Raw genomic sequence first — 72,089 nt, forward strand, 5'->3', positions numbered from 1 at the left:
ACCTTAGCTATTCTTAGTGAACATTTCTTTTGGCCTAAATGATAAGATATGTGGAAAGAATTTGTGCTAGGTGTTTGGATTGTAAGCATGCTAAATCTTATACCCAACCCCATGGCTTGTACACCCCTTTGCCTATTTCTATTGGACCTTGTCTAGATATTTCCATGAATTTTGTTGTTGGGCTCCCTAGGACTAGGAATGGTAAGGATAGAATCTTTGTTGTTGTGGATAGATTTTCAAAAACGGCTCACTTTATTGCTTGTCATAAAAGTGATGATGCATCACATGTTGCTACTTTATTTGTTCATAATATGATAAAATTGCATGGTATTCCCCAAACAATTGTTAGTGATTGAGATTCAAAATTTCTTATCCATTTTTGGAGGTATTTGTGGGGAAATTTGGGAACCAAATTGCTATTTTCTACTTCTTGTTATGCTCAAACGGATGGTCAAACGAGGTGGTTAATAGAACTTTAGGTAACATGCTTAGAGCTATGGTTAAAGGAAAGTTAACTTGTTGGGAGGATCAATTGCCATTAATTAAGTTTGCCTATAGTATAACTATTCATAGATCTATTTGGTATAACCCCTTTTGAGTATGTGTATGACTTTAATTCTTTGACTCCATTAGATTTAAAACCTTTACCCAAAGATGTTATTGTGAGTGTAGATGCAAAATCTAAGGAAAAATCTATGAAGAACATCCATGAGAAAGTAAGATTACAAATTGAGAAGGCTAGCAATGATGCAACCAAAAGAGCCATCAAAGGACGAAAAAAAGTCACCTTTGTACCCGGTGATTGGGTATGGGTTCACTTTAGAAAGGAGAGATTTTCAAGTAAAAGGAAGAACAAGCTTATGCCAAGAGGAGATGGAACTTTTCAAGTGATTGATAAGATTGGAGATAATGCTTACAAAGTGGACTTACCAAGTGAGTATTTGATTCATAATGTTTTCAATGTTAGTGATTTATGATCTCTTTTTGATGTAGGATTGGCGAATTCGAGGACGAATTCTTTCGAAGAAGAGGAGAGTGATGTACATTAAAGTGACGCTACTTTAAGAAGGTTTTGATACAAGAAAGACAAGGAACATACGAAAACATAATCCAAAAGTAGTCCACTAGTTCAAGAGCCGAGGACCCTTTTGAAGACCACTCTCGGATTCGACAAATACAACAAGAATACAAGAAACAAGGGCGTATTTGACAACAAATCATCAACCACAAACTAAAAAAGATATTAACAAGATAACAAGATGAAGAACATAATGAGAAATAACACAATGGAAACAACAAACATGTTTTTGACTAGAACAACAACAAAGAGTATAAGAAATGTAAAGATAGGTTGTGAGACATATATTATTACAAGACCTAAGAACTAGGGTGTGTATTAAACACCTAAACCCTTAGAAACAAATAATAAGAACACCTACACTCTTCGTGGATACAAGAGGGACCTCAATCCTTCAAGCACCCAATGTTCCAAGCCATGAATCCAACACGAGTAATTCTACACTCAAGTTGAAACCTAGTTTCGATTTTGCCTCAAAGGAGAGAGGACTTGGTGTTTCAAAAGTCATACAATACTTACTAATATCATGAATAATATAAGACTAAATGACCTAAAATTTTCTATTTATAGTAGGTTACAAAAATAGTGTGAAATGTCCAAAAGGCCCCTTAGTTAAATCCTTCACTTTGGGCACCCTTGGAGTGTAGTTTGTGGACTGTTTTGGAGCCTATTTAGGCCTTCCTTTTCACTTCACTTTTACGCTCTAAGTCTCAGGTTCAATACATCTCACATACGTCCATCCTCGTGGTCGTACTTGTATTATTCTCCCCTTCTTGAAAAGGATTCAACCTCGAATTTGTACCTTGCAAAATCAAGAGAAGACAAACTGTCATGACCCAAACTAGGGTCTGACCGTGACAGACATCCCAAACCATGAAGGCCTGGGATGCCCTTCTCTATCTGGTATTCATGCACAACATTCATGTAATAAAAGAAGATGCGAAAACATAATCTGCTATGGAAACATAGTCAATTATAAATTCAACATAAGTATGAAAGCTATAGATCAACTACATCTAAATAACATCTGACTCAGTCTGCAAAATCTCTACTACATGAAAATCTGACAACTATTTGAAATCTGGGACAAGGCCCCCAGTAGACCAAAACTAAAATAAGTGACATAATCTGAAAAGACAGGCCTTCTCACCAAATGAACATTGCAACTCTGTTTGATAATAATCTACTGCTTTTCTAGACCCCTAGAAGGAGCCTCGAACCTGGAGGGAGGAGGGGGGGGTTTATACAGATGTAATGGTATGCAAAGTAATCCAAAATAAAATTTGTATATATACATAAAATAGTTGGAGAGCAATTCGTCAAAATGTCATACGTGAAATAATTCTAAAACACATGGGCACCTTTCTGAAAAGTCATAAATTATTCTTGACAATGCAGTTTCTGATCTTCGTGTTAATTTTGAGTTAGGTAGCACTCCCCTACAATTCTGATATTCAATGGGCGATATGGAATCCGCCATTAACTTGGCGGGGAAGCCCCCTATAACACCCCGTATTTTTGGGATAGATTCAAGACTGTCGTCCTTATGCGTATAGACCCGAACTAGATGATTCCTTGTTAATATATATGTGGTGATCAATCCTATAGTGTAAGAATACCTTTGAATATGAATTTATTTCACAAAAATCCCCAAACTCTAAGACAAGATGAAAACATTTCTACCGAATAAGTTTTAGTGGATGTTTAAACTTGGGTCAACTTCCATCGACTATAACTCCTAGTATATGATGAATTAGAGGGCTTATTATATATCAAATGAAAGTTCTTTGAATAAGATTTCTAATGATACTAATTTCACCTAAATCCGATATTTGAGTGAAAAGTTATGGCTATTTTAGTGACTGAGACAGTAGCAGCATGCAATAAGCATGCGACGCACGCCCTATCGCACGCTCCAAATTTTCAGCTACTATTTCTGCATTTTTAAGGGTAAAATAGGTATTTTCAGCCCCCTCTTCTTCAGCTTAAACATGGGTTTTTAATCCCAAATGACCTCATTATTGATATTTTCATCAAATTACTCCAAGAACACTCTTTAGGGTTTCAAACTAAAAATCCAAGTAGTTCAAGATTCAACTGTGGGTTTTCAAAACAAATTGAAGAATTGGAATCCCCACAACATAGGCTTCAAGAAGCACCCATCGCTTTCTGAAATAGAGGTACGTGGGGTTGTCCTAAATTTCATGGGCCTGTTTTCAAAAAGGAATTTACGCAAGACTTTAAATTTATACAAATATATATATGTTTTACAGATGGGGGTTTTCAATTGATACAAATAGCATGTTTTGATATATGATTTTGAAAGAATTATTGAGATATCATGGAGTTGTTTGTTTGAATGTATTTTAATGGTTAAATTATGAACATGTGACCTGAAATTTCAAAAGGATGTGATGTACATGAGTTGTGAATTTCCTAAATTCCCCATGATATTGTTTATACCCCATATTATACTTGTGTTAAACCATTGAGAGCATGAATTTTGCAATTGATCTGACATTACTCATAAGTGATTATACTTCTTAAATGATTGCATGTTGAGAACCATGGTGTGTGTGTTTTTAATGGTGTGAAAGTCATACATATGTGCATGTTGTAAATGGTATGAGAAGTTGATGTGATATTGATTACTTGCAAGTCGGGTATGACGATACCCTACATAATATGAGATGTGATTGAATTAAAAAAAGTTTGAATGTATTGATTTTACATGAGATAGGTAGATGTCCGAAGAAGGCATTTGAGTGAAAGGGCTCATCGCTGGAAACCGTGTTTGCCGACTTGGGAACATGGTACCCTACTGTGTGATCTTATGTACCTGACATTATATGTCATCCCAAAGTAGGACTATGGTTAGAAGCCCTGCTTTGTGATCTTGTGCACTACCATACATGATTGGGTCGAGACACTCTGTTGTGTGATCTTGTGTGTCTTTCCCTCACGTATACTTGTTTTCAGCGGCAACCGAGATTTGACAGTTGGTGAAAATGTGAAATTATAGGGTGTACCACCTAGCTCAGTAATGTTGCATTGTTGTTGAAAAACCATTATACTATGCCCATGTGTTTTCGAACCATTTTTCAAAAAAGTGTTTTATAGCAGCTCTCATCTATGTTACATAAAAATTCTATTTTTATTTTTGGATTACTCTGCTACCAGTACATATGTATTGACCCCCCTCCTCCCTCCAAGTTTTGACGCTCAGTCAAGGGCTTCAGAAAACCAGTAGATTTTCAGACAGATTTGCAGAGACAAGTGGTGAGCCTTCTATATTTCGGAAGGCCTGATGTCTGGCAGTTTATTTATCATTTAATAGTTTTGGGTCTACTGGGGGACTTGTCCCAGTTTTCAGATAGTTGTTTGTTTCAGTCATGTAGTAGGGATTTCGCAGACAATTTTCAGATGTCGATGGATATTGCGGGACATTATTTCCCATTATTGATTTCATTAGACTCATGACCATGTTTCCGTAGTATTGTTATCTTCCGTATTTCTTTTATCATATGAATTAGGTGCATGATTACCAGATAGATAGGGGTGTTTCAGGCCTTCATGGTTCGGAATGCTCGTCACGGCCAAGACCCCAGTTTGGGTCGTGACACCCCCAACCCGAGTGTGCCACAAGGGTTGGAGTTTCTGATTCTGATACACCACATGACACTAGGCCAGTGTAATATAATATACCCGGATTGGCAAATCACAATTTTGGGCAATAAGTTTTCTGAACTCATGCCTTCTTCAGGGAACCACCTAAGCTCTTTTAATGCCCAAATTTTATCATGCTCTGAATTATGCATTATTCTAGTTTTCAACATCTGAAAATTCTGACTTTAAATATGCATTCTATTCTGTTCTGAATTACCATGGCATAATCTGAATTGGTGTCGTCACACCAAGACTTGCAAGTCCTATTTCGGAGCCATATTTCATCATGCATAATTCTTTCATTAAAACATAGTTCAGACCACCCAAACATGAAAACAGTATAAGAGATTTCATGTTCCGAAAGCATAAGTCAAAACTATGCAAGAACTCTTCATACATAAAGTGGTCATGTGCTTTTGGCAAAATCCATGCACTCTTTCATTATATGTATTTTCAACATTTTTCAATACAAACAACCCTCTCTTTGGAATTCAAGATTCACGACTGAATCATTCATAAATTAAGATACTTCGTAACATGCTTTTCAAGATGCATTTCAAAAACACCATATCATATGATAAGTAAGGAAAATCATAACAAGAGAGGGATTTTCACATGAATCATGCTCTCAATTCAATCATCAACATTAAAACATGTACATATATACATATATCAATTCAAATCAATTTGGGGAAGGCCTAAAGACCAAAACAATACCATGAAAGCTTCTAAAACATGATTATATATATACATATATCAATTCAAATCAATTTGGGGAAGGCCTAAAGACCAAAACAATACCATGGAAACTTCTAAAACATGATTGTATTCACAAATCCGAAACCCTTTTCTTAAAAATATGATTTCTATGCCCATGAGATTTTAGGAAAACCCCGTGTACCTTAATTTCGGAAGATAATAGGTAATTTTTGAAGCTTACGGATTGGGGATTTCAAATCTTCAATCGCTGCTTTTGAAAACCCACGGTTGAATCTTGAGTTATTTGAGTTTCTAGTTTGAAACCCTAATGGAGTTTCTTGATGAATTTTGGAGAAAGTGTATGTATTTAGGTGTATTTGAGATTAAATCCCATGTTTGGATGGGTTTGGGCCCATGGGAAATGTCTAATTTGACCTTGGAATTTAAAATTCGGGACTGGAATGCCGTAAAAGACTTCAACGCGATGCGCTAGAAATCACGGTGAGCTACTGGAATAGACAATTGTCAATTTAAGGCTCATCGCGACATGGTGGCCAGTCAATCGGGAACGCTGACACTAAAAATGCTCTAACTTCTTCACCGAGTGTCCATTTTAGGCGAATTTGGTATCGATGGAAAGCTATTTTGAAGATATTTCATTTGTTATATAGTAGGACACCTAGTTCTTTATATACAAGGAGATATGGTTGATTGAAGTTGACTCAAGTTTCGACGCTCACTAAAACTCGAACGATAGGGAAGCTTTCAACTTGTCCTTGAGTTAGGGGACCTTTATGATCTCAATTCATGCTCAAATAGGTTGCTACACTACATACTTGATTAACATGGAAAATTTACATAGGATTTATGGTTTTTGGATTATCTACGCATAGAAATGATGATTTTCATTCTAGCCCGAAACATGGGGCATTACAATATCTCCTCCTTAGGATCATTCGTCCCTGAATGATGGGTAGGAACGTTGAAGCTTAAAGGTATGGAATAACATGGACCTGATGTGTCTTCTAATAAAGGATATAACTGATTTGAAACATTTAAACTTCTATCATGAAACTGAATTCTGAGCTGACTTGACTTCACTTACTTCAAGGGGCTGATTCATGCTGAGAGTTTAAGATTCCCTTAAAATGTTCATGATCAAATCATACATACTGAATTGAGAATTGATAACTTATGCAAGTACAAATCATGAGGAAGCATGTCTAAGATCGCACCACGTTACTAAACTATCTGAGCTAAAATACTTGGAAACATTTGAAATTATGCTCTGCATTCTTATGAACCGAGTCATGACTAAGTAGCTTAATCTGAAACATGATGCTTTGACTAATCTGAATTCACAACTTAAATGGATGAAATAGATTATCTCTTGGGATGGTCATACGCTTGAGACTTCGGATAGTAGGACTGGGTGAAAAGGTGGAAAACCACAGTAACTTGTCTATCTGACTGTTAAAATGAATTACTGGCTATACAGACTGAATTATGCTGGACCCTTATACTTAACTGGAGTATCTCATTCAACACTCTTTCTAAAGAAGTCATAGTAGCGTTAGGGAGCAAAGAATCTTGGGCACTGGTTACACAAGACATCCAACTAAGGAATCACAATAATGACACTACCCTATAGCATGGAATATAGATATATAACTTATAAACTAGGATAAAACTACTAGGCCTTAGGCAATGCAACTTCTTATTTTCAAGCTGAGCGCACTTCTCGAATACTCCCTTAACTATATTATTCCCTTTAAATACCATACTCATTGATTTAAATTGTAATCCTCATATGGGCATTGATAAATCTTTCTACTAATGCCTAAAGTAACATAAGTCCTCTCACCATGATCAAGCCTAACTTCAAATCACAAAATACAACATGCCACACCACGATAATAGTCTAAACCATATGATTCAATCTTCTATATCCTCTTTAGAGATCACACCCTAAGCATAACGTGCCTTACTACTTCAATGACTAACTCTGATCTCTTACTATGGATTCACTAGCACATATTACGTTCCTCCACTTAAATCTCAACACGTCATTCCATCCTATCTTTATAACCACATATAAACTTCAAGGAAAACACCCATAAGGACATACTTCACATATTCTCTAATCCACCATCAACATAACTCCCACGCGCTACCCCAAGAACATACACACACAAATTTCCACTAACCATCACATATATCAAAGACTTGGCCCCAGATCTTACTTCACACTTATGGCCTTATCTAAAACAAGCATACTATGATCTTTCATTAACAAGAAATATTTACTCATCACCACTATCATCACATAAGGAGGAGTCACTAAAAGGTTAGAACATAAGACCTTGAAACATGGGAGGATATTATATGAGACTTGATACTTAACCGAGGCTAAAGGAATAGCAAATCAACATCAGGGATTCAACAAAGTGATCTGAATTGGGGCATACATGACTATACATGACTATAAGCTAAATCTCATCTATCATAAAGAGTATAGAATGAATTATGAGAACTGAGCACACTATAAAGCGTGAGTACATGAGTCATGAGCTGCATGACCTAAATTTGAAGTTCATAACATATGAAATGTGATTCTGACTACTGAATGAATTGGAACTCCTCATTTTAGAACTAGAAGAGAACGTGATTCTCTCTCATATACCTGAACATAAACTATGATCATGGAACTAAAACGTAAAGCATGAGTAGGTATTGGGATAAATGAAAAATACTGAGATAAGAATGGGTTGAGCCTTACCCTCACTTCCTATTAACATCACTACTAGAATCTAAAAGCCTGTCTTGGTCACTTGTTTTATCATCTCCCCCTTAGCTTTAAGCTATCATCTTAAGTTTGAGAGATCCCTTAGTAGACTCTAAACTGAACTACACTCACTACACTCTGGGGCCTGGAATACGATGATGCACGTAATTAATAGAACGTAACCCAAATAACTACACCTGGAAGTGGAAAACCCACTGCTAATACCACCTTCTGAGACACACTTTATCATTCTATAGACCTAATATTCATCATATAATACTTGAACACTTACTAACTTCGAATCTTCATGAGTATTCCCATAGTTGGAGTACACACCCTATAGCGCGTTAACTCTTATTTCTATCAGTTCAACCTTCAAAAAATATTCAAACTTAGATTATAACCCTTAACATGGATATCACCAAGCCTTTGATGAACCATACTACTTCCGTCATAGCATATCAATATCGCGACTCCAACTTATATCTCTCTACCATGAAAATTCAAGATCATATCAAAAGGCTCAATACTATCAATTAGAACTCCTTAACTTGGCTATTTAGAACACCAAATACCATCTAGCAACTCAAAGATACTACTAGCCACACACAATATGTAATAGCCTTAGAAAAATCATCGCAACCTCATATCACCTTGGGCATACTTCTACATCATACATACAACATCATATTTCATTACGAATCAAACAAACTTAAGTTGTGGCATACACTGTTCAAGCCTATTAGATCACTTCCATAAGACTAATATCATTAACCAAGAAATCATCACATCCACCTTCATGGACATCAACTGTTCAAACATAATATCTAGTGCTAAATATGATTTACAACCCAACCTTACACACAATTCTCAAAAACATTCATCATTAATCTTAAGCCACTATTCTTACATCCACATTCTATATTAAATTCAAGCCTATAGTCTAACATCAATCGTTTACCACCAATGAAGAATGCAACATAATATACTAGTTCATCAAATTGGGACATTCTATCCAAATACCTCAAAAATCTACTACATACCTTCTCACAAGTAGTACTAATTTACAACTACCAACAAAAAGAAGGTCAAGGGGGGTAAATTCACATAATAGATATGGTCAACCTTAATCATATATCATAACCCCATACAATCTTATCTACTTATACGGTTTTCTCATATCACACCTACTTACCCAAGCGTACATTTAGACTGCTTTCAAATTCTACAAACAACCATGAGTCTATAATTCTAACTTACTGGCTAATCTAGCTATTTTCATACTTCAAGCAAAGAATAATTCACCTTGACTAATAACTCCTTCTTTACCTTCTACTAAACTAACACACAAGGACGTATCACTTCATTACCAACTCAATCTCATGCAAAAAGATTCGGCTATATATATATTCAATAAAATGCCCTTACCACCTTTCTTCCCATTTTGCCTCTAAACCCCGAGTTCCAAACAACACGAGAACAACAAGATGAACAACAAGTTTCTAGTGAATCGAAATAGGTCTCCCACGGCTTCACTAGACTTTGATTTTTGTGTTTTGAACAAGAAAATGAAATGAATAACAAAGCAACTCTGCTAGTGAATCGAAAGAGCCCCACACGGCTTCACTAGACTTTGATTTTTCAAAAACACCATGATAACAAGATTACATATTAAAAGAGATAGAAAATTGAAACACAATATTCAATGATCTAAGAATACACATCTTACTCTGTATAAATAAAAATCTGAGATGATCTAAGAATACACATCTTACTCTACATAAATAAAAATCTGAGTCAAACACTTCTCCCACAGACTACCATACAATCAACACATGGTACTAGCTACCACATTAGTCTATCACTATAAAGTAGTAAATCATCCTTAAATATCAGTTATTCAACTAAAATATTTATTTACGCACGTCACCCCCACTCTAACTTCTAACTCTGTGACTTCACATCACCAACTTCGTGGTCCAACATCACTACCAATAAGTCATGACACCAACACTTAACTTATACTACTACTTAGGTGGAAATACTGTTCCAACATTCTGCTACACATCGTTCCCACTTAAGCATGACATTTGCAATACTAATTCTGAAAAAAAAAATAGAATACTCTTAATACAGTAGGACAAAAAGCATGATTTCATCGGAATCAAAGTTCACACTAAAATCAATACACTCTGAGGCACTAACGGACTCTTCTCAAGTCCTTGCACAAATTTTAAAGTCTTATGTAGCTCAACCAGAAAGGACCATGTCATTTAGACTGTAAACTTCTGCACTTGAATCACCCCAATAATGAGACATATCTAAGCACATCAGAGTAAGTAAATAATTGGGATAGCTTTACTTTCATATGGGCGACACCATAGCACGAATTAGAGTACGGAAGAGGAACATTCTGGATCAATAGCACAAACTAGAACATGAAGATAGGGAAATATTCCTAAACGCCTAGTAGCCTCCTGCTTATAAGTGTGGCACGCTACACACCCATAAATAAGACTCTACTCGATGCAATTTCGCAGACACCCTGGGACCATGAACCGTGCTCTGATACCAAGTTTGTCATGACCTGAATTAGGGCCTGACCGTGACGGACATCCCGAACCATGAAGGCCCTTGACTCCCTTCTCTATCTGGTAATCATGCACAACATTAATATAATAAAAGAAGATGCGGAAACATAATCTGCTACGGAAACATGGTCAATTCTGAATTCAACATAAGTATGGAAGCTGTAGATCAACTAAATCTAAATAACATCTGACTCAATCTGCAAAATCTCTACTACATGAAAATCTGACAACTGTCTGAAATCAGGGACAAGGCCCCCAGTAGACAAAACTAAAATAAGTGACATAATCTGAAAAGACAAGCCTTATGGAATAAAGAAGGCTCACCAACTGAACACTGTAACTCTGTCTGATAACAATCTACTGCTTTTCTGAACCCCTAGACTAAGCCTCAAAACCTGGAGGGAGGAGGGGGGGTCAATACAGATGTACTGGTACGTAAAGTAATTCAAAATAAAATGTGTATATATACATAAAATAGTTGGAGAATAATTTGTCAAAATGTCATACATGAAATAGTTCTAAAATGCATAGGCACCTTTCTGAAAAGTCATAAATCATTCTTGACAATGCAGTTTTTGATCTTTATATTAATTCTGAGTTAGGTGGCACACCCCTATAATTCTGATATTCCACGGGCGATATGGAATCCGTCATTAACTTGGCGGGGAAGCCCCCAACCCGAGTGTGCCGCAAGGGTTGGAGTTTTTGATTCTGATACGCCACACGACACTAGGCCAGAGTAATATAATATACCCGAATCGACAAATCACGGTTTTGGGCAATGAGTTGTCTAAACTCATGCCTTCTTTGGGGAACCACCTAATCTCTCTTTGTGCCCAAATTTTATCCTGTTCTGAATCATGCATTATTCTAGTTTTCAACTTCTGAAAATTCTGACTTTAAACATGCATTCTATTCTGTTCTTAATTACCATGGCATAATCTGAATTGTCGTCACACCAGGACTTGCAAGTCCTATTTCAAATCCATATTTCATCATGCATAATTCTTTCATTAAAACATAGTTCAGACCACCCAAATATGCAAACAGTAGAAGAGATTTCATGTTCTGAAAGCATAAGTCAAAACTATGCAAGAACTCTTCAAACATAAGGTGGTCATGTGTTTTTGGCAAAATCCATGCACTCTTTCATTATATGTATTTTCAACATTTTTCAATACAAACAACCCTCTCTTTGGAATTCAAGATTCATAACTGAATCATTCATAAATTAAGATACTTCGTAACATGCTTTTCAAGATGCATTTCAAAATCAATCCATATCATATGATAAGTAAGGAAAATCATAACAAGAGAGGGATATTCACATGAATCATGCTCTCAATTCAATCATCAACATTAAAACATGTACATATATACATATATCAATTCAAATCAATTTGGGGAAGGCCTAAAGACCAAAACAATACCATGGAAACTTCTAAAACATATTGTATTCACAAATCCAAAACCCTTTTCTTAAAAATATGATTTCTATACCCATGAGATTTTAGGAAAACCCCACGTACCTTAATTTCGGAAGATAATAGGTAATTCTTGAAGCTTACGGATTGGGGATTCCAACTCTTCAATCGATTTTGAAAACCCACAGTTGAATCTTGAGTTATTTGGGTTTCTAGTTTGAAACCCTAATGGAGTTTCTTGATAAATTTTGGTGAAAGTGTATGTATTTAGGTGTATTTGGGATTAAATCCCGTGTTTGGATGGGTTTGAGGCCATGGGAAATGTCTAATTTGATCTTGGAATTTAAAATCCGGGACTGAAACGCCGTAAAAGACTTCAACGTGATGCGCTGGAAATTAAGGTGAGCTACTGGAATAGACAATTGTCAATTTAAGGCTCATCGCGATGCGGTGGCCAGTCAATCGGGAACGCTGACACTAAAAATGCTCTAACTTCTTCATCGAGTGTCCGTTTTAGGCGAATTTGGTATCGATGGAAAGATATTTCGAAGATATTTTAATTGATATATAGTAGAACACCTAGTTAGTTATATCCAAGGAGATATGGTCGATTGAAGTTGACTCAAGTTTTGACGCTCACTAAAACTCGAACGATAGGAAAGCTTTCAACTTGTCCTTGTGTTAGGGGACCTTTATGATCTCAATTAATGCTCAAATAGGTTACCACACTACATACTTGATTAACATGGAAAATTTGCATAGGATTTATGGCTTTTGGATCATCTACGCATAGAAATGATGGTTTTTATTCTAGTGCGAAACACGGGGCATTACACAAACAAGCACACATCCTCATGACAAGAGGTGTTAGGGTTAGAAAAAATAACATATCAACATGTCATGCCGAGGTGGAATAAACTTAAAGTACATCCGCGGGTCCTTGGTTTTAAGCATGAAAAGATTAATACAAATGTGACAAAGGAAGTGGATCAAATAATGTCACACCCCTTTTTCTCTCAAGGGAATCGAGGTCGAAGGGTTTTTCCAATTAAAGTGACGGTATTGAATAGGGATTAATTTTTATTATTTTTAGAGTCGACACTTGGAATTGAGTTATGGTATTACAAGTCACCTTATTGAATCCCTAATCAAAAGGAAATGACTCTTTATTATGGTCTGCAAAAACAGAAGACTGTGTAAGGAATTCTGTTGATCGAGGGGAAGGTGTAAGGCACCCCTCGAATCCCATGGTTCTAGCATGGTCGCTTTAATTGACTTACCTTGATTTAATCTACTTTGATAAATTATGTTAAAGCCTAAAATCGCTCATTTTATTATTTAAAACTTGTCTATTATTTCATATTAAATAAATCAGTGAAAGTTTAAAAATATTTGTCAAGTTACTTTTAGAAAAATATTTGTCAATGTGCATTATTGCATCCTTGAATTTTAAATATCTCAGAAAGATGCGTACGCTGCATTCTTAAATGAGACAAACATTTTAAGTGCGACTAAATTTCCCTAGCGTTAAAACATTGATTTATCTTTTGTAAAATTGTAACAATTTTATTTGTTTGAAATACTACTTAATCTAATAACATTCAAAAATAATATTCAATTAAAACTATTAATTAATTTAATAAATAATTATTAAGCTTCATGAAAGAATAAAAATAATAAACTTCTAAAGTCAAAAACACACTTTATAACTTCAAAAATCAAAATAATGAAGATTTTTCTCTTTTTATTTTTATTTCATTCTTTGTTATTTTCTATCTACTACTTTTACTATCTTAACTAGTAAGGGATATGATATTTAACAAATTCATTTTTTCTTTTCCATATTAAAGTTACACATGAGACAAATATAATAAAAATAATCAACAACACAAATAAAACTAGTGTTTTCAAAGAGCTTTGCCGGAGAATGGAGAAACTCCGGCCAGATCTGGCGCTGGAGAGGGAGGAAGGGAGGCGGCAGCGAGGTTGATTTATAGGAGCAGCGCGCGTGGTGGCCAACGTTGGTTGGGCTTCACCGGTGATGGTAGTTCCGGCCAGATCCGGGAACGGGAAATGGAGGGATGGCGGAGAGACGCTGGAAAAAAGGGTGATTTTCGACGAGATTTGCGATGGGAAGGGAGAAAAAGGGAACAGCGGTGCGGGGGAAGGGGAAGAAAAGGGATGGTCGGCGCCTAGATTCACCGGAGAAATCAAAGCAACAACAGTGGCTGGTTACCGACGATAAATCGCCAAAAAAAAAGTTTTTAATCTCCTTGTTTTTATTATTGGCTTTCTCATTTTTTATTTTTTCGTCTGTCTCGATCTTGGTCTCACTTCCCTTTTGATTTTTTTTTACTCTTTTTGGTATGTACTGGTATGCGTGTGGCACTGTGTATATGTGAAAATCTATGAATATGTGTGTATACTGGTTTAAACAAACTATTTAAACTATTTAAACAAACTTCATTCATATTTTGGTTTCTAATTGAATTTTATACAACAAATAATGTAAGATTAAAGAGGAACCTGTAAGGAATATAATTGAATAATACAACAAGAAATTTTCTCCAGAAACTTCGAACGGAATCCTAATTCACTGATACTCTTTTCTCTCTTTGGATTGATGATTTTCTCTCTATTTTTTTATCTGGTTTTTTAATGATGTAGATGTAGTAGAATCTCTCCAAAAAAAAAGGGGGGGGGGGGGGGGGGGTGAGAGTCTTTAAGTAGTGTATTTTTTGGTGGAACAATTACTTTTCTGGGAGGAAAAACTCATTAGCAGATAAGAAGGAAGGGTTTTAAATTTTAAATTTATATATTATTATTATATATATTTTTATTTATTTTTATGTAGAAACTAATAATAATAATAATAAATATAATAATAATAATAAGTAAATAAAATAAAATAAATTAAATAATAACAATAATAGAAAAATAAATATAATAATAATAAATCAATTAATTTTATATTTAAAAAATATAATAATAATAATAATTTATAAATATACAAATATAAATATAATAAAATAGTATTAAAACTACTAATTTATTTATTAAAAATTTACAAAAGAAAAATATTTTTTAATTTTTGTTTAATTAATTTTTATTTAAATTAGAATAAAAATAAAAATAAAATATCTTAAAGTTAACTTTATTTAATTATTTATTTTTTAACTAAAAATTATTAAAAATAAAATAATAATCAAAATAAATTTTATTAAATATAAATGTTTAATATCGATAAACAAGTTAAAAATTTAGGGAGGATAAAAAATCACGTGTCTACATTTTTGCCCCTCTTTGTGTGGAATCTCGAAGAGTTTTCATACAAAGAAGTAGACAAAATATGATTTTTGATCCTCCAATTATTTGAAAAGTAAAAATAAGAATAAAAATAAAAGGAGAAATGTGACCGAGTCCTGGTTTTTGGACATCCTACCTATCCCAGGTTATAAGGGAATCAGGTCACGAGTAGTTCAAAGGTGATATGGAGAGAAAAGGATTTAAAAGTCGAATGAGATTCCATTGAGTTTTCAGTTAACGACTTCCACCTTTTACATTCAAATGACTAACAAAAATAAAAAATGAAATGAAAATTGCAATCTCATGACTTAAACTTGAAAATTCACCCTATTCTTCAGGCGGGCTCCTGACTTTCAATTTCTTCACCCTATTCTTCAGGCAGGCTCCTGAACTTCCTTTTTCTTCACCCTGTTCTTCAGGCAGGCTCTTGGAGTTATAATTTCTTCACCATGTTCTTCATGCGGGCTCCTGGAGTTACTTTTTCTTCACCCTGTTCTTCAGGAGGGCTCATGGACTTACAATTTCTTCACTCTGTTCTTCAGGCGAGCTCTTGGAGTTACTTTTTCTTCACCCTGTTCTTCAGGCGGGCTCCTGGAGTTACTTTTTCTTCACCCTATTCTTCAGGCGGGCTCCTGGATTTATAATTTCTTCACCTTGTTCTTCAGGTGGGCTCCTGGAGTTACTTTTTATCACCCTGTTCTTCAGGCGGGCTCCTGGACTTACAATTTCTTCACCTTGTTCTTTAGGCGGACTCCTGGAGTTACTTTTTCTTCACCCTGTTCTTCAAGCGGGCTCCTGGACTTACAATTTCTTCACCCTGCTCTTCAGGCGGGCTCCTGGACTTACAATTTCTTCACCCTGTTCTTTAGGCGGGCTCCTAGACTTCAATTTCTTTATCCTGTTCTTTAGGCGGGCTCCTGGAGTTACAATGTCTTCACTCTATTCTTCAGGCGGGCTCCTGAACTCAAAGTAAATAGTGAAATAGAAAATAACATCCCATTTTTCAGGAGGGCCCTGAGCATTAAAATAAATTCTCATTCTTCAGGAGGGTCCTGAGCAAAAAAGTAAATTCCCATTCTTCAGGAGGGTCCTGAGCAAAAGTAAATTTTTATTCTTTAGGAGGGTCCTATGCATAAAAATAAATTCCCATTATATAAATCTTCATTCTTCAGGAGGGTCCTGAGCATAAAAATAAATTCCCATACAACACACACATAAAAATTTGCCCCAGTTTGTACTGGGAAAATTTATGTGTCGTCAAATTTTAATGTTTTGAAAAATATAGTGACAGAATAAATCAAAGCATGGAATAGCTTTGATAAATTAATCTCCCAAAGAATAAAATTTACCATAACCGAGATCCACTATCGTATGTTGTAATCTTGATTCTTGCATTGACAGAAGTGTGAAATTGCATCCTTTATTTGAACACATTCTATCTCTGTTTCAAACAAAACAAAGAAAAATTGTGAGTTTTAAACACATGTGGTGATTGGTTTGTGGTTTTCGGCTCTTGAAGTGACCATTCTTGCACTTTTCATGTTCAACTCGTTTTCATTCCTTGATTGATTCTCATTGACTTGTCATACCTCTGACCCAAAATTCTGACTACTGGCACTCTCAACTCAAAACATATTTCTCTTGTATAATATCTCAGGATTTAACTTTCCATACACCTTTTATCCTTCCATGAGTCAAAAATTATCAAATCACAATCATTCTGAATACTTTATTATACTTCAAAATGTTGTTTTTGTGTGTTGACCCTTTGTCTTTCTTTGTACCTTTGAAGAAGTTGGTAGCAAGTTTGGAGTTCTTTCTCACTTGACCTGACGTGAGTTTGACTCAAAAACACATAAAAGACAATAAAAATTTTTGTTTGATGACAAGGACACAAAAATAAAAAATCAAAAATCAAAATAAAACAAAAAGAAAAAAAAAATAGGTATCTCTTTTTCCAAATTAACAATAAAAACTTATCTGAATGTGAAAACCAATTCTGGTGATTATGACATGCATTTCGAATTACACAACCAGATCTAATCACCAATCATTATTAACTTTCGTCCACTCATTGAGATTGAAATTTAGCCAATCTTGAACTTGTTCCTTCTGGATAACAACCCTTCTTCATCTAGTGACACCTCAAAGCCAACGAGCCAATCTCATTTTCACTTCTTTCTTGGCTTACAGTCTCCTTATGGTGCCCAACAGGGTTTTCACCAATAAGACTTTTTTTCTTCATAGAAAGTATCACCTAACATATGAAATATCATGCACCCATAACATGTTTAGCCTTGACATTCTCAAAGATTAATCTGAAGGTCTTTCTTTGGTTGTAACTTAGCTTTTCGAATTGGGTTAGAAAGAAAGGTCAGCATGAGGCTCAAAATTTACACAAAATTGGGTAAAGCATAAAATTTTTGGAATCGACTCTTTTTAGGAAATAAATTTTTGCCCAGTTTTATTTCATCCTAAGAATTTTGAATTTTCTTTTGGTTGGACCGAACCCCGGAGTAGGGCTGCCTACATATCTTGTCATAGCAAGAATCAGGTCACACGTAGCTCATGACAATCATTCTTTGCTTGATTTTGGACTTTTGATTGATTTTTCCTTATTTATTTATTTTTCGACTTTTTTTTTCAACTTTTTTTTTAACTCTTTTTTTTTTAATTTTCCAACTTTCATTTGATTCCAAAAGAGGGGTACGAAAAAATATAAAAGCTCAAAGGGGGTAAGCAAAGGTTGATATATTATTCGGATAGTAGACAAAATTCCTTCATCATTTCAATCTTTTAAAATATAAGTACAAAACATACATGATGTAATTGTACATGAATATCATACATAATATCTTTTAACTGCATCAGCATTAACCGACATTCCTTCCATTTTCCCCTCTGCATCAGTCAGGTATAACGCGCCATTAGGTAACACTTTCTTCACCATGAATGGTCCATGCCAATTAGGAGAAAATTTGCCTTTGGCTTCAATCTGATGGGGTAGGATGCATCTAAGTACTAACTGACCAACTTTAAAATGTCTTTGACACACTTTTTTGTTATATGCCCATGTCATTCTCTTCTGGTACAGTTGTCCATGACATACTGGTGTTAATATTTTTTCATCAATCAAGCTTAATTGCTCCAAATGAGTCTTGACCCATTGGTCATCATCAATTTCAACTTCTACAACTATTCGGAGAGATGGAATTTCAATCTCTACAGGTATAACTGCTTCAATTCCGTACACTAACAAGTAAGGAGTTTCACCAATTAAAGTCCGAACTGTAGTACGATAACCCAACAAAGCAAAAGGTAACTTTTCATACCACTATCGGGAACCCTGCACCATTTTACGGAGTATTTTCTTTAAGTTCTTGTTGGCAGATTCTCAGCTCCATTTGCCTTTGGATGATAAGGAGTTGAATTTCGATGCATAATCTTAAATTGCTGGCACACTTCTTGCATCAAATGGCTATTGAGATTCGCAGCATTATCCATGACAATTATCTTTGGAATGTCGAACCAACAAATGATGTTGGAGTGAGTAAAATCAACCATCACTTTCTTGGTCACTGACTTAAAAGTCGCTGCTTCCGCCCACTTTATAAAATAATCAATGGCTACTAAGATGAACCTATGTCCATTCGAAGCCTTTGGTTCAATTGGTCCAATTACGTCCATTCCCCAAGCCACAAAAGGCCATGGAGAAGTCATTGTATGCAACTCAGATGGAGGGGAATGCATCAAGTCCCCGTGTACTTGACATTCATAACATTTACAAACGAAGCTGATGGAATCTCGCTCCATGGTGAGCCAATAATAACCTGCTCAGAGTATTTTCTTTGCCAAAACATACCCACTCATGTGTGGTCCACAAATCCCAAAAATATACTTCAGTCATGATTTTTGAAGCTTCTTTAGCATCTACACACCTCAAAAGTCCCAAATCAGGAGTCCTCTTATACAAGATTCCTCCACTTAGGAAAAATCCACTAGATAAACGTCGAATGGTTCTCTTTTGATTACCATTGGCATGTACAAGATATTTCCCAGTCTGAATATATTCTTTGATATCATGGAACCACGGCTCCCCATCAAGTTCTTGCTCAACCATATTACAATATGCATGTTAATCATGAATCTGTATATGCAAAGGATCAATATAAGTTTTGTCGGGATATTGAAGCATCGAAGATAAGGTCGCCAAAGCATCAACAATCTTATTATAAGCTCTGGGTATGTGTTTGAATTTTATTGATACAAATCGTTGACAAAGATCTTGCAAACAACCTCTATATGGTAGGAGTTTCGAATCACGAGTCTCCCAATCTCCTTGGATTTGGTGGACTAATAAATCTGAATCTCCTAATATCAACAATTCTTAGACCTCCATGTCAATGGCTAATCTTAATCCCAGAATGCAAGCTTCGTATTCTACCATATTATTGGTATAGTAGAATCGAAGTTGGGTTGTTATAGGATAATATTGTCCTGATTCAGAAATAAGAACTTCTCCTATCCCCACTCCTTTTACATTAGTAGCTTCATCAAAGAACAATTTCCAGCCTGAATGGCTATCGTCAGAAACAAACTCATCAACATACAATACCTCTACATCTGGAAAATAAGTCTTCAATGGTTTATACTCCTCATCAATAGGATTTTTAGTCAAATGATCCTCTAAAGCTTGAGCTTTCATTACAGTTCATGTCGCATAGACAATATCAAACACTGTGACCAACATCTGTCACTTCGCGAGTCTGCCTGTTGGCATAGGCTTCTGAAAAATGTACTTTAAAGGATCCATATGAGATATAAGGTAAGTAGTATAAGATGATAAGTAATGTTTCAGCTGTTGGGCTACCCAAGTTAAGGTGCAACACGTCTTCTCAAGAAGAGTGTACTTAGCCTCGTAAGTGGTAAACTTTTTGCTAAGGTAGTATATGGCCTATTATTTTCTGCCTGTAACATCATGTTGACCCAATACACAACCAAAAGAATTTTCTAACACAGGCATGTACAATATCAAGGGTCTTCCTGGCTCTGGAGGAACCAAAATAGGCGAATTCGACAAGTATCTCTTAATTCTGTCAAATGTCTCTTGACATTCTTTAGTCCATTCAACTTTAGCATTCTTTTTCAACAACTTGAATATTGGCTCGCAGGTTGTCGTAAGCTGAGCAATGAATCTACTAATATAATTCAACCTTCCAATTAAGCTCATCATCTCCGTTTTATTTTTTGGTGGAGGCAAATCTTGAATAGCTTTTATTTTTGAAGAATCTAACTCAATGGCACGTCGACTGACTATGAAGCCCAAGAGTTTTCCTGACGGAACTCCAAATACACATTTCACTAGGTTAAGTTTGAGATCATATCTTCGAAGCCTTTCAAAGAATTTTCTGAGATCTTTGACATGGTCAGACTGCTCTCTTGACTTAATGATCACGTCATCCATATAAACTTCAATCTCTTTGTTCATCATATCATGAAACATTGTGGTCATTGTCCTCATGTAAGTTGCCCCAGCATTCTTTAGTCCGAAAGGTATAACTCAATAATAATATGTCCTCCATGGCGTAATAAATGATGTATTTTCTGCATCTTCTAAATCCATAATGATCTAATGATACCCCGCATAACAATCCACAAAAGAAGCAAGCTCATGTTTGGCACAATTGTCCAAAAAAATATGAATATTTGGAAGTGGAAAATTATCTTTTGGACTCACTTTATTTAGATCACAATAATCAACACACATCCGAACTTTGTCGTCCTTCTTTGGAACTGGGACAATATTTGCTAACCAAGTAGGATATTGGGCCACTCAAATGACTTTAGCCTCAAGTTTCTTCGTGATTTCCCCTTTGATTTTTACACTCATGTCGTTTTTAAGCTTCCTTAATTTTTGCTTGACAGGAGGGAAAGCAGAATCAATTGGCAACTTGTGAACTACCAAATCAGTGCTCAAACCGCGCATATCATCGTAAGACCATGCAAAGATATCTTTATACCCAAGAAAAGCTTCAATTATAACTTTGTTATGGTTGAGCACGTATACTTATCTTAGTCTCCCTAATATTTTTGAGATCTCCTAAATTGATCGCTTCAGTTTCCTCCAAATTGGGGGTTGACTTGTTCTCAAACTGTTTGAAATCTTTGCTTATATCCTCAAATGCTTCTTCTTCATCATATTCAACTTCTTTATTTATTATTTCATAATTATATTGGGTTTTTAAATCTGGTTGATAATTTTTCATGCATGTCATATCATTAGAATCAACATAAAAAGAACAATATGATAGAAAATAAATAAATAAATATCAGACTCAAAATAAAATAAAGGGAGACTTCACTTTATTAAAAAAATAAAAATAGAAAGAGTTTTAACCTACAATACCAGGTTAAAGATCTGAATTACAATCCTAAAATTATTCAAATTATAGAAAGAAAAACAAGCTACCAAGACTGAAAGAAAAAACAAACTACCAAGACTCCTTCATAGTAGGGAGAAGAGTGGTCTCCCAATTGTTAAGCTGGACATCAGGGCCGATAAACTGCACATCTGTATTACTGGTACCTTCCCCAATTTCAACCATATCAGCTTCAATGAACATATTCTGGAAAAGGCCAATCAACTCTGTATTATCATTATTCACTGACTCTACAGCAGGTAACATAGAAGACCCAGCAACGTTGACTTTGATGAAGGATTCATGAAGTGGCGGTATCGGCTTGGTAAGTGTCCATGACTCTTTCTTATGCTTTTTAGCCTTCTTTATATCTTCAGCAGTGGGCACGTATCCCAAACCAAAAGTACCAAGGTTCTCATGGAGGTTTACTGGATGACCCTACTTTGTAAAAACATCCCTAAACCTTTTCCTGGTTCGAAACAATACTTCAACATTTCATTCACTACCATAATAGATGCAGAGGACAATTATGGTCTTATGATGAGATTCCTCTCGAAGATATGCTCAACAGCCACTACCTCAGAAGCATGATGAATTAACACTCTATCTGCAGTATCTTCTTCAATGGAGAAAATGGAGTAGTCTTTATACATGGATAAGTCTCCTTCACCATGAACAACTATTTCTCGCCTGTCGTGTTCAAATTTGATCATTTGATGCAATGTTGATGTGACTGCTTTAGCTCTATAAATCCATGGCCTTCCCAATAACATATTATATGAAGCATCAATATTCACCACTTGGAAATCCAAAGCAAAATCCACAGGCCCGATTGTCAGTATGAACTCTATTTCACCAATGGCATCAATTTTTGATCCATCAAAACATTTGACGCATACATTATTAGGTTGGATCCTTTCCACATTAACATTCAACTTTTGAAAAGTAGACATAGGACAAATATTAGCGTTGATCCTCTATCAATCAACACTCGAGTGACAATGGAATGCTCACATTTCACAGTAATGTAGAGATCTTTATTATATCCAGTACCTTCCACGGGTAATTCATCGTCTGAGAAAGTAATCTTATTTGCTTCAAAGATCTTTCCAACAACCTTTTCGAGCTGATTCACTCTAATCTCATTGGGAACACATGTTTTATTAAAAATCTTCATTATAGCCTTACGGTGTTCCTCTGAATGTATTAATAAAGACAACAAGGAAATCTGTTCTGGTGTCTTCTTCAATTGTTCTACGACAGAATATTCTGGCAATTTCATTTTCTTTAAGAATTCTTCAGGTTCTTCATCAGTAACAGGCTTCTTGACCATCATTCGTTCTTCATTGCCTTGTTTATTCTTCCTTAACTCTACTGGGGCATAACATCTCCCAGATCGAGTTAATCCACCTACTTTATCGATATCTTCAATTACTTTTTCCCTTATGTATCACCTTAATGCGATCATAATTCCAAAGAACTACCTTAGTATTAACCATAGGCAACTTTGATACTGGTTTAATAACAATGGGAGCTATAGGAGCTCCTTTTATGATTAAGAGAGGCTTAGGGGATCTTCCAGGAACAATGAGTTTCGGCTTTACTTGACTTGACCCAACATTTTTTGAGATCTCTTTCTCCATCACCAAGGGAACATTCGATGATTTGGGTTTTGTTATCACCACCTTTTCTTTTGCAGGTTTTTCTTTTGTCAAATCTACAGCATTTGCCAATTTTTCTGAACTAGTTTTGATTTTAATGATCGGCTTGAAGGATATTATAGTATCTTTACCACTGGGTATCACTTCGAGCGTGTTTGCTTCATTATGATCTGGCAGCGGATTTTGATTAACATTTGGAGCATCTGGACTTTGTACTATGATCTATTGGGTGTCAATCAGCCCTTGAATAGCTCTTTTCAGATACCACTATTTCTCTGTGTCGTGCCCTGGGGTATCAGAACAGTATTCACATCTTCTAGAATAGTCTAAGTTCTTCGAAGGAGGATTCGGGATTCTTCTCTCAATTGGGTTTAGAACATTCATTTTCCTCAGCCTATGAAATAAACTGGTGTAAGATATTCCAATAGGAGTGAAATTATCTTTGCCCATGTTATCCCTTTTATAGTCTGCTCTAGGTCGGAAATTAGACCTAGGAGGGCCTCTTTGAATTTTCGGGATCGGTGGATGATTTTGGATGGCTGGTCCACGCTATTGCGGGTAAGAAAGAGCCCGAGCATATGATTGTGCATTGTAAATAGGATATTGGGGGGATGGAACGAAATATAATGGATTTTATACATATGGTTGACGTGAACCTCTCCAATTTTGTCGTGGACATGGTACGACAGTTGCTACATCGTCTTTTCCTTTCTTTCCCCCAAAACTTCCTGCACCACTTTGAATTGCCTGTGTTGTTGCTTTTAAAGCGGCCTGGCTGATAATCTTTCCCAACTTTATTCCATTCTCTACTATCTCTCCAACTTTAATAACTTCAGCAAATGTGCTTCCAATAGTCGAAAGTAAGTGATGGAAATAATCGAGTTCTTGAGCTTGCAAAAAGATATCAATCATTTCAGATTCCTTTATCGATGGCCTGATTCTTGAAGCCTGCTTTCTCCATCTGATAGCATATTCTCGAAAACTTTCAGTCATCTTTTTTCTCATGTTAGCAAGCGTAATGTGATCTGGCACTATCCCAATGTTATATTGAAATTGCTGAATGAAATCTCGAGCCATGTGTCAGAGGCTATTCCTGTCAGGCTTTCTCTAAAGTAAGCCATCCTCTTCTTTTCCTCCTACTCCCCTTAATTGGTTGCAGAACTTTTTCAAGTGAGCAACAGGATCGCCATGACCTTCGTATTTGTCAAACTTTGGCATTTTGAACCCTAGCGGCAAATGGACGTCAGAAAACATACATAAATCTTTGTATGAAATGCTTTTTGGTCCACCTAATCCTTGCATATTTCTCATACTCTGCTCCAAGCTTCTTACTTTCCTAGCCATCTCCTCTTGTTCTTCATTATTAACAATCTTCTCAATTACGATAGGAGAATCGTGTTGATAAGCATGATAATGTGGATTTTGGGATTTGAAAGTTATTTCAGTAGGATACAATAGATCATGACTTGGTTCCCCCATATTCTTCGGTATTGTCGGTTGAGTGCCTGTAGTAGCTGGTGCTATAGAAGTAAAAAGAGGATTATTTGTGACAGCCAGATTTGGTGGTCGCATTGTAGAAGTACCAGCAATACTAGGCATATTAGCAAATGGGCCGAATCCTGGTGGGTAAAATGGATCACTAGTTTGAGTTGGAGCAGGATTTAGATCATTTGAAGTAGAAATTCCAGGGATTGAAGAAGGCGGGCTTGTCCATTCAACCAAGCTTGGTACATCTCTGCCATCTGTTGTTTCAATAACTTAAGTTCTTCCATTGATGCTACTTCCTGCGAAATCAACTGATTTTGATCTTCTTCACCGTCAGACCCTATACCTTCTCTGCTGTTCATTTTTCTTTTTTCCTTGAATATGGTGTTGTACGGATGTGATGCCATTTTATACCACAAACCAACCACCAATTACTTTATCTTTTTGTATGTCAAGTAGCAAACAAGTAAGTGCTATATATTCAACACATTATAATACCACGTTGTGTGTCATGCTTCTATATGCATTTTTCAACCTATCATGGAAGGCTTTGTGTTTCATCCCGGCTTTTGTAGGCATACTTTTCAAAAGTTATGATCGAACCCTTTGGAGGGTTTCCTACGTATCATGCCAAGACATGAATTAGATCTTGCGTAGTTCGGGAAAATTGGAGATACAAAGAAACATATCCCTTTTTCTTAATTATTTGAATAATGAGAAACAATTTATTATTATTATTATTATTGAATTTATAAATATATATATATATATATATATATATATATATATATATATTTGCATTTTTTTTTAATTTAGAAGGAAAGACAATTATTTTCTAAAGATTACCGAATCCATTGAGGACTGCCTACGTATCTCGATAAAATGAGAATCAAGTGTGCGTAGTTCTTGAAAATTATGTCATACAAAATTTATCCTCAAGACCCCAAAAGGTTCAGGGCTATTAAGATTTATATTTTTTGTAAAAACTTAACCTCATGATCCCTAAAGATTCAGGACTATTAAGAGTGAGAATCAGACCCTCGTAGTTCATGAAGACATTAAAACTATGTTACTAAAATTTTTCAATCTTTTAAAAATAAAATTTTTCTTTGAAAAAAATGATTCACTAAATGTGAGGATAAATTAATCTCTTGCATTTTAAAATTGCCTAAAGCCTGTCGACAACCAAATAACCTTCCAAAAAATGTCAAAGAGCACGTAGGATGCACATGTTAGTCTTTATAAAGTAGGTCGCATGTTCTAGGCAGACCCAGCCCCTGTGCCTAGTCCCGCTAAGTCAAATGTATATGATGCAAATAAATCGGCACCTAATAGGGATAACCAGATTCTGAGTTTTCAGTTCTTCTAAGTTTAAGCCTAATAGGGATAGGTATCAAGACTGGCTTTCCCGAGCGGACACTCGAGCTGGGGAGGGACAACTTTCGGTAGCAGGGCAACACCGCCTTCGTTGTCGATCCGAAACCCGTCTAACATGTGTGACTATATCCTTCACCAGGTGCCTTGACACTCTGGCTATCTAAAAAAGAAAGTAGGATGCATGTGCTATATTCCTTCTATCCTATTTCAGAGACTCAGAGAGGGTGCGCAAGAGAAGACAGTATATAATACAGTTCAATCAATATCAAAGCGGTAAATAAGCGACAAGTAGTACATAAGGCCAACAAACACAATATCAACAATAATTAAAGCAAATAAAAGTCAATATAAAAAGCTAAAATTTTTATTACTCCCCAGCAGAGTCGCCAGAGATGTCATACCTCTTTTTCGCTCGAGGGAATCGAGATCGAAGGGTTTTTCCAATTAAAGTGATGGTATTGAATAGGGATTAATTTTTATTATTTTTAGAGTCGCCACTAGGAATTGAGTTATGGTGTTCCAAGTCACCTTATTGAATCCCTAATCAAAAGGAAATGACTCTTTATTATGGTCTGCGAAAACAGAAGACTGGGTAAGAAATTCTGTTGACCGAGGGGAAGGTGTAAGGCACCCCTCGAATCCCGTGGTTCTAGCACGGTCGCTTTAATTGACTTACCTTGATTTAATCTACTTTGATAAATTATTTTAAGGCCTAAAATCACTCATTTTATTATTCTAAAACTTGTCTATTATTTCATATTAAATAAATCGGTGAAAGTTTAAAAATATTTGTCAAGTTAATTTTAGAAAAATATTTGTCAAGGTGCATTATTGCATTCTTGAATTTTAAATATCCCAGAAAGATGAGTACGCCATATTCTTAAATGGGACAAACATTTTAAGCGCGACTAGATTTCCCTAGCGTTAAAACATTGATTTATCTTTTGCCAAATTGTAACAATTTTATTTGTTTGAAATACTACTATATCTAATAACATTCAAAAATAATATTCAATTAAAATTATTAATTAATTTAATAAATAATTATTAAGCTTCATGAAAGAATAAAAATAATAAACTTCTAAAGTCAAAAACACACTTTATAACTTCAAAAATCAAAATAATGAAGATTTTTTCTCTTTTTATTTTTGTTTCATTCTTTGTTATTTTCTATCTACTACTTTTACTATCTTAACTAGTAAGAGATATGATATTTAACAAATTCATTTTTTCTTTTCCATAGTAAAGTTACACATGAGACAAACATAACAAAAATAATCAACAACACAAATAAAACTAGTGTTTTCAAAGAGCTTTGCCGGAGAATGAAGAAACTCCGGCCAGATCTGGCGGTGGAGAGGGAAGAAGGGAGGCGGCAGCGAGGTTGATTTACCGGAGCAGCGCGCGTGGTGGCCGGCGTTAGTTGAGTTTCGCCGGTGATGGTAGTTCCGGCAAGATTTGGGAACGGGAAATGGAGGGATGGCAGAGAGACGCTGGAAAAAGGTGGTTTCCAGCGAGATTTGCGATGAGAAGGGAGAAAAAGGGACCAGCGGCGCGGGGGAAGGGGAAGAAAAGGGATGGTCGGCGCCTGGATTCGCCAGAGAAATCAAAGCGACGACAGTGGCTGGTTACCGGCGATAAATTGCTAAAAAAAAAAGTTTTTAATCTCCTTTGTTTTTATTATTGGCTTTTTCATTTTTTATTTTTTCGTCTGTCTCGATCTTGGTCTCACTTCCCTTAAGATTTTTTTTTGTTACTCTTTCTGGTATGTACTGGTATGCGCGTGGCACTGTGTATATGTGAAAATCTGTGAATACTGTGCATTGTTATGTAAAACAGTGTAGATGTATGAATATGTTATTTCTGTGTACAAACATACAAATATTTAGCAGTTTAAGATACAATACATAGTAACGAACAAATTCACATAATAGATCATATACACATATTAAATAATCCCTGAAAATTATTTAAACAAACTTCATTCATATTTTGGTTTCTAATAGAATTTTATACAACAAATAATGAAAGATTAAAGAGAAACCTGTAAGGAATTAAATTGAATAATGCAACAAGAAATTTTTACCAAAAACTTCTAACGGAATCCTAATTCACTTATACTCTTTTCTCTCTTTGGACTGATGATTTTTTCTCTATTTTTTTATCTGGTTTTTTTATGATGTAGATGTACGTAGAATCTTTCCAAAAAAGGGGGAGGGGGGGAGGGGGGGGGGGGGGTCCTTGAAGTAGTGTATTTTTTGGGGGAACAGTTACTTTTCTGGGAGGGAAAGCTCATTAGCAGATAAGAAGGAAGGGTTTTAAAATTTAAATTTATTTATTATTATTATTATTATTATTATTATTATTATATATATTTTTATATAGAAAATAATAATAATAATAATAAATAAAATTAAATAAATGAAATAATAACAATAATAGCAAAAATAAATATAATAATAATAAATCAATTAATTTTATATTTCAAAAAATATAATAACAATTTATAAATAGACAAATATAAATATAATAAAATAGTATTAAAACTACTAATTTATTTATTAAAAATTATAAAAGAAAAATATTTTTTAATTTTTGTTTAATAATTTTTTTTAAAATTAGAATTTAAAAAAATATCTTGAAGTTAACTTTATTTAATTATTTATTTTTTAACTAAAAATTATTAAAAATAAAAAAATAATAATCAAATTAAATTTTATTAAATATAAATGTTTGATATCGATAAACAAGTTAAAAATTTAGGGAGAATCAAAAATCACGTGTCTACAGATAAGCATCAAGACAAAATGACAATAGGCCGAGAGTCATCGTTTCTCACCCTAAGGTGGTACCGGGATCAAATGGTAGAAGCAACCAAGGACTTAGGTCTCGCCCACTCTCATTCTCCCCTAGGATGTTATCCTCAAAGTTAAGCATATCCTCTTTATCGCCATTGGAAATATCATGAACAAAAAGAGGTTTGAGAAAGGTGTTCCACAAGTCAACTTCAAATAAAGGATTCTCATGCACTTACTACTAGTTTCAAAATCTCCACTAGGCGTATGTCCAACATAAGAAACATATAGAGAAGAAGTCGATGGAATTTGTCAACATGTATCACCTTCTTTTTCACAAGAGTTGTCCTTACATACATACAAATCATCACGGGCAACCCAAGGACCATAATCAAAACCGTCTTCACAAGGACAATCACAATTTGGGTTTTATAAACATTCTAGCAAATCAAGATCAACTTCACACAATTGATCATTTTGCTCACCCTCACTAGTTGTTGGCAACTCACATACCAACGTCGACTCACCTTGGTTTTCACAAGGGTCAACTAGTGTGTGAATACTCTCGTCACTTGGTAATGGAACCGTAGTCAAGTTATAAGTGCTAGCACTAGATGGACACAAATTATTCTCACGAGGAGAATCAATTTCGTCATCTAAAGGATCAACTAGTGCTTGTGTGCCTACAACAAGAGTTTGGTCCTCATGTGATCTAACAATATCAAGAGTATCACAAAGGGAAGACTCAAGCACCTTTACCCTAGGCAAAGTAACAACTACACCCACTTGGCTCCTACTAGCCACAACACAATATTTTAAGTTCATAGGAGTATAGCGAATAGAGTTTTTACCTCGTAGATCACATGAGCTACGGCCTTTCTTTTGACGTGTGTTCGGGCAGCCCACTTGCTCTCTTTGACCTACCATATGATCCAACCTTTCATTTGCCATAGCTAGGTCTCGGGACATAGTGTCAAGGTAGGCCAAAATGGCATTGGTGTCATTGTTGTCCATGGGTTGAGAGGTTGAAGCCACGGGTTCCCTTGTAATTGTACCTAAAAAGGAAAAGAACAAGCCTACAAAATAAAATACAAGTTAGTTCGAAACAACCTCACCACACACTCACACACTTGATCGTCGAACACTTGGATTCACAAGTATTGAAAGTCGGCTTGTACTTCGTGAGTGATTGAGGGACGAGCCTATCTTTACCCAGAATAGATTTTCGTTTGATTTGACTCGAAGAAAATTTATTTACGAACTTGAACCAACAAGATACAACGAATTCACAAAAGATAAAAATGTTAAACATGAATGAACGAACACAAAGACTAACTAACAATCTAGTAGATGAGTACTAGTTTGCCAATTAGTATTCGAACCAACGAAATTGAAACTAAGGAACAACAAAAGGAAACTATGAAATATGAAATTTGAACTTAAATATGTTGCGTGGACAGTAAACGATAATGTGGCAGCCACGTATTGGTTGCGGTTCTTTAACTATTTTTATTTTCCAAAGTTGAAAGTCTTGGTCAATTTTTTAATTTGCGAATTGGTGAAATTGGTTAAGGAGGAAAAAATAAGTTTTGGAATCCTCTTTCAATTTTCAAAAAGGAATACTTGACTTTCTTTGTTCTCTCTCCTCAAAACATGGCCCTTAATTCATGGAAAGTTGTTGGTAAGTGGTCATTAAAGTCTTTGGTGGTTGAGGAGTCTTTCAAGACTAACAAACTTTACACTTTTTTCCTCCAACCTTTTAGATCTAACATCCATTTTTCTTTCAATAAAGGATGAAGATCGGTGAAGAACACCAAGAACACAAACTTTTGAATCTTGGAGCTAAGGTTCAAGTTGGTTTCACACTTCAATCAACACTTTCTCAAGTTCCACCTTTCAACAACAACTTCAACAAAAGGTTCTTAGGCCACCAATTCATAACAACATCCGCGGCCAAGCTTAAGAACAACAAGGAAAAACCACACTGCCAAAAATAGTGCACAACAACAATATTCAACAACAATGGGCCAAGTTTATGTTCACAACAACAACATCAAAATACAAGCTCAAATCAAGATATAGATGCAATGTGTTAGTGAGGAACCAAACTAACACTTAGGGACAATAAATACAAGTAAAAATCTTGGCCAATACACAACAAAAACATAATTTTCGGCCAAGAACACAAAATGGACATATTGCTCTCTTTTCTGGAATTTTCAGTTTTCAACTTTTTTTTAATTTTTTTTAACTCTCAAGCCCAAGATTGGTCTTGTTAGAACAAAATCAAAGATGACTCTGATACCAAATGATACAAGAAAGACAAGGAACACACGAAAACACACTCCAAAAATAGTCCACTATATAGTTCAAGAACCGAGGACCCTTTTGAAGACCACTCTCGAATTCGACAAATACAATAAGAATACAAGAAACAAGGGTGTATTTGACAACAAATCAGCCACCACAAACTAACAAAGAGATTAACAAGATAGCAAGATGAGCAATAACATAATGGAAAAAACAATACAAGTTTTTTACTAGAACAACAACAAAGAGTACAAGAAATATAAAGATAGGTAGTGAGACATATATTATTACAAGACCTAAGAACTAGGGTGTGTATTAAGCACCTAAACCCTTAGAAACATGTAATAAGAACACCTACACTCTTTGTGGGCACAATAGGGACCTCAATCCTTCAAGCACCCAATGTTCCAAGCCATGAATCCAACACGAGTGATTCCACATTCAAGTTGAAACCTAGTTTCGATTTTGCATAAAAAGAGAGAGGACCTGGTATTTCAAAAGTCATACAAGACTTACAAATATCATGAATAATATAAGACTAAAAGACCTAAAATGTACTATTTATAGTAGGTTACAAAAATAGTGTGAAATGTCCAAAAGACCCCTTAGTCAAATCCTTCACTTTGGACACCCTTGGAGTGTAGTTTGTGGACTACTGTTTTGGAGCCTATTTAGGCCTTCCTTTGCACTTCACTTATACGCTCCAAGTCTCAGGTTCAATACATCTCACATACGTCCATCCTCGTGGTCGTACTTGTATCAGGTTTGCTGCAGTAGGCTTGAATCTCCTTAAAGAGAGCAAGATATCCACGCCTCAGCCGAAAAAGAAGAAAAGATATTTCTTTATTTTCTTCACTTTTAATTTTATTGTAATTTCACCAACAATATATATATATATATATTCTCGGTGGATCCCACTAGTTAATAGTTTATATATCTCCTATAAATTAAAATTTTTGAAGAGATCATCTCCAAATTATATATACAATGAAGCAAATAGCAGAAAACCAAATAGACTAATGATATTATTAATGGGGTAAAAAAATTTTCTGAAAAATGAGATTTTTCTTACCAAAGACACTCATCTACTCTGACATGAATTCTGATCCCAAAGAACCTCTCGGGCTAAAAACGCTTCAGAATTGTGCCACCATAATTAGGAAGTACAATTAACAACCAGAGAAAGAGGAACATTATTTGCCTAGCGTATGTTGGAGGCAGCCCACCTTGCAGAATGTAGACTGCAGTAATGTCATGGTAAAATTTCAAGATGAAAAGCAACTTCCTAAGCCATTGCTACATACAACATAAGAAATCAAATACGTGGAGATGCAACAACTAACAAAGGAAACTTTCGCCTAACTGTAATTCCAAGTGCTTCATCCACATCCAAATCTTCAGGTATTGTTCCATTTGGTAACGAAAATTCAAAATGAAACAACATTCTTGCCAATGCCAACTCATTCATAACTTTAGCGAATGTAATTCCGGGACAACCTCTTCTTCCAGCACCAAATGGAATTAACCCGAAATCTAGCCCTTTGTAATCCACAGAACTGTCCAAAAACCTTTCTGGTTGAAACTCCTCAGGATTTTCCCATATGTTCGGGTCCCTGGAGATGGCCCAGGGACAGACAATGACTTGAGTTCCAGCAGCTACATCGTAGCCCAACACTTTGGTGTCCTTTATTGCTTCTCGAGGAAGCAATGGCACCGGAGAATGAAGCCGTAGACTCTCTTTGATCACTGCTGCTAAATAAGGCACGTGCTCCAAGTCGTCCTCTGTTACGTCTGACTTTCCTTCAGTGACTTGTCTCACCTCGTCTCTTAATTTTCGCAGTCTTTGGATTTCTGAGGAGTTCATTCATTGTCCATTCTAAAAGAGTGGAGGTTGTATCTGTTCCTGCAGAAAACATATCCATTATAATAGCTTTAATTGAATCCATTTCAACCTTAAAACCCGATTTGTTTTCTTTCTGAACTTGGAGCAGTATATCCACAAAGTCTGCTGACTCTTCCTCTTCGTCATCTATTTTCGTCTCCCTGTGTTCCTCAATTACACCTTCCAAAAATGCGCTAAACTCTGCAGCCACTTTCTCCACTTTGACATTTAAACCATTGAAACGATTCACCCATGGAAGCCACGGCATGAAATCACCAATATTAAAAACACCCAACAATTCAACAAACTCTAATAACAATGTCTTAAACTTTTTCCCTTCTTCCCCGTCACAATACTTCCTTCCTAATGCCACTCTACAAAGCACGTCATTCGTCATGCTCACAAACAGCTCCGTCAAATCAACAACCTGTGAGTTATTGATTGAGTCCTTAATCTTTTTTAGAAGAAGAGAAGTTTCCTCTTCCCTGATTTTGCTAAAAGATTGGACTCTTTTATTGTTCAAAAGCTGAAGCATGCAAATGCTTCTGGCGTTCCTCCAGTACTCACCGTATGGGGTGAAAGCCACGTCCTTGGGTCCGAAAAAGAGCTTGCTGGGATTACTCGACATAGGCTTGTCAGCAAAGCCTACGTCTTGGGTTTTCATGATCTGTGAAGCTGCTTCGGCTGATGATGCGATCAAGACAGGCATGCTGCCGAACTGAAGCATCATCATTGGACCATGTTCGTTAGATAGTTTTTGCAGCGAATGATGTGGTTGTAGGCCCAGTTGATGAAAGTTTCCGATAAATGGAAGCTTAGGAGGAGATGGAGGAAGATTTTTCTTGGATTTTTTGGAAGAAAGCTGGAAAAATGGTAGTAGAACAAATGACAAGAAAATTAAGAAGGGAAGAAACGCAAATAATGATATCATTTTCTTTTCGACTGTAATTAGTTTTTATATTTTGCAAGAAATAGAAGAGATATTGGCTAAATGTGCATGGTTGAGGATTGGGGAGTTTCTCCTTTTATAAATTTTTGTTATAGAGACTAAATGAAACGAGAATGCAGCCCATGAAGGACAAGAAATTAAAGCGACAATTTTGAAAAAATAAAGCTAGGATTACTTCACTTTATAAAGTGATTAACACTTTGGTGTAATGCATAAGGAAAGATAATCTTCGAATAAATTTATATTTTTGAAATAGGGTTGGGGAAGGGATTAAAAGGTGAAAGTTAGGTAGCTAACTAGAACTACTAAAATTCTCCAACTCCTTTGAATTCAAACATAGAAAACAAAAAATATTTTTAATAACTTACCATTAATTAATAAATACTTACAAAACTTATATAAATCTTTGGTGGTTTCTCGATTATGTAAAACTTTTATTTATTTAAAGAAGGGTAAAATTGGAAGGACGTCATTAATATCTTCTTGATCACCACTTATTCTTCACATAGAAGCTAATGAAGGGCACACTGAAGTAGTATGTGTGCTGCTTGCATGTTTAGAAGATCATAATACTAATTACTAAGGAGAAACTCACGAGCATGACGGATGCTAGTGGAGATATAGCCCTGCACAAGGCCTTGCAGAGCCAACATCTAGATGTGGTTAAGCTCTTGGTGACAGAAGGTTCTGAATTTGAATTTTCGCCTAACCATGCACAGGAGACACCACTCTATTTGGCGTCTGAATCTGATTTTCATGGTGCTTTAATTAATATCTTGATATCCTGTAAGAAACCAAATTATGTTGCAGGTCCATCTAATAGAACACCGCTGCATGCAGCAGTAATTCAGGAACATAAAGGTACATAATTTTTTGTTATTTGCTGTATCAATATCTAACTTTCAGTTGACTTTCCCATAATCTGGTGATGATTTCGTAATGTCTATTGTGGAGCTATATTTGCGAGAAGATCTAACCCCTTATTTGTGCATTTTTCAAGTTGACACATCTAGATTGCATTAGATCACTATGGCGTTGGAATAAGCCTTTATGCGAGGAACTTGATTTATGGGGTTGGAATTCACTGAACGTTAAATTAGGATTGCAAGACGTAGTTTCTGCTATGCTGGGGTGGAAAATATCCTTAGTGTACCTTCCTACAGGCAGTGAAAATGACTGGACGACAGCAATTCACATTGCAGCAAGTGAAGGTGATCTAAACATTATAAATAAGCTATTAAATCACGTACATATACTCCTGTAGTCCGTCCCTCTTCCCCCAACCCCACACATAGCGGGAGCTTGTGCACGGGGCTTGCCCCTTGAATTCAATGTTTCTAACCTTCCACTATTTACCGACTGAACCCCATCACTTTGTTAAGGTACTTAAGAAGCAACCTGTGATGATATTCTATTGTTTTTCTCTTTTTCTTTTTTTGATTCCTTCCTTTCTTAACTTGTAAAGTCAAGTATGTTGCAGCTGCCTAATGTGTTAGTCATACAATTTGGTGTTTGAAGTTGATAAAGATGCTACAAGAGCAAGCTACTGTAGATATTATTACTTGTTAATAAGAAGTACCGTTGCTTTGGTGAAAGAATAGGCCTTGTGATCTGAAACTTCCTATGTAACTCACATAGAGACTTGGGTCTATGTTACAACCTTGACTGGCTTGCAGTTCTTCAATCTTTCTGTATAATGTTCTTGAGTGATAGATATGTCATCAACATCTTGTTTCAAAATTAATATAAATTCATATTGTATAATATTTTCATTATTGAAGATACCTTACTTTAGAGTAAGCTATATGATGTGCGATCGGAGTTTTCCTCTCTCAAATCAAATATGCCACTACCTCTTCGATATGGTTGGAGCTTTAATTCTAGTATGTTTCTTTACACTGCTCATCAAAAAATCCTTGCTAAACACAATACCTGCAATTTTGGACGGGTTGTTCTAGTCCCAGTATAGCTAATCTGAGCCCCTCCGCAAAGATTCCAGTAAGGGATTCTTGTAGAGGAATATGTTGTGTTTGTAGACACGTAATTTTGTCTCTTTCCAAAAGTATTTTTTACCGTTTACCCCATCTTACCAAGTATCCTATTCACATGGTAATGTTTTCACAAGAAAAATAAAAGAAATAACCACCTCATCATTTTATTTATTTATTTATTTATTTATTTTTATCTTTATTTCATTTAATAAATCCTAACAAATTTTATCTTCTTTTAAAACATCCTAACAACCCTTTCCTAGAAAAGGAGGACACCCCACACCTTATCCCTATCCCTACCTCACTACCCTACCCCACGTTTTTTTTTCATCCACTCAACAACTCCTTAACAGAATACACCAATACACACTACAAAAAGGAAATAAACCAAAAGAGGAGGAAGGCCATTTTTAGGGAGGGCCCACGTAAGATTGCTGGTTTCTTCTTCTTTCTTTACAAATTGATAAAGGGGCTCTCAATTCAACATATACAGAGACCATAGACGACAACTCAGGCTCACCGAAGAAAAAACAGAATTCATTTTTCTTTTTTTTTCTCACAACATACTCCCTCACGAACACACACTCTACTCACTGATATTGGGGGATTCACGGGAATTCATACACAACAACAACAATACCCACACTAACCATCATCTTCACTGGCCATTCACGCACACAGAAAAGGAGAGAAGAGAGTTTTGGGGAGCAAGGTGAAATCAAGAGGTGAGAAAGAGAGATAGAGCTCGGCGAGAAAAGGTCTACTCCGGCGATCAGATCTCGTCGAAGCTCCGGCAAACAACAGAAATCGGCGACCAACCCAGCTGAAACCACTAAACCAGGGACCAAATCTCAAACCGCCAGCGACTCTGTCAGAAAAATCCCAAAATCCATCGACTGAACCTGACCTGTTTTGCCCGATTCCGTTGAGTTTCACCGAAAAATGAGAGAAATGATAGAGCAGTTATGTTTCTTCATGGTATTCTGTTCTGATTGGTTAGCTCACGGTTTTGTTCAAGTTGTGGGTTCATACCGAGGCTAGTCCGAGATGCGGTTCCTTCGGTTTGAGATTTGATGTTGAGGTTCAATTTTTGGATTTTGGTCATGTTTCTAGTCGAAAAGCAACTTCAATTGAAAAACGACATTAAGGTCCCATTTTTATCTCGTTCTCTATGAATTCCTAATTGTTTGATGTTTTTGCTTGTTAAATTCATTACGTGTGGATTTTGTTTGGTGATGATGATATATCTTGGATCATCGTGAATGATTGTTGACATCAATTTGTTGATTCTTCATCGAAATTATTTAATCATGTGGTTAAAAAAATGAAGTTGGGGGCGGGAATTGAAAATTGATAAAAGTGAATATTATGGTATTTTGATTCATTGTTGATGGTGAACGTGATATGTCATCGAGCGGGTAGGCAAACACTAGGCTCGGGTAAGCAAAATTCAGAATTGTTGAATTGTTGGAATATTTGGAATATTTGTTGAATGTTTTGTTTGCCGTATTTGAAAAGTGTATTCATTTAGTCGGGGGATGCCTCGAGGTCTTTTGTACTTATTTACCGAGGAATGCTCTGATGTATCATATACGCAAAGGAGGTTCGTGATGAAGCTCCCAGGGCATCAGGTAAAGCAATGGAGTTTAGCTTAGGACTAGTGTAGGTTAGAATAGGATTTATATTTTCGCACTTTTGTTTTGGACTGTATAATTGGACTGTACACTATACTTTGATTTTTTTTGTTTTATTTTGTTTATTTAATTGATTGTTTTGTGTGATCATGTGTGGTTTATACATTCGTAGTGTCAAAATAGCTGATACACTCCACCAAGCGACCGTGGCCGAACCACGGGATCGAGGGATGCCTAACACCTTCCCCTTGGTCAACAGAATTCCTTAGCTGGAATCTCAGTTCACAAACCAGTTTTTAAGAGTCAAAACCATTTTGAAAAAGAATATCCAAGGGTGACTTGGCACACCCAATTTATGTCAAGTGCCGACTCTGAGTTAATTGTAAATAATTCTTTTTGAAACAAATTTTTATTTTGTCACTTTAATAATAAAAATCCTTTCGAACTTAAAACCAATCTCTCTTTGGAGTTAAAAAAAGGGTGTGACAGCTCTGGGGACTCTGCTGGGGAGTTTTCAGAATTTGAGCTTATTTTTGGAGTTGTATCGGCTTAGTTTGACATCAAGGGTGTATAAACATTTGTGTTATCGTTTTTGAGTGCCTACGTGCTCTTTGTCTACAGTTTTTCTCTTACATGTTATCGCTTTATAACTGGCATCATATACATAACCCGAGTTAATTCTTTCTGCAACAAGTTCTGTAGTACACGCTGTGTACACAACCTACAGTTGAGTCACCCTTATTTTAGGAGGGGGAGCCGTCGGCTGGTATGGAGTAGGTGGACAGCCAAAACAATCACTATCGACCATACGCTCCCCCGAATAGCTTTGTTAGTGAACCCCAGCGTAGGTCAACCTTTAGGTCATACTTATGTGCATCATATTGAGACCTAGCGGGATCCACTTGGTCCTTTGTAGGAGACTCACCTCTAAAGCATCCCTATATACTAAATGTTGCATCTTTGAGGGTAACGTGGTCACTTGACAGACTGATGTGGGGGAAAGCATGTGTTAGAAGTAAAGTGTGTGGGCATGAAAAATCGAAAAAAAAGGAAAAAAGAGAAAAGGCGAATCGAAAAAAAGAGTTTCGTAGTTTCTTTTTTTTTTTAGAGTTTTTTTTATGGCTTTTGTTCCTCACAATCCAAAAATTCAAAAAGATTTTTACCTTTTGCACTTATTTCTCAAAAATAAAAACATCAAAAAAATTTTCTTTGTCTCGTTTAGTATGCATTCACAATTCGAAAACTTCAAAAAAGATTTTTCATTCATAGGAGTTCTTATAAAAGAAAAATGCAAAAAAAAGATGGTAGAAATTTTGTACATTTCATATAACGAAAATACCAAATAGATTTTGCCTTCATAGTTGTTGATATCATTTTTCTGTGAAGTGTCAAAATGAAAACTCAAAAGATTTTATTAACGTGGTTCATCGTCTTTGTTTGGTCGTATCTCTTAAGTCAGGGTCTAGCTTGTTATTTAATTATTGATTGTCCAATCTGGATGAACTACGCACCCTTGATTCTTCTCTTTCGGGAGTGAGATATGTATGTAGCCTATTGTTGGTTCAGGGATCTTATTTGAAAAATCCAAAAAGATTTTCTTCATTCTTTATTTAGAGTAAGTGTTTCATATACATCTTTAAAAGAAAACTATAAAAAGATTTTTCTTTAATAGGTTCAAGTTTCATTTTCATAGAAAATTCAAAATCGAAAACCCAAAAAGATTTTCTTTGGTAATTATAGATTTCATTTTGTATAAGGATTTAAACTTGAAAAATACAAAAAGATTTTTGTCAATTCTTTTGACAATTTGTTATTTTCTTCTCTTTGAAGTTTCAAGAAAAAGAAAAAAAAGTTTAGTTTATTTAGCCATTTTGGCAAGACATCACGAACTACGCACACCTGATTCTCCTCTTTTGAAATGTGAGATACGTAGGTGCCCTTCTTGGGTTCAGTGACCTTTTAAAAAAAACAGAGATTTTGAGAAAGTGTTGAATTCTAACACATTTTCTATCTCTTGTTTAATTAGTTTAAGGTGGTTGGTTTGTGGCATTTTGACTGGTTCTCCATATTGCACCAAGTCACAGAGAACGTTATGGCCAACAAAGATACTGAGTTTGTTGTCAATAACCAGATAAGAAGTTCGGGAAATGAGAATTTAGGAGCTAATGAAGAGATTCAGAAGTTAAGGCAGCAAATGATAGAAATGCATCGAGCTTGGGCTAATGGGTTGCCTCTTCCTCCAGTTCCCACTGATAATCTGGAATATCTTTCTAGCTTGCCTCTCATGTCATATGCACAATTTCCCATTTTTGTTGACATGCCACAATATGCATCAGGATCGACTCCGGGGCAGCAATATCCAACCACTTCCAATGTTCATTTCCTCACTCCCCAATCCAAGACTACCACATATGCGGCTCCACTTGTTGTTCATGCTTTTGCAGCGGTGCCCCCACCTGAAGCTCCTACTTATGATGTTCATCCACAAGTTGTTCCACCCTACACTACAAGAGACCCTGCATTGAATATTACTGGTGATCAGTGTTACATTTTTGAGCTTACATTTAAGTTGACTGGTTTTTACGGTGACACTCACCCACCTGAATTTACTCCTAACACTGAGAAGCCTATTATGATAGAAGAATAAGAGTAAATGACTAGAAAATTAAGAAGTTTGGAACTAGCTATGAAGAACTTGCAAGGACTTGGGGGTTACAAAGGTATCTCATATAAAGACTTATGCATATTTCCAGGTGTCAACCTTCCTCCTAGCTTTAAAATGCTAAAGTTTGAGAAGTATGTTGGACATGGGGACCAGTGGCACATTTGAGGCATTATTGTAACCAATTAATGGGCGCTGGAAGGAAGAAAGAACTACTCATGGTTTATTTCGAGGAGAGTCTTTCAGGCCTAGCTTCGGAATGGTTTGTTGACCAAGACATTGACAAGTGAATTAGTTGGGATGACCTAGCTAATGGATTTGTGCAACAATTTCAATACAATGTGGAGTTAATCCCTAACTAGTATAAAAAAAAAAGAATACTGAGAGTTTCAGGGAGTATGAGATCAGATGGCGCAAACAAGCTGCTAGAGTAAAATTGCCAATGAAAGAAAGCAAAATAGGGGAGATGTTCATTCAAGCGTAGAATGAAACATTTTATCAACACTTGTTACGTCATTTATTGATGTCCTTAAAATGGGGGGGATGATAGAAGAGGGATTAATACTGGTCGTATTGTGAGTTTTGCAACATTGAAAACGACTACTCAAGCAATTCAAAAGGTTTCAAGAAGTGTTGGGGAGAAAAATAATGAGGAAGATGCATCTGCTATTGCAATTGGACAGCAGGAAAGGTCAAGAAGACCACCACGTCGTTGCTCTCAGGATCAAACTCAAGCTTATGCCCAAGTTCTATATAATCACTCCCAAAACCCATTATACTCTATTCCTCCACTTTCATATCCAGTGTATAATGTACAAACACATATTCAACTTCCATGTTACCCACAGTGGAACACACCAACTTCTCAGAGTCGTCCTCTAACTCCACAAACATACCAAAACCCATCTAAGCCTGATTTTTTATCCAAGCCAAACGATGAAATGAGGCAGAAGTTGAGAGATAGCTTCACACCAATTGGAGAGTCGTATGCCAATTTATTTTAGAGATTGGTACAATGGGGCATGATCACTCCTCTCCTTGGGTGCACTCTTAATCGGCATTTAAGAAATTTTGATCCTAATGTATGGTGTGCATATCATTTTGATGCTCAGGGTCATAGTATTGAAGATTGTCGAGAATTGAAAAGAGAAATTGAAAAGATGATTCAAGATGGATCAATTATGGTTCAGAACATTGACAGTGAGGGAAACTCTAGTCATGCTGATATGCAAACTAGTGGCTAAGATGTCAGGCTGAGCAATTGAGAAGTCACCCCCTCTCCCTGCTAGGAAGAGGTCTGGTAGTTTGTTTTGTTTTACTTTCTGTTATCCAAATTATTTCAGTGTTGTAGTTCGGGATCTATCTTGTTTTGTCCTTTTGTCGTTTATGTTCAAACCCTTCTATCTTTTGTTTCAATTAAATGAAGTGTCCCGTTTTCCTTTGTGTTTTAAATATGTGTTGTTTGTTTGTTTTCTTTACATCGTACATTTTATGTTGACTCTAGTGATATGACATGCTAGTGAAATTTTCAGCCATATCTTAAAATTCAGTTTAAGCATGAGCATTGAATCAGAGGGTTAAAGTTAAAAAAAAAAGAGTGTCTAAGAAAATAGATAGAGTGTTGGGGCATTTGGTGATCAAGTTGAAGCCTTCTTTGAAAATTAAGGCAATTATTTTGAGAATCGTGAGAATAACTTTGTCAGCATTTGAAAGACATGTCTTAATTAGGTCAAATAGTGGATGCGTGATCCTACGTCATCAGGAATAGAAAAATTAGCTCCATAAAAGCATGAGGAATGTACAACAAAGATGGAGTTTGCAGAAGAAGTAGCGACGCACAGTCTCAATTAAAATTAGTGCTGTAAAAAAATCACAAATGATCTTCATCTCTCAACTTCATATTGCATGATATGTACTTGCATTTTCAAGAATTGATATGACGAAGGCATTTCATTCTGCTATCCAAATATCGTGTCATCTTTTGTTTACCCTATTTGAGATTTAGTCCTATTTTCTTTCATACCCCTCTTTTGGAATCAAGATAGAGTCAGCAAAGCTCAAAAAAAAAAGTGTCGAGCAAAACAATAGAGTCAGAAAGTTTAAAAAAGAAATGAGAGAAAAAATGTTTCCAAAAGAAGGAAAAGAAAAAAGCGTCAAGAAAAAAAATAGAGTCAGAAGGTCCCAAAAAGAAAAAAAAAGTCAATAAAAGAGTCAACAAAAGAAAAAAAAAGAAAAAAATCAAAATCAAGCAAAAGAACAAGCTGCTAGAACTACGCGTGACCTGATTCTCCTTTTTCGGGGGTGAGATACGTAGGCTGCCCTACTCTAGGCTTGGTCCAACCAAATAAACAGTTTAGAATTGCCAAGGTAAAAAAAACCGGGGCATGAGTTAATCCTTATTGTTTGAGTCGATTCCAAAAGTTGTAAGACTTACCCTACTTCAGGTGTCGTTTTGGCCTCATACTGTCCTTTCTTTCTAACCCTATCCAAAATTCAAGTTACAACCAAAGAAAGACTTTTATATTAATCTTTGAGGATGTTAAGGCTAAGCATGCAAAGGATATGATGATGCATTTGGGAACTACGTGTCTTCCTCAGCATAAGAAATCAAGAGAGAAATAAAAAAGAGAGAGCGTTATTGGTGAAAATCCTCACGAACACCATAAGATGATGGTAAGTTGAGAGAAATAAAAATGAGAGAGTCTTATTGGTGAAAACCCTCACGGGCACCGTAAGGTGATGGTGGCTGAGAGTAATGAAAATAGCAGAGTCCTATTACTGAAAACCCTCACAGACACCATAAGGCGATGGTGAACTGACAGAAAGAAATGAGAGAGGCTTGTTGTCAAAAAACCTTTCGAGGCGCTATTGGCCGAATGAGGTCTCTGAATGCAATGGGTCCAAGGAAGTAACTCAGTTTCAGGGTCATTAACTCAACAACAATTTGTGAGAGTTTTGGATGGAAAGATCAGGCAGTTTAATTCGGTATGCATGACATAATCGTTAGAGTTGACGGTCATTTTTAGATGAATTTTTCGTTTCTTTGTTTCAAATGGGGACATTCATTGTCTTTTCTTTCTTTTTTTTATTTTTGTTTTATCTTTCTTGAGTCAGTTATCCAAATAAAAATTGTCATTCTTTCTTTCCTTTTCTTATCTTTGAGTCAAGTCCGTGTTAAAACAAGTGAGAAAATATTTCAAAACTGACTACAAGCTTCTTTAATTGCACAAACCAAGAAAAAAGCTAGCATATGAAAAAAAACATGATTGTGAGCTGAAAAAAGGGCATGCAGAAAGTTTTGTCAACAGACAAGTCGAGGAATTCATGGAAATACCAAGGTTCAAAGGATCTATCTGAGAAGCATGGCAAAGCAAAGATACTGTGTTTGTTTCAGTCACTCTTAATAATCTGAGTTCGGGACAATGATTCAGCAAGTAAATGATATATGCTAATAGTTGGATGCAAGGTTAAATGTGACAAGGGCAAGAGCGATCACCACAAAAGCTAAAGCCACAAATCAGCCACTAGGTTTTAAACTCACAAGTTTTTCTTGATGAAACAGGAAACATATTACCTTTAAAGCAAGGACTTCAGAACATAAACATCAAGGGCTGTAATGACTCACTTTTACAAATGCAGGAAGCAATGTTGCTGCATAGGTTTGATAATCAAGTTATGGTAAAAATTCATCAGCATATATCCCTCGGAGATACACTTTCTTGTCCAGGGATTTCAGTTTTCATTTGCTAGGTGATACATTTGTTAAATTGAACCTTTACTCCTAGAAGACGTACTTTTTAGTCGAGTCATTCCCCTTGAGCCCTAGAAGATGTACCTTTTAGTTGAGTCATTCCTTTTGATTCCTATAAGGCGTACCTTTTAGTCGAGTAATTTCCCTTGATTCCTATGAGACGTACCTTTTAGTCGAGTTATCTTTTTTGATTCCTATAAGACGCACCTTTTAGTCGAGTCATCTCCCTTGATTCCTGTAAGACATACTTTTTAGTCGAGTCATCTCCCCTTGATTCCTATAAGACGTACTTTTTAGTTGAGTCATCCCCTTTGATTCCTATAAGACGTACCTTTTAGTTGAGTCATTTCCCTTGACCCCTAGAAGACGTACCTTTTAGTCTATTCCTTTCCCTTGATTCCTATACGATGTACCTTTTAGTCGAGTCATTTCCCTTGATTCCTAGAAGACATACCTTTTAGTCGAGTCACCCCCTTTGATTCCTATAAGACGTATCTTTTAGTCGAGTCATCCCCTTGATTCTTATAAGGCATACTTTTAGTCGAATCATTTTCCTTGACCCCTAGAGACGTACCTTTTAGTCGATTCATTTCTCTTGATTCCTATTAGGCGTACCTTCTAGTCAAGTCATTCCCTTTGATTCCTATAAAACGTACCTTTTAGTCGAGTCATTCTCCTTAATTCATATAATGATGTGAATTTCACAAAAGTACTTTGATGATAAACTGGGGCAAAGTTTAATCCTTGTTTTTGGAACTTTACTTTTCTGGCAAATGAACTTTCTCTTTATAATAATTTTTGTTTGGGATAATTTTCTTTCCAGTTTTGATGTGATTTCAGGAGCCTGCCCAAAGCACAGGGCAAATAAATGAAAAACCAAGCAACAAGGTGAAGAAATTAAAAGTTAAACAGATTGAAAAATAGCAAGTCAGGAGCCTACCTGCAGAACAGGGTGAAGAAATTGAAAGCATAGCAACAAGTTGATGAAATAGCAGGTCAGGAACCCGCCTGGAGAACAAGGTGTAGAAATTGAAAGGCAAGCAGCAAGTTGAAGAAATTGCAAGTCAGGAGCCCGCCTGAAGAATAGTGTGATGAAGTAGCGAGTCAAGAGTCCAACAGAAGCTGCATAGACAGGATTTTTATAATTTCATTTATATTTTTAACTTGTAATTTTTATTTTTTATGTAATGACAGAGCCGCGGACCGGAACCTCGATGGAATCTCACTCAACTCTCCAACTCGGTATAGTCCTTCTCTTTCTAATCTTTTGAGATACCCGTGACTTGATTCTGAAATACCCCGGGAAATTTTTCGTTGAAATTTTGTGCGTAAACGTGTTGGGTTCTATCTTATAGAATGAATTATAAATTTTTCGTGTGGAATTTCTTATATTATGACCCACCATTGCGTAGAGTATTGAATAAGCTTTCCAACGATATGTGGATCATCCAAAACGGACACCAGAGCGACGAGTTATGAACATTTCGATCGAACCATGAATAGTAGTGAACAGTAAAACGTGCAGGAAAAAGTATTGAGGCCTGGGGTATATTTTCTCCAACTTCAAATGATCATAAATCCTTGTACATAATGAGCTGGCTGATCTACTATATATCAACAAAAAGTTCTGCGAGTCCTCTTTCCAATGAAATTGGTTTCATCCAATTTGCCTATCAGAGCAAAAAGTTATGGTTGACCTACTTCAGCCTATCAAAAGCAAATTTTTGGGTCAACTTCAACCGATCATAACTCCTCGTACACAATGATCTGGGTGAGATACTATATATCAACAGAAATATATGAGAGTCCTCTTTCTAATGAAATTAGTTTCATCCAATTTGGATATCGGAGTAAAACATTATAGTTGATCTACTTCAGACTATCAAAACAATCCAACAAAGGATAGATTCAAGAATTATTTGATTTTTAGGGGTGTTTTGGTCATTCCCCCTCACCCAAAATCCGTCCAAACCCCATATTAAAGCCAATTAAAGCATTATTTGTTATATTTCATTAAATTCCCTCAAAAAGAAAATCCTAAGCTCCTACATCCAACTTCAAGAACCTCCAAAGTTCACCATTAATTCTGCAAATTTATTCAAGATTCCAAGTTCCTAGTTCAAGAACTCCAAGAACCATAATTCAAAGGCACGATTAACATCTCAAAAATGAGTATCAATCTAAAGTTCATCATTCAAGGTATGTGGGGTTTTTCAACAAGAACTCTCTTTCGTTCTTGTGCCCAAAAGTACTTTTCTTTACCAAGGCATGATTTTTATTTGATTTTTTTACGAATTTGAAGCATGAACCCATATCTTATGATGATTTTTATGAAATCTTGATGTTTATGATTTTGAAAGATGAATTTACATGTGTGAAGATATAAAGCATGAATCTTGAACGATATTTATCATGATTTTGATATTTGGGTCGTGAATCCCCATTGGAAATTGTGTTTTTTTGAGAAAGTGTGTTTTATAAGCACGTTGATGTTGAATATTTGAGATATTTTGAATGATTTGACCTTTTGGTCCTAATGGAGTTGATGTGAACTCGAGTGTGAAAGAAATCCACAATGTGGTTGATTTTGATAGATGGGAAACATGATGGCTCCCGATGTATATTTATATATTACTAAAATTGTTTTGTTATGGATTGTCTTTGAAATGATCTGAGCTAAGTTTGGGAGAAATCTTTAGCACCGAGTGGGAGGTATAAAGCGACCTTACTTCCCTAGAACTACATGCCCCCGTAGGAGTGAGCCTGAGGCTAATTTATATAGTGATCACTAGTTTGTGTGGATTGATATCGATAGTCCTACTCCGATGGCAAGGATAGGACGGCTCTCCCCAATGTGGGTTGTACGTTGGACTCCATATAGCTCACATGGTTTATGTCGGTTATAGGATCTCCCAGTGTGTGTGTGTTTCCTTGTGTCTACGGTGAATGGTGAAGTGATTTGAAAGTGGAATTGTGAAAGTTATTCTTTCGAAAGATTTAAATGATATTTACATTATGAGAATTGATATTCTTGATGAACTGAAACTGAATGACAAATTATATGATGACTCACATGTGTTATTGTACTTATTTCATCCTCTCATGATTATGATGATTTTCTTTGGGCTATGTGAGTCTTTCATACATCCTGCATATTTCTTATAAATATTTATGATGATGATGTTTATACAACTGTATACACCCCCATATACTCGGTTCCTTTCCATGGTACTGACCCACATCTTCGGATGTGGGCTGCATTTTCTTGAAATGTAGGTTCAGGTGCTCAGTTCCAGGTTCGACAGTGATTCTTCGGGCACGCTGTTCTACATCCTATGTTGTGGTGAGTCCTCATGTTCCAAGGACGTGATGTCTGATGTTGGTTTCACGGAATTGTTTACATTTGATAACTGAGTATGAGTCAGTTGGGGCATGTCTCAATGGCTCGTTGGTTTTATTAATTTTCTTAGAGGCTTGTCAGACTAGTATAGATGTTGGGAGTTGACTAATAAGTTGTATTTTGTTAACTTTCTAAAAAAATTTTATTCTTGGATGATGATTACTCTGTTGATATTTGAGGGTTATTTATGGAAACCCTGTTGATTTGTGTTGAACTGAATGAAAATGGCTCAAAAGGTTAGATTGGGGCTACTCGTAGCCTCAAGCACCATGTGACGCTCCGGGACCCGTTTTTCGGGGCGTTACAAATTCCCTCATAACTTGGGTAGGTAAGATGTCCTAAAGCAAGACTTGGTCTCCCTCCTTCCTTCAGTTTCATTCTTTTTAAATAATGGTCGAGACAAAATTCTGTCTCGTTGTCTACTTCTTTGTATGAAAAAACTTTGTGTTTATATGCAAAAAGTGGCATGATGTAGACATGTAATTTTGTCCCTCCCCAAAAATATTTTTTACCGTTTACCGCATCTTACCACATATCCTATCCACGTGGTAATTTTTCACAAGAAAAAACAAATAAATAACCACCTCATCATTTTATTTATTTATTTATTTATATCTTTATCCCATTTAACAAATCCTAATAAATTTTATTTTCTTTGAAAACATCCTAACAACCCTTTCCTATAAAAGGAGGACACCTCACACCTCACCCCTCACCCCTCACCCCACACCTTACCCCTATCCCTACCTCACTACCCCACCCCATGTTTTTTTTCTCAAATCAACAACTCCTTAACAGAATACACCAATACATACTACAAAAAAGAAATAAACCAAAAGAGGAGGACATCCATTTTTAGGGAGGGACCACGTAAGATTGCTGGTTTCTTCTTCATTCTTTACAAATTGATAAATGGGCTCTCAATTCAACGTATACAGAGACCATAGACGACAACTCAGGCTCACCGAAGAAAAACCAGAATTCATTTTTCTTTTTTTTTCTCACAACATACTCCCTCACGAACACACACTCCACTCACTGATATTAGGGGATTCACGGGAATTCATACGCAACAACAACAATACCCACACTGACCATCATCCTCACTGGCCATTCACGCACACAGAAAAGGAGAGAAGAGAGTTTTGGGGATCAAGGTGAAATCGAAAGGTGAGAAAGAAAGATAGAGCTAGGTGATAAAAGGTCTGTTCCGGCGATCAGATCTCGTCGGAGCTTCGGAAAACAGTTGAAATCGGCGACCAACACAGCTAAAACCACTAAACCAGCGACCAAATCTCAAACCACCAGTGACTATCAGAAAAATCCCAAAATCCGTCGACTGAACCTGACCCGTTTTGCCCGATTCCGTTGAGATTCGCCGGAAAATGAGAGAAACGATAAAGCAGTTCTGTTTCTTCGTGGTATTCTGTTCTGATTGGTTAGCTCGCGTTTTTGTTCAAGTTGTGGGTTCATACCGAGGCTATCTCGAGATGCGGTTCCATCGGTCTGAGATTCGATGTCGAGGTTCGATTTTTGGATTTTGGTCGTGGTTCTAGTCGAAAAGCAACTTCAATTAAAAAGCGACATTAAGGTCCCATTTTCATCTCGTTCTCTATGAATTCCTAATTGTTTGATATTTTTGCTTGTTAAATTCATTGCTTGTGGATTTTTTTTTGTGATGGTGATATATCTTGGATCATCGTGAATGATTGTTGATATCAATTTGTTGATTCTTCATCGAAATTATTTAATCATGTGGTTAAAAAATGAAGTTGGGAGCGAGAATCGAAAATTGATAAAAGTGAATATTATGGTATTTTGATTCATTGTTGATGGTGAACATGATATGTCGTCGAGCGGGTAGGCAAGCACTAGGCTCGGGTAAGCAAAATTCAGAATTGTTGAATTGTTGAATTGTTGGAATGTTTGGAATATTTATTGAATGTTTTGCTTACGGTATTTGAAAAGTGTATTCACTTAGTTGGGGATGCCTCGAGGTCTTTTGTACTTATTTACCGGGGAATGCCCCGACGTATCATGTACGCAAAGGAGGTTCGTGATGAAGGCCTCAGGGCATTGGGTAAAGCAACGGAGTTTAGCTTAGGACTAGTGTAGGTTAGAATAGAATTTATATTTTGTCACTTTTGTTTTGGACTGTATAATTGGATTGGACACTATACTTTGAATTTGTTTTGTTTATTTGATTGATTGTTTTGTGTGATCATGTGTGGTTTATACATTCGTAGTGTCAAAATAGCTGATACGCTCTACCAAGCGACCGTGGTTGAACCACGGGATCGAGGGGTGCCTAACACCTTTCCCTCGGTCAACAGAATTCCTTTCTCTGTTCGCAAACTAGTTTTTAAGAGTCAAAACCGCTTTGAAAAAGGATATCCAAGGGTAACTTGGCACACCCGATTTATGCCAAGTGGCGACTGAGTTAATTGTAAATAATCCTTTTCGAAACAAATTTCATTTTTTCACTTTAATAATAAAAACCCTTTCGAACTTAAAACCAATCTCTCTTTGAAGTTAAAAAATGGGTGTGACAGTGTATAGTGCAGCCACGGTAAAAGGCCATTTCCGAAGCATTTTACTTTGGTATCCTTCTATCAGCCTCTTCTTCTCTATTCTTGAATTAGAATTCAAGTTGTTGGAAATGTGCTGCTGGTTTTCAGTTTGGATTTCGTAGATCCGCGAGGAGCATATATACGTTGAGTAAAGGGAAAAGGAGCAACGTCCGCCAGTCTCACGCCGTTATTATTTTGGTAAGTTTCCTCTTTAGCTCATGTAAGTTGGCTACAAGTTTTTCTTTGTTCCTCAACCTAAATTAATAGTCATGTTTTGTTGGTTTCTTAAGTAATTGACTACTCTACATGTTTGTTTTTATGAGAAAAGAATCATAAGATGAAGTGAATCTTAAGAGATCTAAGTATTACTTTAGTTTTAGGAGGTTTAATAAGTTGTTAAAACTATTTATGTTCATGATATTCTTTCAGTTTTGACATGAAAACGAAATACGAGAACATCGAAATCACGTTCTTGTGATCAAGGCAAACACCACATCCCTTTCTTCTTTGAGATTCATTAAGAATCTAATTACTTTTTCCTGTTAGGATAAGAGACATCATATCTGTCCAGATTTTCAGCACATAGATTTCAGATTATAAATGTGTAATATTTGTGTAACTAGCTTTTAATACTTAAATATAGGAGATATTCTTAGAGATGTAATAGTTAGAAATGACTGATATTAGGGGATACATGGTAGATATTAGGGGATTCAGGGAAGATCTTTAGGGATGTACAAGGAGAACTCCTTCTATTTAATGATAAAACTCTCAACTTGAGAGATCATTCAGCAAAATTGACATTTTCTATATAATAATATTTTGTCCAGAGAAAGTGAAGGACTCATAGGATTATCATTGGGAGATCTTGGATAAAACACACCAAATCAAAAGGAATGGAGTCGACCTTGTATAATGCTGCGATGAGAGGCAATATTGGAGATGGCAATTTTCTGCTTCTTGATCATTTGAAAAGGAATGAAGAAAATGGCTACCAAGTCACTCCAAAGGGCAACACGGTCCTCCATGTCTCATCCCTCTATGGCAACTCCCATTTCGTGGCAGAAGTCCTTAAGATCACTCCGGCATTTTTATGCCATCAAAACAAGAAAAATGAAACCGTTCTTCACATAGCAGCTAATGCAGGACACATTGAAGTAGTACATGTGCAACTTGCACGTATAGAAGATCATAATACTAAGGAGAAACTCACGAGGATGATAGGTGCTAGCGGATATACAGCCCTGCACAAGGCCGTGCGGAGCCAACATCTAGATGTGGTTAAGATCTTGGTGAAAGAAGATCCTGAATTCGAATTTCCGCCTAACCATGCGTAGGAGACGCCACTATTCTGGCGGCTGAATCCGGTTTTCACGATTCTTTGATTAACATCTTGGAATCCTGCAAGAAACCAATTTATGCTGCAGGTCCATCTAATAGAACGCCGCTGCATGCAGCAGTAATTCGGGAACATAACGGTACATAATTTTTGTTATTTGTTGTATCAGTATTGAACTTCAGTTGACTTTCCCATAATCTGTTGATGATTTTGTAATGACTGTTGTCGAACTAGATTTGTGAGAAGATCTAACCCCTTATTTACGCATTTATCGTGTTGACATATCCTGATTGCATTAGATCACTATGGCGTTGGAATAAGCCTTTATGCGAGGAGCTTGAATTATGGGGTTGGAATTCTCTGCACTATGTTGTTAAATTAGGATTGCAAGACGTAGTTTCTGATATGCTGGGGTGGAAAAAATCCTTAGTGTACCTTCCGGCAGGCAGTGAAAATGACTGGACGACAACAATTCACATTACAACCAGTGAAGGTGATGTAAACGTGACAAATAAGCTGTTAAATCACTGCCCTGATTGTTGGGATATGCTTAACAGCAACAATCAAAATGCTCTTCATGTTGTTGTACTGAACAATCAAGGCAAGGTAGTCCGCTTCTTATTAGACTCTGATAAGTGCGATAGCCTTGTTGATGAGCCAAGAAGGTACACGGTCGCACATTTGTTTTTCAAATACTGATTACAACCGACTCAATACAGCAGAAATTGGTGGAGGATTTGTGTAGCATTGGCCGATTTGGAAAACGTGACTTTGAGGTAAAGCGGAAGTACGAGTACATGCACAATCCAAATGATGAAATGGGAACATAAGTCAAAATGCAACTGAGGGAAGTTGATCACGATAAAGCTAAAAAGGCAGATCAAACAGAAGTCGAAAGTATTATGAAGTCAGCTCAAATTCATATTGTTGTGGCCACTTTGATAATGACAGTCACTTTTGCCGCTGGTATCACATTGCTAGGAGGTTTTGAGAGCGACTCCGATAGTCCTAATCAAGGGATGGCGATTCTAATAAGTAAAATAGCATTTCGTGCATTTGTTGTTTCAGATGCCATTACCTTCACATTCTCAATTGTTGCCATATTCATTTACTTCCTCATGGCAGATACAAGTAGAGATCCTCAAAGTAAGAAAATTGTAAAGAAGCTTTATGATCTCGCAGGTATTTTTCAGTGCTTGTCAATGTTAGCAGTTGTAATTGCATTTGCAACGGGTATGTTTGCTACCTTATCACATTCCCTTGGTCTTGCCGTTACTGTCTGTTCCATAGGTTGCCTTTCTATTTTGTTGTACTTCTTGGTTGTGATCTATATTTGTAGATATATGAAGAATATAAGTGAGTAGCAGAGTGACATGAATGCTAGCTACTACTTGTACTTATTGCTTGCAAATATATAATTCAACTACATATTTCAGTTTTTACCCAATGCCTTGAATTACATATGAAAGATATGGTTTTTTAGTCCGTTACATGTTATTTTAGTTATACATCCTTTGTCACATGATATAACAATGTATGTAAGATCATTTTCTTCTATTCAAATTATAAGTGGTCACAGGAGATCATTTTATCGTCACCAACAATGCTATAGACCCAATGTACCTTCACTAAATAATTCATGGTACAACAACAACAATATACCCAGTGAAATTCCACAAGTGGAGTTTGGGGAGGATAGAGTATACGTAGATATTACCCCTACATTGGAAGGCAAAGAGGTTTCCGAATTTTTATAGACCTTCAGCGCAAGGAAAAACGATTCAAAGCAGTTCAAAAAAGAAACGTTAGAAGTGGATCGGAAAAGCCATGGCAAAATACTTTTCCACTTAAGTATAATGATTTTGTCTGTTGCAGAGTTCGAACATGTCACGTGTGCCTAATTCACAAGTCCGCTCTTACCACTAGATCGAAACCCTAGGTATGACTGTGTGACATGGATATAGTTTCAATGATGGATAAGGCGGTTAAGCTACTTGCACCTGTCTAATTTTTAATTGTTTGGGTCGCTTAATGTAAATAGAAAACATCCCTTTGAAAGCCTCATGACCTGGTGGTTACCGTAATAGTAATGACATTTGACGATATGCTGCCTGTTTACTAAGAACATAGCGGAGATAGATTATCATAAATTACTAATGTGTGCTTTTGATTATAATTGCAATATTCCCTCATGGCACATCTAAATATGGGGTCACAAATTGTAGAGGAGAAAAATTAGTCTCATTTTCGATATTTAAGGCTATTCCTTTCACATTGCTAGCAAAATCAATCATTTCCCCAGCTTAAATGTCGTTCCGTCCATAAAAATGTACAATCCCATCTTGTGAATAGTTTGGCTACTATATTTTTCGAATAGCAAGCAAATCTATTGTTGTTCTATCTAATTCTTGTCCCTCGCCGTGGTTTAGCCTCGGGCCCCATGTCCTTTGGATCCTTCACGGGTCTACCCACAAGCGGAAGCAAGCTGACCCCCTATGTTGAAAAAATGAGGGAAGCTAAGGGTGCACGTCCAAACGACAAAAAATGTTGAATTGAATTATACCGTTCTTATTCATTTTTGCACCATAGTAACATCGTTATCATTTTTCTAGTTTATTAAGTCATTTTTTCTATAAATGTAAACTCGCATTTGAATCTTGATCTCGTAGAATTTTCACCCACTTCAACGTTCGATTCGTACTTGTAATTTTTAGGAATTCAATTACTAACACTTGAAATCGTTGTCTATGCTCATGTTCATGAATTGCACTAGTCTATATTAGATATTGCGAGTTCAGTACAAGGAACACAATAGAAATTTGTACACAAGGAAAGAGGTGCAACCGATAAAATAGACAGTAAACTAAGTGATTTCTTCCAATCTGTTGAGAGCTACACGGTACATGTGCTGGGGGTTTTGTGTCGGGGGTTAGATAGCAAATATCTCATAGAATTAGTCGAGGTGCAGAAGGTGGACATGACACTTGTGTCACTCTCTACAATTCTCATTCAAAAAGATACATGACCCACACGCAGTAAAGGGTGGTCAGTTGAGCATCTTATTATGTATACAGAAAATTACACGAAGTACATATGTCAAAAAATTCTTTTTGTACGTATAGATTATTTTTTTACCAGACTCATCCAGCATACTGGCCTCAGCACTGCCACACGTACATAATGAAAGAGATGCAACCGATGGCACAGACAGTAACTACGAGACCAACAGAATGTGCTAAATTAGCATACATACCAGTTACAAATGCAATGACAACTGCTGACATTGCCACGAGCTGCGACGTAGCTCCAACTTTTCTGAGAGACCACAAATAACTCAAATCCTGAAAGGACATTGGACGAGGATTTGTCGCCATATAGAAGTAGCTGAATATAGCACCAGCGGAGCATGTAAAGGTGATGGCATCCGTTATAACAAATGCACGGAATGCTGATTTTCTTATTAGAATTGCCATCTACTTAGTAGGGTTATTGTTTCAAAACCTCCCGATAATGTAAAACCAGCTGGAAAGGTGACTGTGACTAATAAAGTAGCCACCACTAGTTGCATTTGATCTGGTGCTGTTAAGATACCTTTGATGTTTATGTTGCATTCCTTAGCTTGGGTGAAAATTATCTTCTGCCGATCCAGCTGGTTCAGCTTGGGTGAACATCAAACAAGCTGGGCGCGATTCTATCCTTGTCTGTCGTCCACTCTGTGCAAGGCATTGCTACTTCAAATGGAGTCTTTTTTCCCTTGTTATATGGCATCTTCATTGTTCGGGGATGATCTTTTAATTCCAAAGGCACATAGCCCCAGAAATTAGAGGAAGCAAGAAAATGGAGAGGAGTGTTACCATCATTGTCTGGATCCTCGCTAAGATTATCCCACTTTGGCTTCAATAAGAAATTTACCACATTTGCTTGACTATATAATATGTCTTCGTGAAGAGCATTTCGTCCATTGTTGTCGAGCAATTCCCAGCAATCAGGGCAGTGATTTAATAGCTCATGTAAAACGTCTACCTTACCTGCACCGACTGCAATGTGAATTGCTGTTGTTCGGTCATTTTCACTGCCTGCTGGAAGGTAGGCTAAGGATTTTTTCTACCCCAGCATATCAGAAACTACTTCTTTCAATCCTAAAAGAGCAGCAAAGTGCAGCGAATTTAAACCCCCCACGTCAGGTTCCTCACACAAAGATTTATTCCATTGCAACAACAATCTCACACAATCTGGATGCATGTGTCAAATATGATGATGATAAGGAGTTAAATCAACACAAATTTAGACTCCCCAGTGTAGTCTCCAAGTGGGTTGGGGAAGGGTAGAGTGTACGCAGACCTTACCACTAACTTAGAGGTAGAGAGGCTTCTTCCGGTAGACTCTCAGCTCAAGAAAAAACAGTCAAAACAGAACAATACTACAACAAAATAATACAATAGTCAAAGTATAAGAAACAACAATAGTAACAATAATCGAAAAGAGATGATAATATAGAGAGAGTAACGGCAAAAAAACGCCTTGTTGGATGGAAATTCAAATTCAGGATCTTCTTTCACCAAGAAACTGGCTACATCTTTATGTCGGCTCCTCACGGCCTTGTGCAGGGCTGGAGCTCCATTCTCATCTGTCATCCTCATGAGTTTCTCCTTATAATGCTCCTCTATACTAAGTAGCAAATGGACTACTTTGATGTGACCTTCATTAGACGCTATGTGTAGCGCGGTCTCGTTCTTCTTATTCTGATGGCATAACAATGCCGGGGTAATCTTAAGGACTTCTGCCGCGAAATGGGAGTGGCCACAATAGGCCGCCACGTGTAAGATTGTGTTGCCCGTTGGAGTGACTTGGTACTCATTTTCTTCATCCCTTTTCAGTTAGTAAGCAAGTAAGAAATCACAACAACATTGTACAAGGTTGGATCCATTTTTGTTTCTTTTATTTGGTTTGCCGGTGAATTACTTACTTTGATTTCTCTAGATGAAATATTCTGAACACCGTGCAGATCTTTACCTTTGATCAAAAGAAAGGTATTTATTGTTTGCTTTGATCCGAAGAAAGAATTCGTAAAGAAAAACAACATGAATAAAAAACAGCTTTTCACTATTTAAGATCTTCTTATGACCCTTTTTTCCAACACAAACAAAACTAGGTAATTGAAAATGATAGAACAAGAAAAATATTTTCATGCGGTCCAGATAAATTTGGAAAATCACGTTTTACCAATCTTTTCATATTACAAATTCAATACTTTATAATGCAGACTCTTGCAGAAATGCAGGATAAGGCCACGTACATAGACTCCTGTTGAATTTTAGCTTTGAAATTAGAGAAATAACAGAAAAAGAGTTGGAGAGAAAAAAGAAAATTATTTTATTAATGACTCAAAACATATGTTTATATAGCTAAATGTCTAACTACACTCTAATTTAAATTGGGATAACTAATCCTTATTCAAATAATAAAGGACAACTAATTCCTAAGTCACACAGGACTCTAATAATTTAAAACTACTAAAATTATCTATTCCTATTTTATTTCTGAGACATATTTTCAACACTCTATCAGAAATTGGCTGGTTTTCGGCTGAATTTGACCTCTTAAATAAATCTGTCAATTCTTCATTGTTCTTGCACGACTTATGTGCATCTTCTGTTGGATTATATAAGAAACTTTTGCCTCTCATATCAACTTGTAAAATCTCAAGATTCCCTTTTGACATTTGAAATTATTTTTGTACCCGAAATTGTTTTGACTATAACATTCCCTTTTCCTTCTGCAGGAATATAGTCACCATTCCCAATTCTGATTTTCTTATTTTTCAAAGGCATAGTAAATAAACGTATCCTTTAACTTAGCCTCATCTGGAATTTATGTTATCCTACTTCGTGTGAGCACGAGTAATAACTTAAATTTATATAAAGTTGAACAAGTACACACACATCTTATATGTCATCTATGTGAAAATCCTATATGTGGCAAAATTTGTCCAAACCCAAATGACCCGCCCAACCCGCCCAAGGTTTCATGGGTTTGGGCAAGAGTGATTTTGATAATGGGTTAATTTTGGTTAGCCCAAGTCAACCCATTACAAATCACTAACCCAAATAGACCCATGATGATGCCCAAACTTGATCCATCAAATTGCTTAGAGCTTTTACAAAATCCTATTTTATTAATGGGGGCTTACAAAAATAGTCTAGGTTTCAACTAAATGAGAGTGTTTCTAGCCGAACTTTCATAATTACAATTTATAGCATTTCTTTTTCTTTTTTTCATTTTTTTACTTTGTTTTATCTCTAGCATCTACTTCTCTTTCTTTTTCATTTTTTTCCTTTTTAATCTTCTCTTTTTTGTTTTTTTCTCTTTCTCATTTTTTTTTTTGTTGTATTTTAGGTAGGTAAGTAGGTAGGTAGGTAGGTAGGCAGGTAGGTAGATAGATAGATTTGTATTTTTGAAAAATATGATTTTGTCGAGTACGTACAAGTCATGGAAGATGACAGATACATCATAACTAGTCATTTATTTATATTTACCATCATTTTTTTTCTTTTATCTTTTTTTCATTTTCTTTTACTTTTTCATTTTCTTGTTTTTTTTCTCCTTTTTTTATTTTTCATTTTTTTTCTCTTTTTTGGGTTTTTTCTTCTTATTTTTGTTTTTCTCCTTTTTTCTATTTTTATTTTTTTCATTTTTTTTCTTTTATTTTCTTTATTCTATATATAGCTTGTATTTCTCTTTCTTTTTTGAATTTTTTATTCCTCTTTTAAAAAATATGGCTATGTGGAGCACAAGTTATGATTGATGACGAAAAATACCACAATGACTTATTATATTTATATTCGCACTATCATTTATATTTTTATATTTATTGATACAATTGCATTTGTATTTTATAATTCACGCTTGTATTTGTATTTATATTTTATAGTGGATACTTGTATTTGTATTTTATAATTCTACTTGTATTTGCATTTTATAGTTCACATCATCATTTATATTTTTGTATTCGTTGATACAATTGTACTTGTATTTTATAGTTCACGCTTGTGTTTATATTTGTATTTTATAGTTTGCACTTGTATTTGTATTTATAGTTCTCACCATTATTTATGTTTTATACGATTTATCTTTATTGATACGAATTGTATTTTATTAATACAAATTGAACAATACAAATATAAATGATAAATAACAAAAATAAAATGTTAAACTATATAAATATAACGTTTACTTTTCTATGAAATGATACATGTTTATACAATTTGAACCATACACCTAAAAATGACACTTGTTTTTATAGAAATGCAAATGATAAACTTAACATACAAATACTAACGATACATTTACATTGAATGACATATTGCATATTAAATATTTTAGACTCAAATAAATATAATTATTCCTTATAACTATTTGTATACAAATATAAATGATAAATTATATTCAAGGCTAAAGTATTCAAATATAAATAATAAATTTATTTGAAATACATATGATATAAATAAATAAAAATTTTTAAAAAGACATAAAATATAAAATACCAAAAAATGGAAAAAAAAAAAGGAGGAAAAATGAAAATAAAAAAAGGTTTCAAAGAAAAAAGTAATAAAAACAAAAAATAGATTAAAACGAAAAAATAGAAAATAAAAAGGAAAAAAAAGGGAAAAAATGGAATAAAAAATGAAAAAGAAAAAAAAAAAGGAAAGGTAAAAAAGATAGGAAAAAGGAAAAAACTTGTTGGCGTTTTTAATTTGATTAAATTTACATTTGGGTGGGTTGGGTTGTACCAATTACCCATAGTTTAGCCTATCTTGACCCAAATGCATTTGGGCATGATTGGGCATTAGCTCAATTATTTGTTCAGCCCATCTTGACCCGCCCAACTTCAACCCAACCCGCCCATTTGTCACCCCTACTCTTCTCCATTTGCTTGCTGCCTCTAGTAACTATGTGCCTGGATTAATAAACCATCCTAGAGCAAAGAAGATGTCATTTAACAAACAAAATCAAACTCCACTTGATATAGCATTGTCATGCACAATGACAACAAAGAAGGTAAGCGATCGCACATTTATTTTTCAAATATTAGTTGCACTTGAGTATATTCTGGTGAAATATTGAAATACTAGTTCAAGGAATATATCAAGCGAAAGAATGATTTGCATGCACTCATAAATCTTAAGTTTTTTATCCGTTCTTGATGTGGTGTTGAAACATAAAGTAAAACTGCAATTCTATTTCTTGATCTACCTTCACCTAAATTTATTTTTACATGATATCATTATCTCCTAAGCTATGAACAAATTAGTTCTCAGTTAAACAAGTTACTGTGTTAAAATTTTTTACTGACTCAATATAAACTGTACTATTGATGAAAATAGGAGAAATTGATGGAGGTTTTGTGTAGCATTGGCCATTTTAAAAAACGTGACTTTGAGGTAAAGCGGAAGTACGAGTACATGCACAATCCAAATGTTGAAACGGGAACAGGAGTCAAAATGCAACTGAGGGAAGTTGATCATGATAATGCTAAAAAGACATATCAAATAGAAGTTGAAAGTATTATGAAGGCAGCTCAAATCCATATTGTTGTGGGCACTTTGATAATGACAGTCACTTTTGTCGCTGGTATTACATTGCCAGAAGGTTTTGAGAGCGACTCTGATAACCCTAATCAAGGGATGACGATTCTAATAAGGAATACAACATTTCGTGCATTTGTTGTTTCCGATGTCATTGCCTTCACATTCTCAGTTGTTGCCATATTCGTCTACTTCCTCATGGCAGATACAAGTAGAGATCCTCAAAATAAGAAAATTTTAAAAAAGATTTATGATCTCGCAGGTATTTTTCAGTGCTTGGCAGTTGTAATTGCATTTGCAACGGGTATGTTTGCTACCTTATAACATTCTCTTGGTCTTGCCGTTACTATCCGTTCCATAGGTTACCTCTCTATTTTATTGTACTTCTTGATTGTTATTTATATTTGTAGATATATGAAGAATATAAGCGAGTAGCATTATCGGTGATGAAAATTCTGCTACTCGCTAATATGAAGAGCGGTTTCATTTTACTTGTTTTGACAGCATAACAAAGTCGGAGTGATCTTAAGGACTTCTGCCATGAAATGGGAGTAGCCATAGAGGGATGCGACATGGAGGACCGTGTTGCCCTTTGGAGTGACTACGTGGCCGTTTTCTTCATCCCATTTCAAATGATCAGCAAACAGAAAATTGCCATCTCCGATATTGCCTCTCATCGCAGCATTACAGTATGTTGTGTTTAGTGCAGCTATGGTAAAAGGCCTTTTCCGCCCAATATCGGAGATGGCAATTTTCTGCTCGCTGATCATTTGAAAAGGGATGAAAAAAATGGCTACCAAGTCACTCCAAAGTGCAACATGGTCCTCTATGGCAACTCCTATTTCGTGGCAGAAGTCCTTAAGATCACTCCAGCATTGTTATGCTTTCAAAACAAGAAAAATGAAACCGCTCTTCATTTAAGCGAGTAGCAGAATTTAAGTTAACGACAATGCTACTCGTTTATATTCTTCGTATATCTACAAATATAGATAACAACCAAGAAGTACAATAAAATAGAGAGGCAACCTATGGAATAGATAGTAACAGCAAGACCAATGAAATATGATAAGGTAGCAAACATACCCATTACAAATGCAATTACAACTACTAACATTGACAAGCACTGAAAAATACATGCGAGATCATAAGGCTTCTTTACAATTTTCTTACTTTGAGGATCTCTACTTGTATCTGCCATGAGGAAGTAGATAAATATAGCAACTGCTGAGAATGTGAAGGCAATGACATCAGAAACAACAAATGTACGAAATGTTGTTTTCCTTATTAGAATTGTCATCCCTTGATTAGGGCTATCGGAGCCGCTCTCAAAACCTCCTGGCAATGTGATACTAGTGTCAAAAGTGACTGTCGTTATCAAAATGGCCACAATAATATGGATTTGAGCTTCCTTCATAATACTTTCGACTTCTGTTTGATCTGCCTTTTTAACTTTATCGTGATCAACTTCCCTCAGTTGCATTTTGACTCCTGTTCCCGTTTCAGCATTTGGATTGTACATGTACTTGTACTTCCGCTTTACCTTAAAGTCGCATTTTTTAAAACGGCTAATGCTACACAAATCCTTCACCAATTTCTCCTATTTTCATTAATAGTACAGTTTATATTGAGTCAGTCCAAAATTTTAACACAGTAACTTGTTTAACTGAGAACTAATCTGTTCATAGCTTAAGAGATAATGATATCATGTAAAAATAAATTCAAGCGAAGGTAGAGCAAGAAATAGAATTACAGTTTTACTTGATGTTTCAACACCATATCAAGAACGGACAAAAAACTTAAGATTTGTGAGTGCATGCAAATCATTCTTTCGCTTGACATAATCCTTGAACTAGTATTTCAATATTTCATCAGCACATACTCAAGTGCAACCAGCATTTGAAAAACAAATGTGCGATCGCTTACCTTTGTTGTTATTGTGCATGACAATACTATATCAAGTGGAGTCTGGTTTTGTTTGTTAAATGACATCTTCTTTGCTCTCGGGTGATTTATTAATTCAGGCACATAGTTACCAGAGGCAGCAAGCAAATGAAGAGGAGTAGGGGTGATAAATGAGCGGGTTGGGTTGAAGTTGGGTGGGTCAAGATGGGCTGAACAAATAATTGGGCTAATGCCCAATCTTGCCCAAATGCATTTGGGTCAAGATGGACTAAACAATGGGTAATGGGTTACAACCCACCAAAATGCAAGTTTAATCAAATTAAAAACGTGACCAAGTTTTTTTTTCCTTTTTTCTATCTTTTTTACCTTTTCCTTTTTTTTCTTTTTCGTTTTTTTATTCCATTTTTTCCTTTTTTTTGTTTCTTCTTTCCTTTTTATTTTTTTCTATTTTTTTTCTTTCTCTTTTTTTTTTTCATTTTTTAATCTATTTTTTATTTTTCTTACTTTTTTCTTTGAAACCTTTTTTTCTCTTTTTCGTTTTTTCTCCTTTTTTCTTTTTTTAGTAATTCCTTTTTCTTTTCTTTCATTTTTTTTATTGTTGTTGTCAAATTTTATACTTTATGTATTTTTTATTTATTTTTATTATATATAGTTTAAATAAATTTATTATTTATATTTGAATATTTTAGCCATGAATATAATTTATCATTTATATTTGTATACAAATAGTTATAAGGAATAATTATATTTACTTGAGTCTAAAATATTTAATATGCAATATGTAATTCAATGCAAATGTATCGTTAGTATTTGTATGTTAAGTTTATCATTTGCATTTCTATAAAAACACGTGTCATTTTTATGTGTATGGTTCAAATTGTATTAACATGTATTATTTGATACAAATGTTAGCATTGTATTTGTATAGTTTAACATTTTATTTTTGTAATTTATCATTTATATTTGTATTGTTCAATTTATATTAATATAGGAATATATTTGACCCTTCTTACAAAGATTACGGGTTATACTTAATTCTTTTTCTCACAAATTTTAGGAGTAATTTCTCACAAATGAATATTTTTTAACTTCGTTGATTCAACAACTACTTTAGATTTTTAAAATCACCTTACATATCAATTTGCTTATCATTATTTAATTTTTTTTTGTTCTTATTTCATTTTTTTCATTTCCTTATTTAGTGCAAAAATATATGAAATATTTTTTTTAAAAAAAATAGAAGCATGAACGAATTAAAGGAAAAAAGGAAAAAAAAATTAAACTAATTTTTGTTTACATGTAAAATAGATTACCTAACATAGTTTTCTTTGTCTATATTCCCTCAATTTTTTTCCAACTTAAATTCATATTTCTTTTATAATTTTTTTCGATAAAACAAGTGATGGAAAATCAATTTGATGATTGATCAGGAATCAATGTTCACACATAATTTTTTATTTACCCAAAATAGCCATAGAAAATATAGTAGACTTAGTTTAATTTTCGGGAAAAAAATAGAATTCGTTCGGTAATAATAAGGAAAGAAATAAAACATCATTCACGTTCTAAATTCCTATAATTTAGGCATACAACTTTAATACTAAATTTATACTTTTTTCATATATTAATTATTTTATATATGATAAAATTTTAATTGATTTAGAAGTGTTACTTTAATTTTTCATTTTTAATAATATCAATAATTAAAGAAAATAAGTGAAAAAATAATTTTGCCTATTACGAAGACTTTTAATGAAGGTCAAAAAGTTCAAATAATATTTCTAAGGTCTTTCACACTTTTAATATACTATAGATATAGATAAATACAGTAGCATTTTAGATAATATTATTTACTTTGTCCATCTTTGCTTGTAAATTTTACGACAATTAGCTTTTGCATGATATAATGTTATTTCAATTTCAATATTTTTTAGGTTTACAGGTACTTTTTGGTTATAAAACCTTACGAGTTAGAATGTAACTTTCCTTAATGGATAGAAAACTTACTTGACCGACTAGGAACTAGACAAATCGCAGGTTGATATAATTATAGTTCCTTCCAAAGTAAAGTGAAGTCCCAACACTCATAACACCAGACATCTTGTACGAGAGATTCCAACAACGAACGGTTGCTTCATAACTAATTCTTCTGCAAAATGGAACTACTTTGTGATATATGTTGTAATTTGAAGAAGATTATCTCTAACGGTAATAAAAGTTTTATCAAAATAAAACAACTAAATACGACAAGAAAGAGCATATCAATTAAATATTTGTGAAAAAAGATTAAGTGACACACAATAAACAATGATATACTTGACATACAATATTTATTTATATCATATAAAATACATATAGCAATTATTTTAACGTCGACTGCTACTTTCTAACGGGTAACGCACGTATGCTAAACTGGTATATATATATATATATATAGGGGGAGAGAGAGAGAGAGTAAGTGAGAGAAAGTACTAGTAAAAATAGCAAGTAAAAGGAAATTGGCAATGTATATATAATTGCCGGAGAAGATAACGTGTGAGGACGGCAGATAGAAAAGGCACGGTGGTGTAAGGTGGCCGGCGGTGGAGTTTAGATAAGAAACATTTTCCATATTGGGGTCGACAAACCAAGTTCTCTATATGCTTTAGATTTCATGAAGTGTTTGTTTATTTACCAAACCTACAACAAGCTACGGAATATTTCTATGTTTAATTCATTCTATTCTGATTTGTTCCTTCAAAACTTCCCAGAACACGAATCTTCCTATTCGAAAAGCTCCCGAGGTATAGGTCATGTTACAGGATACAGAGAGACAAGGAATACGGCGTAAATGAAGATACGTGGAAAGATTGTATAACCTCAAATGATATAGTAATAAATTTAGCTTGTAAAATAACAATCTGAGGAAGTTCACTAACACAATGCTCCAGGCAAGCAAACAGGGATTAGCCACTTCTATAGTGTTCTGACTAACAAACCTTTCAGAGTTACAATTCTTCTTTCATTATTAGTATATTTTTTTAATTTAAAGTTGGGCTTCATGCCTTTTTATTGAAAGAAAAAAGGGTTTATAAAAATGACATTATAGATATTTTTCATACTTTATAGAACTTAGGAGCCGTTTGGCTATGGATTATTTTCACTTTATTTCAAAAAATCATCTCTCTTTATTTAAAAATCTTTGTTTGACGATAAAAATACCAAATACAACTTTTAAAAAAATCCTAACTTTCTATTTTCATAAAAATAACCCAATATAAATTATGTTTCATTTTAAATTTCAAATTTTAAAATTTTATTACAAAAACTATGACTAAACGCAATTTAACTCCAAACTGAAATTTCAAATAAAATATATTTTTTTATTTTCTTGATCAAACACCTACCTAAATATATTTTTTGTATGCCACATTTTATTTATTTATTTATTTTAAAAAATTAATATATATAATAATAAAGGAGGATCTTCAACTCGATGACGTGACGCTCTAATATTTAATTATTGCTATTTATCTTTTATCTTAGATTTTTGACATTTATTCTTAATTTTAATTCATTTGCTCAATTAAAAAATTAAATTAAAAAACTTACTGTTTTCAGTTACAAAAAAAAACTCATCAAAAGCCTTTTTCAAAGGAAAAGTCTTTTCGCCCACAAAATTTTGGCCCAAATTTGGCCACAATAGAAAATACACATGTTCACACTATAAACTAGTTTTATTTTGGACATTTTAATCCTTTTATCTTGAAAGTTGTATATATTTTTTATCCTATTTCCAATACATTGATTATGTTAATGAGATTAATTATGATTAATTCCAATATGGAAAAGTGTTTGTTTCATGATTTATATTCATTGTTTATTGGGAAAATACGTTTTCAATAATCCTTTTTCTTAGGTAAATATATTTGTTTAAGTATTATTCATATTTACTATGTGTATTTCTGGAAAATAAATTAGCTAGAAATCTCTAATTTTAATTAGTATGATTTTACACCTTTTCAGGTTAAGAAAAAAAAATAATTAGGTAGAGAAATCAAATTTCAGTGTAATCTTAGTCAATGTTTATTCTTTCATAGTAAGAATTTTATTTGTGACAGTAAAAAACAACCAGTACTTTAATTCGCATTTTTTAAGTTTGAACATAACATCCTTGACTCTAGCTACGACTGTTCAAAATCAAATCGAAACCAACAATCTTTAATGATAATTTGATCATTGGATTAGTGGTTCAACTTATTGGATTACCAGATGTAAAGTATGACAAGTTGTTGTTACTGTAATATTTTATAAATTATGCTTGAAAATTATTTAAATATTTACATTAATTTTATTTAAGCTTAATAATTTAAAAAATAATTAATTAGAGATCATTTTAGTAACAAATATAAGTAATAATTCACGATTTATCAAATCGGCTTAATATAGAGGCGAATGAATTGTATAACACTTATTGGTTCGACATATGTGAACTATATGTATGATTTTCATAAGTGTCGATGTTTACCAAATCTAAAGTGTGGTGAGTTGTCGTTATTGCAATATCTTACAAATTATGAATTAAAATTATTTAAATATATATTTTAATGTTATATAAATATAATACTTAAAAATAAATAATTAAAGGTCATTTTAGAAACAAATATAAGTAATGATTCATAATTTATCAAATCGGCGTAACATATGGGCAAAAGACTTGTACCATCAATATTTATGTCTCACTCTCTTTAGTTCGACATATATGAACTATATGCATGATTTTTATATATGCCGAGATTTACCAGGTCTAAAATTTGTTGAGTTGTCATTATTGAAATATTTCACAAATTATGTGTAAAAATATTCAAATATATAGTTTGATTTTTATTTAACATAATAATTAAAAATAATTAATTAAAAGTCATTTTAGTAATTAAATATAAGAAATGATTCATAATTTATCAAATCGGCATAGCATAAAGGCGAAAGACAATCAACACTTCTGTCTCACTCTTTTTGGTTCAACATATATGAACTATATGCATAATTTATAGAATGTGTCGACATATATCAGTTTTAGAGTGTGTTGAGCTGTCGTTATTGAAATGTTCACAAATTATGTTTAAAAATTATTTAAATATACAATTTACATTTATTTAAATATAAAAATTAAAAATAATTAATTGGTGGTTAATATATATATATACACACAACAACAACAACAACAACAAACCCAGTGTATTCCCACATAGTGAGGTCTGGGGAGGGTAATATGTACGCAGTCCATACCACTACTCCAGGGGAAGTAGCAAGGTTGTTTTCGATAGACCCCCGGCTCAAGACTCTTATATATATATATATATATATATATATATATATATATATATATATATTATTCATGAATTCATTTACTACATTTTTTAATTCTTCGTATTTTAAAAACTATTTTTGATTTAACATTTTTTTTATATGCAGAAAGAATATGTCATTTTTTATCTTCATCTTCCTCCATTAATGGTTAAGGTACACCACTTTAATCAATTTGTGTTTCCTTACATTTATAAAAGTCAACCTTTTGCTGTTTTTGAATAATATATATACATGCATTGCATTTTTTATTATGTACTAAACTGCTGTTTTTGAACAATATATATGCATGCATTAAATACTTTATTGTGTACTAAACTATCTGAAAATTATGACACGTGGATATTCATGGTGCCATCACAAATAATATTTTGTATAATAATTGTATATCATACTTTTCATCTATTTTAACATTTTAGATTCATGAATCTTCATCATTTAAAGTTACAAAGCAAACATGTTTGTAGTTTCCCAAAATAGTACTGTTAATTTAAAAAAAAGAAAAACAAAAAAATCAAAAAAGAGAGAAAATGTGCATGATTTTGTAAAAATCAAGAGGCAAGAAAGTACTAAACATTGAGGATGCTACTCAAGTCATGTTTATTAAACCTAATGGTTATTCTTTGCTTTCTAACAATGAACTAACCTCTTTATCTTTGCCAAGTGTTGTTTCTTCATGTTGGAAGATTATGATCTATTTTTGGAAGAACTACCAAGTGGGTTGCCTCCTTTGAGAGGAATATAGCATGAAATTGACTTTTTGCTGGGTTCTCAAATACCTAACAAAGCGGCTTATAGGAGAAATCCTCAAGAGACTAAAGAATTGCAAAGACAAGTGGAAGAACTTGTGAATAAAGGTTTCGGTGAGAGAAAGTTTAAGTCCATGTGCAGTGCCCGTAATTCTAGTACCCAAGAAAGATGGGACATGGAGAATGTGTGTAGATTGCCGTGCCATTAATAAAATTACGATAAAATATCGACATCCCATCCCTAGACTTGATGATATGCTAGATGAATTGTCTGGTTCTACCTTATTCTCGAAAATTGATTTGAGAAGCGGATACCATCAAATCCGAATGAAATCCGGAGATGAATGGAAAACCTCTTTCAAAACTAAGTTTGGATTACATGAGTGGATGGTGATGCCTTTTGGGCTAACCAATGCACCAAGCACTTTTATACGACTAATGAACCATGTGCTTAAGTCATTTATTAATAATTTTGTTGTGGTTTATTTTGATTATATTTTGGTTTACAGAAAGTGTTTGGATGATCACATGCAACATTTGAGAATGATATTTGATGTGTTGAGAAATGAAAAGTTGTATGTGAATTTTAAAAAGTGTTCTGTTTGTGTGGACCGTGTTGTTTTCCTTGTCTTTGTTGTAAGTTCAAGAAGAGTTGAGGTAGATGATGAAAAGGTAGAAGCTATTAGAAGTTGTCCAACTCCTACGTCCATTAGTGATGTTAGAAGCTTCCATGGGTTGGCAAGTTTTTATAGAAGATTTGTGAAGGGTTTTAATTCTTTAGTCGCTCCTCTAACCGAGGTTATTAAGAAAGATAAGCCTTTTATTTGGGGTAGAAAACAAGATGAAGCCTTTAGAATCTTGAAAGAGAAACTTAGTTCCACTCTATTACTTCAACTTCCCAACTTTGAGAAGATGTTTGAAATTGAGTGTGATGCTAGTAGAGTAGGCATTGATGCGATCTTGATGCAAGAAGGGAAACACATATCTTACTTTAGTCAGAAATTAAGAGGAGCTCCATTGTAATATTCTACCTATGACAAGGAACTCTATGCCTTAGTGAGAGCTTTAAAAAATTGACGACATTATTTGTGGCATAAAGAGTTTGTGATTAAAACCGATCATGAGGCTTTGAAGCATATTAGGGTCCAAAATAAGCTTAAAAGAGGCATGACAAGGGAATAGAGTTCATTGAGTCTTTTCCATATGTGATTAATTATAAGAAAGGTAAAGAGAATATTGTGGCGGATGCTTTATCTAGAAGATATGCATTGATGAATACCGTGACATCTACATTGATTGGTTTTGAGTGTTTGAAGGATTTATATTCTAATGATGATGATTTTGGAAAAGTTTTTGGAGAGTGTCAAGTGAGCTTGAATAGGTGTGTGCAAGTTGTTAAGGAGGGAAATGAAGTTAGAACTCCTAGATATGAATTGAAGAAGGGCTACTTGGTTAGAAATGGAAAACTTTGTGTGCCTATGTCTTCATGGAGAGAGTTGTTTGTGAAAGAGGCACACAATGGAGGTTTGATGGGTCATTTTTGAGTGTCAAAAACCTTAGCTATTCTTAGTGAACATTTCTTTTGGCCTAAAATGATAAAAGATGTGCAAAGAATTTGTTCTAGGTGTTTGGATTGTAAGCATGCTAAATCTTGTACCCAACCCCATGGCTTGTATACCTCTTTGCCTATTCCTATCGGTCCTTGGCTAGATATTTCCATGGATTTTGTTATTGGGCTCCCTAGGACTAGGAATGGTAAGGATAGCATCTTTGTTATTGTGGATAGATTTTCAAAAAATGGCTCCGTTTATTGCTTGTCATAAAAGTGATGATGTATCTCATGTTGCTACTTTATTTGTTCATAATATGATGAAATCGCATGGTGTTCCCCAAACAATTGTTAGTGATAGAGATTCAAAATTTCTTAGCCATTTTTGGAGGTGTTTGTGGGGAAATTTGGGAACCAAATTGCTATTTTCTACTTGTCATCCTCAAATGGATGGCCAAACAAGGTGGTTAATAGAATATTAGATAACATGCTTAGAGCTATGATTAAAGGAAAGTTAACTTCTTGGGAGGATCAATTGAAATTAATTGAGTTTGCCTATAGTAGAACTATTCATAGATCTATTTGGTATAACCCCTTTTGAGTGTGTTTATGGCTTTAATACTTTGACTCCATTGGATTTAACTCCTTTGCCCAAAGATGTTATTGTGAGTGTAGATGCAAAATCTAAGGTAAAAGCTATGAAGAACATCCATGACAAAGTAAGATTGCAAATTGAGAAGGCTAACAATGATGCAACCAAAAGAGCCATCAAAGGACAAAAAAAAGTCACCTTTGTACCTGGTGATTGGGGATGGGTTCACTTTAGAAAGGAGAGATTTTCAAGCAAAAGGAAGAACAAGCTTATGCCAAGAGGAAATGGACTTTTCAAGTGCGTGAGAAGATTGGAGATAATGCTTACAAAGTGGACTTACCAAGTGAGTATTTGATTCATAATATTTTCAATGTTAGTGATTTATGATATCTTTTTGATGTAGGATTGGCGAATTCGAGGATGAATTATTTCGAAGAAGAGGATAATGATGTACATTAAAGTGATGCTACTTTAAGAAGGTTTTGATACAAGAAAGACAAGGAACACATGAAAACACACTCCATCCTGAGGCGGAATAAACTTAAAGTATATCCACAGTTCCTTGGTTTTAAGCATGAAAAGATTAGTACAAATGTGACAAAGTAAGTGGATCAGATAAGCATCAAGAAAAAATGACAATAGGCCGAAAGTCATTGTTTCTCACCATAAGATGGTACCGAGATCAAATGGTAGAAGCAACCAAGGACTTAGGTCTCGCTCACTCTTAGTCTCCCCTAGGATGTCATCCTCAAAGTTAAGCATACCCTCTTTATCACCATTGGAAATATCATGAAAAAAAAGAGGTTTAAGAAAGGTGTTCCACAAGTCAACTTCAAATAAAGGATTCTCATGCATGCACTTACTACTAGTTTCAAAATCTTCACCAGGCATATGTCCAAGATAAGAAACACATAGAGAAGAAGTCGATAGAATTTCTAAACACGTATAAGTTTCTCTTTCACAAGAGTAGTCCTCACATACATACAAATCATCACGGGCAACCCAAGGACTATAATCAAAACGTTCTTCACAAGGACAATCATAATTCAAGATTTCTATACATTCAATCAAATCAAGATCATCTTCATCCGATTGATCATTTTGCTCACCCTCACTAGTTGTTAGCAACTCACATACAAGCATCGACTCACCTTGGTTTTCACAAGGGTGAACTAGTGTGTGAATACTCTCGTCACTTGATAATAGAACCGTCTTTAAGTTATAAGTGCTAGCACTAGATGGACACAAATCATTCACACGAGGAGAATCAATTTCGTCATCTAAAGAATCAACTAGTGCTTGTGTGCCTACAACAAGAGTTTGGTCCTCATGCGACCTAACAATATCAAGAGTATCAGAAAAGAAAGACTCAAACACCTTTACCCTGGGCAAAGTCGAAACTACACCCACTTGGCTCCTACTAGCCGCAACACAACATTCTAAGTTCATGTAGGGAATAAAGTTTTTACCTCGTAGCTCATATGAGTTACGACCTTCCTCTTGACATGTGCTCGGGCATCCCACTTTCTCTCTTTGGCCTACCATATGATCCAACCTTTCATTTTCCATAGCTAGGTTTTGGGACATAGTAA

General features: G+C 35.0%; 2 protein-coding genes and 1 pseudogene across 2 annotated transcripts; 1 reads left to right on the forward strand and 2 right to left on the reverse strand.

Annotated features, from left to right (window-relative positions):
• Positions 1-18,391: 18,391 nt before the first annotated feature.
• LOC107864904 lies at positions 18,392-24,706 on the reverse strand (annotated as a pseudogene).
• Positions 24,707-32,769: 8,063 nt separating this feature from the next.
• Positions 32,770-34,409, reverse strand: LOC124897147 (cytochrome P450 736A117-like). Its single transcript, XM_047409676.1, is given in 2 exon segments — positions 32,770-33,437; positions 33,439-34,409. Coding segments are annotated over 2 exon segments (1,497 nt in total). The 3' UTR covers positions 32,770-32,911.
• Positions 34,410-51,331: 16,922 nt separating this feature from the next.
• Positions 51,332-52,604, forward strand: LOC107864905 (E3 ubiquitin-protein ligase mib1). The gene is made up of 3 exons (XM_016711310.1): positions 51,332-51,768; positions 52,074-52,380; positions 52,494-52,604. The coding sequence occupies exons 1-3, from the start codon at positions 51,332-51,334 to the stop codon at positions 52,602-52,604; spliced, it is 855 nt and encodes a 284-aa protein (XP_016566796.1).
• The last annotated feature ends 19,485 nt before the right edge of the window (positions 52,605-72,089 follow it).

Source organism: Capsicum annuum, chromosome 3, assembly GCF_002878395.1.
Source record: "Capsicum annuum cultivar UCD-10X-F1 chromosome 3, UCD10Xv1.1, whole genome shotgun sequence".
Lineage (NCBI taxonomy): Eukaryota > Viridiplantae > Streptophyta > Magnoliopsida > Solanales > Solanaceae > Capsicum > Capsicum annuum.

What these genes read in the sequence shown, in the direction of transcription:
- LOC107864905 (XM_016711310.1), top strand. Translation starts at nt 51,332, where the DNA reads ATGGAGTCGACCTTGTATAATGCTGCGATGAGAGGCAATATTGGAGAT. An exon ending in GAATTTCCGCCTAACCATGC is followed by an intron (nt 51,769 to 52,073) that starts GTAGGAGACGCC and finishes TGATTGCATTAG; the next exon opens with ATCACTATGGCGTTGGAATA. An exon ending in TACTGAACAATCAAGGCAAG is followed by an intron (nt 52,381 to 52,493) that starts GTAGTCCGCTTC and finishes GACTCAATACAG; the next exon opens with CAGAAATTGGTGGAGGATTT.